This window comes from Osmerus mordax, chromosome 18 (assembly GCF_038355195.1).
Source record: "Osmerus mordax isolate fOsmMor3 chromosome 18, fOsmMor3.pri, whole genome shotgun sequence".
NCBI lineage: Eukaryota > Metazoa > Chordata > Actinopteri > Osmeriformes > Osmeridae > Osmerus > Osmerus mordax.
Genome location: NC_090067.1, coordinates 2,741,059 through 2,812,608, shown reverse-complemented (window position 1 = coordinate 2,812,608; position 71,550 = coordinate 2,741,059). Strand labels below are relative to the sequence as shown.

The window sequence follows — 71,550 nt, the reverse complement described above, 5'->3', positions numbered from 1 at the left end:
ACCGTATCTAACCCTTCCCCAAAACAATGCACCTTACCATAGTCTACTTTATAAGAGAAACATGTAACAATATCTGAATATGAAGGCATTTGCTATATATTTATTTATTTTGAGCTTTTGTTTGTGATACATTAATGTTCATAGAAAAGCGAGGTGTAAACCACCCTTTTCAGAGATGAAAAATGTAATGTAATTTTTTTTAACTAAATGTGGCCAAGCAACTTGATATTTTTGTAACATTATTTTGCAATGTTTGAAAAAACCTTCCCGTGTGTGTATCAAATATTCCAGTCTGTCTATTTCAACTCCCATTAAACGGCTGCTGGTCAATAGAGGGTGCTAGGCGCCGCCCTCCCTGGTGAAAAGTGTTTTAGATTTTGTTTTTTTCATGTATTATATTTTTCTAAACAATAACTACTAATTTTAAGCATGATTGTTTTAAAATACACAATAACGTGTTGTGTATATACACACACGTTTTGGGATAAATTTGCTTCATGCGCAACATCTTGGGGGCTAGAAAAATCGCCCATCGAGCGCCAACCAACCTGCTGGCGATAGGTGAATTGCTGACCGTTGCTGACAAGATATACCATAGCAACACACATTTAGCCAATCAGCGTCGTCGAAAATGATGCCTAAAGGGCGCTGAAATAATCGCCCCAAGACGGATTGTGCCTACGTTGCGTTATTGAAAATGATGACTCAAGACATTTCAGCCGTTCTCAAATTCTGTGAGATATATTTTCCAAAATCCTTTTGAGAGGAGAACTGTAGTGGAGAAAATAAAAATTAAAGAGGTTGGCCCAGATCAACCTGACATCAAAATTACTCAACAGGCGAGCGAAAAGGGTAAATCAGACATGAGAGGTTTCTCCCGCAGTTTGTAGCCTACAACAGAAAGGCCTGGCTAGCTGGATGCAGTCATGTCAATGCCTTATTTTGTGCTTGCTTTTTAAAACATTGGTAACAGATACAGCATGGACTGTTACAGGAGTTAATGACATGAAACATTTATCTGAGAAGATTAAAAAGAAACAGGAGTGGACAAAGACACATGGAGAATACAATCAAACTAGCCATGCTAGGCAGAGACAATCGCTACGCAACTGAGGTCACCGGATTGGGGTGAGGAAACACAACGAAGAAGTGGATAAGAACAGGCACGTTCTATCAAAGATAATTGGTTGTGTTAAATGCATCTATGAATCCTTAATATTTAGTCTTACAGTAATAGTTGTGTTGTGTTTCCTAATATTACCAGGGAGAGTGCCCAGATGTCTGTGGTTTTTACACTGAGTGTAATGATTTATTGTCCACAAATGTGGACATTTGACTATCGGCTATAGCTGTGTGCATTAATTAACATTTTACTATTTCACAGACCACTTGTATCCTGCAGTTTGGGTTAAATTGTATTAGGATGGTTACTGAATTGACTGAATATTTCACAGCCCCACCTAGAATAATTTTCGACAGCCGCAACCATAGAAATAACGCTATATATAGGCCGCCACTGCATACGCACATAACTTCACAACGTCAGCACACGTTAGCAACGACGCAGAGATACGCCGTTCTAGTAACACAGACAGGGATATCAGCGAGCCCTCAGCATTAAAGATCCTGTAAAGTAAATTCCATGTTTTGCTTCTAAGTACATTATATACGATTGAAATGAGTTCCTGAAAGCATATGCTAAGCGCTAAAACTTTGTCGCACTGAAATGTGGAGTTAGACCTAAGAACAGTTTCTCTTCTGTTTCTTTTTATCTGATCTTTATCTGAACCTGATCTTCCAGATCAGGTTTTAATGGGTGGAGCCAAAAAATGCCCTATCTACGTCATTTCGCCCCATCTACGTCAGATCACTGAATGGCTCCTCCTGCTGTACTGTTATTGTAGCTTACATCAGCTAGCTAGCTAGCTTCAGGATGTCTCCCACCACCCGCAACTGCATCTTCCCTTGATGCAAGAACTCCAGCTGCGCTGCAACACCATTTAAGTTCCCTGTTGATAATGAAAGGAAAAATAGGTGGATAGATTTTGTGAAGAGCCACGCTCATGGAAAGCTTCGGATAAACTCCAACAGCCGCCTCTGCGCCACTGACCATTTCACGGCGGACAGTTTTAACATGGACCAGAGACAGACAGGGTTCACCAACACACGGCTTCTCTTGCAGCGCGGAGCCGTACCGAGTAGGGCTGTTGTAATTGAATATTTTAGTAATCCGAGTATTGTACCGAAAATTCCATCGATTAATCGGATAAAATTTTATTTTGCTTAATTAAATAGCAATAGTAAATAGACAAAATAAATTCAGACAGGTCTCTTAAAATGAACAACTAATAGGTTTCCTTTTATAGAAAAATCTACATTTTAATTTTTATTATGCATAGAATGCAATGCATATACATTTTCTGAGATGCAAAAACAAATAAAAATATATTGCTTTCCAATTACTTTTTCAGTTCTTAAGTATCAAAACTAAGGCATATATTAAAATAAATTATAATAATACAAAAACACTGCCTTTAAGTTGTGCAACTTAACTTTCAGAACTAAAAGTTTCAACATTTACAGCTCAAGCATAACATAAGCCTTTACCACATTCATGAGAATAGGCTAAACCTCCTTAAATGTCTCTCTCGACGTGTGTTTGTGCAAGTCTTTAAAGGAGCCCATGATTGCAATGAAGAAAGGTAAGCATGTCAACATGCTCAGAACTGAGGCTTGCCCTGCGCTTTGAAGCAATGTTTCCTGCTGCTGAAAACAGACGCTCTGATGGCGTGGATGTGGCTGGAATACACAGCAAGGTCTTTGCCAGCTTTGCCAGTGTTGGATGGCGTGCTGCATTCATTTTACACCATGGCTGTGGATTCTCCTTCTTGGACAGGGGATGTTCTCCAAAATACATCAAGGTCTGTGGAATAGTTGTGATGACGAAAGATGTTTTTGTTTTAATTTTTAATCTTTTGCAAAACAGTCTTTCTGTTTCTGTATTACAATTTTTCTAAATGTGTAATTCCTAATGGTGTAAATTGTTAAAGAGAAAAAAAAGAAACAAAAAGAAAACTGCCTACCTCTCTCTGCACAGCTTGGTTTAGCTGCTGCTCCTCTTCTTCTTCATCACTGGTGCTGGAGTCTGATCCCAGTATGTCGAGGAACGATGTGACCTTCTTGACATGCACTTCTGGGGAGTTGTGTGCTGTGCTGGATGCTCCATTTTCACTTGCAGTGGGCTGCCTTGCTTGCTTTTTGGCAGCAACAGCAAGTGCCATGGTTTGTACTGTGCTTTGGACCTTGAATACTTGGTCAGCAGGCAAGAACTTCAGTTTTCGTATATATATCATTAACATACATTAAGTTAATAGCAGTGCATTTCCATTCATTGCAATCAAACTAAAATTATCCCTTACATAATTAACGTACATTATTATAAGTTGAAGTTAACAGCCATCCTCTCGACTAGCAATCACATTAATTTAACGCTACATTGAATTTACCTTGTCTCGGGTGACGGTCCTCTTGTCTCTGAGTAGAGTTGATGTTTTCTATGGAGATGCTGCAGCATGGACGACGTGCTGTTGTGGAATGCTAGCTGGCACTTGCAATGAACGCACACCACTGCGTTCTCTTTAGTTTTTCATTTAAAATGATCCCAAACCTTTGAGATTTTCGGTCGTTTTCTCTTCGTTTCTTCTCTTCTTCCATTTTTAAGCTTCCACGCGCCCTCAAATTAAAAATACCGCTAACTCCTTGCGTCTCCTTACGCTTTGTGGGTGACGAAAGCACGTTGTGTCACACAAAAAATAATATTTGCGAAAGAAAGTTACGTGAGCTTTCAAATTCATTGAAAGACGCTTTGAGGCAGAGGGATTTGCCTCGATCGTTTTTTGTAATCGAGTTACTCGAGTAATCGTTGCAGCCCTAGTACCGAGCATCGCCCCCCCGGCCGTTCCTCCTCCGGTCGCACCTGGACCATCCACCGCCGCCAGCAGTTCATCACTCAGTTCTGCGTGCTTGTTATAATTATACTACATAACCTTTCCAGAGGTATCTCTGCTATAATTAGTGCAAACCGCTAACTTGATATTAGGCTACTCGGTGTAGAATGATGGTATTTTGGTGAAATGGTAGCTAATGTGCTGGAAGTAGTTGGAGAGCTCACTGTCTGCTGTCTCTGCTGTAAATGTTTACTCCTGTGTTACAGCTCAGGGGAATATTTCATTTATATGCATCTGTATGTTTCAGTCATTGAACTAATACATTCTATTCTATACTGTTTTGTTCGGCTTGACGTAGCGTCCATTATCGGGGTCGTAGGTAGCTTACTTGAGAGAGGGGGCCAAGCTTCAGCTCCTTCAGGCGACACGCCCCAGTCTCGAACAGAGAAGACTGCTGATTTTCTTACGATTTCAAAGCCTAATTTAACATACTTGTCAGTTTTTTTTTTTTTCATTCGAATTTGGATGGCTAGTTAATAACACATTATTCTGTGGTGTGGTGAACTTGAAACTTGTTTTTAATTCCACTTTACAGGATCTTTAACCGTAGCTAAAAGTCTAGGAAAGTTGAGCCTACTTTTCGCTAGGTACCTACGAACATGTCTTAACCCTCGTGCTGCCTTCGGGTCACATGACCCAAAGGTTCATAACGAACCATCATTGTGTTTACCCAATTTTACCCAATACAAAAACAAATAAAAATAATTTTCTTTTAACCATTCCAATGTGGGGGGTCTGAGACAGCCCGACAGTTAAAAGAAAATGCTTCACTTTGTTTTTGTATGAGGTAAATTTGTCGCAATACGACGGTGGGTCACAATGACTGATGGGTCAGAATGACCCGAAGATAACACAAGGGTTAATCTGCTAGACAAGTGGGTTCCCCTTGGTTCTTTTGGTGAGCAGTCTCACAGGCCCTACTTACCCAGCGTCATGGAGCCGACCAGCTAAATAGTTATTTAGCACTAGCGTTGCTACCTGCATATACCTACAGCTGTGCTCCATTTTGCTCGTTGAGTCATACCTAGCCCCTGGAAATTGTAGAGCTAGCTAACTCCTAGACTTCTGCTCTGTGGGAATCGCAGGAGCAGTCGAAGGGCGTACAAAAATAAAGGGTGTTGATATTCACAGCCTGGAAACATACCCATCTGCAACCGACGCAAGCACACCCCTCAATATCCCCAGAAATTGTACCCTCTCTATATGTGAGATTACAATAGCAACCCTCTGCGGACACAATGAAGCTTGAGTCGCCATTGGCTAGTAAATTTTTTATTTTACTCGCCAGACTGTTAACATGAAATTCATGTACAATGCAACTGAAAAAAATACATTATCTGTCTGATTTATCCTTCATGTTGCATATGGATTTAATCAATCAATGTTTTAGCAAATGGCTTTCTCTTGCCACTTGACTTCAGCCACCTCTCCACAGCTGATGATGGATCATACTGCTGAAGCTCTGGGTCTTCTGTTGAAATGAAGATCAGGGGGGTATTCGTCGTAGCTCGCTAAGCGGTTTAGCGAGCTAATTTTCAGGCTAAGATAAAAAACGCCCCTCTTTTTGGTTCGTGGAAGCAACTTTCGATAAATCACCATAGTAACATATCAATTAGCACTAACCTGCTCCAGAGCAGGCTAACGTAAGTGTAGCTGGATAAGCTTGCCACACCCCCAGAAAATAACATGGCAGCTCCCTTTTTGAGAGACCCAGTTGACCAAGGAGCTATAATTTAGTTTGATTAGCTTTCCATACCAATAGAGTTCTTCGCGATTGCCAAGATCCTTTATTTCACACGGATGAGATCTTGTTTGAGCGATATCGATTCAGCCGACATGGACTCATTTATTTGCAAGACCTTCTCGGGCCTTACATTGCAAATATCACACGCCGCAGCAAGCTTTATGCTTTATTATGAGCTTATGCTGCTGTATGTGAATATGTAACGCTATGTTTTACGAAATGTCTTGTCTTATCTGTTGTGCCTGTGCTTTTTATGTTTCACTGTGGGAGAGTGGGAATATCGATTCCTTTTTATGTCTTGACATGTGAAGAATTGACAATAAAGCTACTTGAAACTTTAACTGTGCTTCAGACTGCATAGCCTTGAGGTTTTTTGCGTCAGGTAGGCTATAGGCTACATTTTTATACAGTATAGGCGATGCAGAAAACATTAGCAAAGCCGCAGCATACGTTGCTGTAAGAAAAGTGTACTTGGCGCTTAACCAGCTGATGAATCAATTCATCATATTCCCTGGCCATGTCCCAGTCAATGACATCAAAGAGGGATTTACACATATGCCTACATGCACATATATAGTACATGATATAAGCGCAGTAGCTTACATATATCCTCATAATTGTCTATGAATTCGTATCAATTAGATACTCTTTGGCCTTGTTTTTATTTAGCCTACTTATTCTGAAAGAGTTGAGATCATTATTTTCGCTAGCAAGATCTCATTCGATTATTAATTTCCATTAAGCCTATACCAGCAGGCACAATTAAAGAAATGTGATCTGATTGATTGGGGTAATGAGGCACTTAAGATGAGCCTATACATTTCCCCAAAACTTTCGCATTTAGCTTGGTTAAATGATAAAACGGCTTGCCATAATCGGCAATTGTTTCCCAAGCTGCTTGTTTTGCTCTGGCAGCGGTGGCGGTGTTTGACTTAGCCATGATTATATGCTTATTGTCTAGAGACTCATTATAATAGTTTGCTCGGATGGCGAGAATAGCCGATCACCGCTCTCTCTTTCGTCTTTTCCGCCATCATACCGTTAGAAAATCACGGTTTTGGTGATCGACCTTTCCAAGTAGGACGTGCACGTGCAATTTCCCTGATAAGTTTAGCCTGATTGAAATTAACCACATGATTTGGATGCGGATCAGCCGTTGACGAACTGATATTTGCTGTTCTCACTCATCTCGCTAATGTTAACGGGCTAAAGGGACAATTGATTAACTTAGCTTCAACCCTTACGACGAACGGGGCCCAGGGGTCTCATTTCTAAACGTTGCGTACGCACAAAACAGGCCTGAAAATGTGCGTACGCCACTTCCCATGAAAGGTTGTGATTTATAAAAAAACTAACTTGATGGGAGACTGTGCAGTCCTCCACACAAACTCTGACACATCCGTAGGCCTACGCACATTTTGGAGACAGTGGGAATTGGCGACGCAGATGACCAGATTGCAGAAAGTAAATGTGGGAAGAACGATTACTCGTAATAGTTATATTTTGTTTTCCTCATACGTTTTTTTTCATCATTATCATGAAGATTACATTTGTGCTTGTACTGAGTGATAATTGTTCCATAAACACCTTGTACAATCCAACTCAAATTTTACATCAAAATTCAGCGCTGTCTCACCATCAGATTGTCCACTACGGGAGTGCAGGAGGGGAGATACCCCGACTGCATGGAATACAGGATAACATCACATATCCTACCTTTAGATGCAAAAACACTGTGTAGCCTATAACAACCTGCTTGACCCCAACCAATCGGGCTTCAAGACTGGCCACTCCACAGAAACTGCCCTCCTGTCAGTCACCACGGCCCTCCAGTCTGCCAGAGCGGCTTCGAGGTCATCCGTCATCATTCTGCTGGACCTTTCTGCAGCGTTTGATACGGTTAACCATCAAATCCTGCTGGCCAGACTTTCTGAGATGGGCATCACTGGCACTGCACTTCAGTGGATCTCATCCTACCTGTCGGAAAGATCCTACTAGGTCTCCTGGGGAGGCAAAGTGTCAGGCCCCTGCCAAGCTCTCCACTGGTGTCCCACAGGGATCCGTCCTTGGACCCCTTCTCTTCTCCCTCTACACCACCTCGCTTGGACCAATCATCACCTCCCATGGCTTCTCCTACCACTGCTATGCTGACGACACGCAGCTGTACCTGTCGTTCCCCCCGACTGAACCGGGGATCTCAGCTAGGATCGAGGCCTGCCTCACAGACATCTCTGCCTGGATGACCGACCACCACCTCCAGCTGAACCTCGTCAAAACAGAACTCCTCATCATCCCGGCCAAACCCTCCATCTCCCACGATCTCTCAATCACCCTGGGATCGGCGACGGTGACCCCTTCATCCTCTGCCAGGAACCTCGGGGTGACCATGGATGACGAGCTCTCCCTCACGGCCCACATTGCTGCGGTCTCCCGGTCGTGTAGATTCACCCTCTACAACATCCAGGAAGATCAGGAGATACCTATCTGAGCATTCCACCCAGCTGCTAGTCCAAGCACTTGTTCTCTCAAAGGCTTCCCATCACGGCCCGTATCAGATTCAAGACTCTGGTACTGACCTTCCGAGCGGTGAACGGGACTGCACCCGTCTACATCAAGTCTCTCCTCCAGCCTTACACCCCCCCCGCCACCTACGGTCTTCTTCTGACAACCGTCTGGTGGTCCCACCGCTCAAGAGCGCCCGGTCCCAACACAAGCTCTTCTCCTGTCTGGCCCCCCAATGGTGGAATCAACTCCCCACCTCCGTCAGGGACACTGACTGTCTCCCCACCTTCAAGAAAAGGCTCAAGACGCACTTGTTCCGGGAGTACAGCGGCACTTAGGAATGCTTGGCTGGACCTGATGTTAGTTTCCTCCAGGATCACAATGACTCGCATTGAGAGACTTGTTGCTCTTGTTGGTTAGTTGTAACGGTTTCAAATTCTTGTACTCGCTGTGAAATATTTTTTACTGTTGATTGTTTTTTCTACAGGTACACTCTTGTGGGGAGTTTCATGTTGTTCAATTGTAACTTGTTTAACTGCATGCTCTTATGGTTCTTCCCTTTGGCACTTATTTGGTTTTCCACAATGTATGCTTCATGTTTTGGCCGCTCGCAATGTTTGGGGCTATCTCGTTGTTATGATCAGTGACCTATGCTCTTTTGTAAAGCTCTCTCTTGGAAGTCGCTTTGGATAAAAGCGTCTGCTAAATGCATAAATGTAAATGTATAACAACATTTCTATATGTCAAAAACCGGAAATACAGCCGGTAAGCTCCCGTGCAATTGCTACACTACGTCCTCGTTATCAGTCCAAACTTTAATACTGTTCATAACAAAACCGTAATGAAGAAACGTTTGTTTACGGATACGCTTTTGTTTTCAAATTGTTACCTCGCATTGCTTTTTTATTTATTGGTGATCCCACTGCTGTGGCCACCAAATAGGCCTAATGTGTTTTTCTGCTCCTCCACCTCGCCTGTGTATGTCAATGTCAGTGTCGTGAGAAGTTGCGCCTTTTCGTTCTTTTCTCTCCTGACGCCATGATTGAACGTAACGTAAGAACAATTGCATGCCAGGGCCATTAATATACTGGATTTGCATTCATGGGGTGCTTTGCATTGACCATTTATGGTTAAAAAGGGGGTGTGTTCAAGGTGGAGTAAATGCTGATTCACCTATGCACACTTGTGGGTAATCTGTGATTTATAAAGGGAACATTGCCTACAGGTGTGCGTACGCACGGCTTTATAAATTAGATTTTGTTTTGGCATACGTACACTTTTAATAAGAATCCTACGAACAGTTTTATAAATGAGACCCCAGGTCTGAAAGGTGTGAGAATGTGAGACTGGTGCGGACATCTGATTTTATTCTCTTTTGGGCACTGAAGGCTCTTTCGCAGTTGGCAGAACTGATTAGCATAGCAAGAATAATCTGAATAAGGAACAGTAATCTTAAATTGTCTTGATAACACAAAAAGATTATTAAGAATTTTCTGCTCAGACTGGACTATCTTTTTTGCATCCATCTCTTTGTGCGTGACGAGTGCCATAAAAAGCAAGTTGATCTGTTTGTGAGAGAAAGCGACAGAGGCAGTGTAGCTTTTTATCTTCCCTGGCGACAATAAATCCTATCTAGAGACGAGCGACAAATCAAGCGACTTTCTGTTACTTTGGCAATCTCCGTTTTCGTTGTTAAGCAGCAGTAAAATAACTAATTGTACATCTGTTGTCATAGCAGCCAATCATGTTAACTCGCAGTCAAAGCGACAGTGCGTCATTGAAATCTGCGGGAAACTTATTAATTGCCTCTAACTCAGTCACAGGCGAGTGAAATCAAACAATTTACTAATTGGCTAATTAAAGAACATTTTTTGTTTCCTAGCGTGAAATTTGGTTGCATATGAGAGTGATTTACTCACATTGTAGAGGGTTGAATAACACCCAACTATTCTGAAATAACTCAAGTAGCATTCTCAAAATACATAGTTTGGTCGTGTGTGTAAAAGCTGTAGAAAAGCTAGTGTTTACATCTTAACCCTTGTGTTATCTTCGGGTCATTCTGACCCATCAGTCATTGTGACCCACCGTCGTATTGCGACAACTTTACTGCATTCAAAAACAAAGTGAAGCATTTTCTTTTAACCGTCGGGGTGTCTCAGACCCCGCACATTGTGAAGGTTAAAAGAAAATTATTTTTATTGGGTGTGCTTTGCCTTCGGCAAGGGCACAACCTTTGTTCTCTCACATATATATTATTATTATTATTTTTATTATTCTTTTTGCCCCCCTAAAACTCAGTCAATATTTGGCCTACATAGACAACGTAGGTGTCAAAAGTTTCGTCTTGGTAGCGATTGAGTTGCTTCTATTGGAATTTACGTTCCGTTGCATGGTTTAAGCTTCAGTTAAGTTTTTGTGGCGAAAAGTGAAGCTAACGGTGGCTAATTTGCTAGCCACAGTCACTGACGTTACTAACGTCACTGCGTCACGAAAACACGCGTGACTACCTTTGCCAGAACATTCGTTTAGCATCTGTTAACTTGGGGGATAGCTAGGCTAACTATAGCTTTACTGCAAGGCAGCTGCAGAAACGCCACAAGAAAAGAGGCCAGGGTGATAACTATTTACTCATTTTACTTTGTGATATGACACACAATTGTGATGTGTAATGTACAATATAAGCTGATATTATTAAGGAAGTACATCTACTTTCGGAAACAGTAGTCTACTATTTCACTGAAGTATTAGCATCATGACATTAGCCTGTGTTTCCCGGGCAACACATACTACAGTGGTCTATGATGTAGCGTTATCTGTTTTCAATCGTTAAAATAAACATTCCTCACATATACATTTTCGTTGTAGGATTTATTCTGACATTAGAAAACGATTTGTTGGTGAAATTACCATTACCTGTGGTTTCAAACCAGTGTAGCTCACTGCAACGCTGTAGCTTACGCGAGACACACTACAAAAACATCTAGCTACAGTACACAGCTGTTTAGGAAGTCAAACGGCGACAGAAAATGTTCGGCACTCCCCTTACTTAAATCAAAAGTCTATCTAACTACTAACCTGAACTTCATTGCCACAGCCTAAACGTTGTCAATCTGTTCATGAAAATAATTAATTTCAGCCTAAACCGTACAACGGAACGTTAAATCCAATTCAACCAACGCAATCGCTACCAAGACGAACACAGCAGTAGTCTAGTACTGTACCGTAGTAGTACAATTTACCGGGGCAGCTTCTCCACACAGGGCTATATCGCATTTTGCGTTGTTACTGACAATGATCGCTACTAGTGAGCTTTTTATGAATGAGCAATTTTCCACTAAATAAATGTCAAGCTTATTTACGTTTTGGGGGGCATATTTTCAGTTAGCAGATAGTACCGTTTGAATCGCGATTCCATCTTCTACTGCCGGGTAACGTCGTAGAATAATCTTCAAAGGGATTGTTTTTTCATGAATGAATGCAATATGAGTAGGCTAAATGCCTGAAAATATCATGAGAAGGGAAAAACTTAAAATGACGTTTAAATCATAGAGATTAGGTCAATTTTTACACCGGTCTGCACTAATGTCACGAAAACACGCGTGACTACCTTTGGCAGAACATTCGTTTCGCATCTGTTAACTTGGGGGATAGCTAGGCTAACTATAGCTTTACTGCAAGGCAGCTGCAGAAACGCCACAAGAAAAGAGGCCAGGGTGATAACTATTTACTCATTTTACTTTGTGATATGACACACAATTGTGATGTGTAATGTACAATATAAGCTGATATTATTAAGGAAGTACATCTACTTTCGGAAACAGTAGTCTACTATTTCACTGAAGTATTAGCATCATGACATTAGCCTGTGTTGCCCGGGCAACACATACTACAGTGGTCTATGATGTATCTGTTTTCAATCGTTAAAATAAACATTCCTCACATATACATTTTCGTTATATGATTTATTCTGACATTAGTAAACGATTTGTTGGTGAAATTACCATTACCTGTGGTTTCAAACCAGTGTAGCTCACTGCAACGCTGTAGCTTACGCGAGACACACTACAAAAACATCTAGCTACAGTACACAGCTGTTTAGGAAGTCAAACGGCGACAGAAAATGTTCGGCACTCCCCTTACTTAAATCAAAAGTCTATCTTACTACTAACCTGAACTTCATTGCCACAGCCTAAACGTTGTCAATCTGTTCATGAAAATAATTAATTTCAGCCTAAACCGTACAACGGAACGTTAAATCCAATTCAACCAACGCAATCGCTACCAAGACGAACACAGCAGTAGTCTAGTACTGTACCGTAGTAGTACAATTTACCGGGGCAGCTTCTCCACACAGGGCTATATCGCATTTTGCGTTGTTACTGACAATGATCGCTACCAGTGAGCTTTTTATGAATGAGCGATTTTCCACTAAATAAATGTCAAGCTTATTTACGTTTTTGGGGGCATATTTTCAGTTAGCAGATGGTACTGTTTGAATCGCGATTCTATCTTCTGCCGGTAAAGTCGTAGAATAATCTTCAAAGGGGGTTCTTTATTAATGAATGAATGCAATATGAGTAGGCTAAATGCCTGAAAATATCACGAGAAGGGACAACTTAAAAGGACGTTTAAATCATAGAGATTAGGTCAATTTTTACACCGGTCTGCCAAATGTATTCGTTTTGATTCAGCCTGTCAGCTGCCTCTTGCAGGGGAAATGAGAAGACATCATATTTCATTCTACACTTCACTTGTATTTTGAGTTGTAAATGAGCAGCAAAAAAAAGATGCTTTTAAATCTATGTAATCTTTATAAATAATAAGTAGGCCCGATGCATTTTCATATAAAATATACAGACCCCTGTGCAACCGACGCAAGCAAGCACACCCTACAATTTCCCCAGAAATTGTATCCTCTCTAGTTTGTTTTTGTATTGGGTAAACACAACGGTGGTTCGTTATGAACCTTTGGGTCATGTGACCCAAAGGCAGCACACGGGTTAAAGTGGCTCTTTACAATTACTTGAACCCTTGTGCTGCCTTCGGGTCACATGACCCAAAGGTTCACATGACCCCAGTGGTGCTTGCACACCAAGCACCACTGGACAAAGTCGCTAGATTTGTCGCTAGTCGCTTTTGACAATACAAGTCGCCAGGAGGGTTTGGAAAGTCGCCAGATCTAGCGAGAAAGTTGCTAAGTTGGCAACATTGAATGCGTTTACATGACCATGAGAAACACGATCACTAGCAATTGTCGGTTTATGCCAATAATACGATTACTCCGTTTACATGTGTAAATAGTTATGCGATTATTCAATAAACGTGTCTACATGATTCTTTTTATTCATCGTTGTATGCTACCAAACCAATGTGCATCTACCCCATGCACATCGTTCGAGGGGCAGGGCTTAGCGAGTCAATTGGATACAGTCTGGGGAGTGTGGAACTGGCAGTTGGTTTTCTGAACATTCTAAAGACTGCAACCAACTACTGCCAACTTACACTGTTTGGGCTAGTTGGGCATTGTCTGAGCAGTGTGCAAGCGGCTTTAATCAGCCTCTTCAAAATACCAATACAAAATAGAGCATATCCCCCAAAACATTGGTTACAGAGTTCTGAAGAAGAGGGATAGCTACGGTTATTGCCATAGTGACAAGGTTCTCCACAGTGCGAATTATACATTGACAATCGGGGGATCAACTTCTTCTCCAGGGCATGTATGTTGTTTTTACCTCTTTTGGGGGGGTCCAAGTCTTAATTAGGGGGGGTCACCCCCCCCCCCTCTTAATTTGCATCCTGAGGTTCTTCTCTCGCTCTGTCGCTGCAGCCAGTTGAGTGAGCAGGCGGCGGCCTCTACTGGTGAATGTCCTTCATGCAGCCGAAAGCCCTGGAGAGCGCTGCAGAGATCCCCCGGAAGAAGGCTTTGATGGACTTCTTCTTCTCCTCTCCTCTGGCAATGTGTTCGTGTGTCTGTAAGTGTGTGTGTGTGTGCACAAGTCCGTGTGTGTGAAATGGTGGAAGAGCCAACTAGAGTGGGAAAGCCTAAATGAGCAGATGTGCAGGATCTTACGTTCAGAGCTGAGGGGAGACACTTTGTTGGTCTTGAACATTCTGTGTGTCTTTTTGCCCTTGGCAGCCGCATTCTGTCCATCCTTGAGGAAAGTCTTCTCTTTCTTCTGGTTTTGGAAGTGAGAACAAAAACACACCCAATCATTTTCAGCTTACCAGTGTGAACCATCTCTGGAGGAGGGGGGGGGGGGGGTCGGGCTTTCTGAGCAGCCCCAGGTGTTCTCCCTCTGGACTGGGGGCCCGAGCCATGGAGCCCCTGGAGGTGGAGGAGGAGTGGGTCTCACCGGCCTTTTCCAAGCCAGCAGACTCCGTCTCAAGTCCTTCATGGTCATCATAACCATCCCGTGTTCCTGCGTCACGGTGACGATGACCAGCAGGATCATCAGAGTCCTGCTCATCCTCCTCCTCGTCCAGGTCTGGGTTTGGGTGTCCGTATTGACCCTGGTCCTTGTCCTGGTCTTCATCCTCTGTCCAGTCTTCCTCCTCATCCAGCCTGAGCATCCTGAGATCAGTAAACATGACCCCCAGGTGGGGATGCACCTGCCCCAGCAGCTTGGGCATCAGCGCAGTCTGGCAGGAGTAGACGGCTGCTGGGAAACTGAACATTTCTTCCAGGGAGTTGAAGAGGAGTGCACACGTGTTGAGACGCCAAACAAACACTGTGTAAATCTTGAACGAAAAAGAAAGAGAGAGAAGGAGAGAGAGCACACCTTCAGTTTCTTCTGGTATTTTGTCCCTGGGGCTCCCTCTGTGTCCTGGGGGAGGAAGGCTTCCACCAGGACACGTAGCTGGGCATTGAAGCCCTCTGGAACCTGGGGAGGGGGAGGGAAGAGAGCAAGAGGAGGGAGGCTGGGTCAAACACCAAAACTGTGACTAACTGATCAGTCAAATACTTGTAAATGTTTGCTCGCATCGTGGAGTAGATGGAAATGACTTCTGTGGCTATCTAGACATGGTGAGGTCACTGCACCCCTGTGATGCAGGACTAGGGAAGCGGGGCACTTACAGTGACAGACAGCGTGCGACAGTCAAACTTCACCATGTGCATCAGAACCAGCTCAAACACCACATCTATGATGTTGAAGTGACGAATCTGAAAATTATTCCCACAAGTTATTAGCTAGCTCTTAGACTCTCACATCTCTGATTCTTATGAAGTTAGATGAGATGTGAGGTGTCCAGGTCATTAAACTGTGCATATTGCCTGGGCTTCGAGGCCAATTTGTGCTTGAAAAACAATGTCAGTCAGACAGGTTTGCTGCCACAGACAAGTGTCTCGCACCTTTTAGAATGTGTAATGTCACAGACCCCAGGCTAAAGTTGCACATTGAGACTGCCTTGCTCAATAAAGGTGTTGTGAGCTTGACACATTTTTATGAGCATGAACTGACCATAAGGGGGCTGAGGTCAGAAGGGGAAAAATATTTCCTCCCCTCTTCCTCCTTTCCTGCCCTCCACCATCCGTCCTCTCCTTTACCTCCTCTCCCCTCCCTTGCCTCCCCTACCCCCTCTCTTTACCTCCTCACCGACTCCAGTGCCAGCTCCTGCATGATGGAGTCTAGGTGGGCGTGGTCTGATGCGTAGTCCTGCAGCCTGTTGTATTGCTGAAACAGCTGCTCTTCATCCTGGAGAACACAGACACAGTCACACACAGACCCCACGTTTTCTAAGGTGCGTTCGATTTATCTCCAAGTTAGCATGTGTGTAGACTGTTCAAGTGGTGACATCCTACTAGGGTGACACATATCAAGGTCACCCAAAGTCTAGTAACTGTTGGTGGAGGGATAATATGTCAGAAACCTTTTGTGCTTCAGTTGCCATCCTTCCTAGAACCAGGCGAGCTGCCGTCAACATGACCTTTCTGTCAGTACACAGCGTCTGGGGACAAACATGGATGATCAGGATAACTAGCTAATGCAATAAATACTAACAGCACACAGGAGTTAACTACATAGCATCTTATCAAACATCAACACACAGGCGCTAGCTAGATAGTAGACAGTTACTCACAGTGAAGGCCTGCCTGAGAGCTGCCACCCTGTAGGACAGGCCAACGATCCCTCTGCCTGTCAAGTGGTAGCTGTGGACATACATCAGTCAAGTTAACCTGGACAAGCTACTACAGAGCAATGAGGGGAACCTTGATAACATGCATTCGTGTGCATACAGTAGTATTTATATCATCTACGTAGAAGAACCATGTGTATGGTGTGTTGTCAAATGTAACAATTAAAATATGCCTGTTAAGGAATTGTACTAACTAGAGGAATGGAGTTTCACGTTCCGCAGTAAAATCGGTCTCATGACAGTCATCCTGCTCGTCCTCGTCCGGGTTCTGGTGTCCATCTTGACCCTGGTCCTCTGTCCTGTCCTCCTCATCATCATCTTTGTCATCCTTAGAGGAGTCCAGATCCTGGTCCTCATCCTTGGTCCAGCCCTCATCCTCCTCAGAGGAGGAGTCCTGGAGCCGAGTGCACCAGCTGGGCGTAAAAAAGTTGGTCTTAACTCCTACGTCGGTCTTAGTTACGTCCGACTTTGTGATTTGAATTTACACCGAGTGCACCAAGCTTGACAGGCCACGGTCGTAGCTACACCTGATTTTAAGATGCGCCTCCTTGTGAAAATGCGAAAGCGTCGATCGTTGCCAAGCAACACATTTAAGAGCCTATCCAAAGCGCACTTAGCTAGCCTATCTCCCTTCAAAACAAACCATGGATTTAAAAAAGAAAGAAAAGGAAAATACATTTTACTGATTGAGAAATTAGAAAACTTCTAGAGTTGTTTACTCAGAATAGAAGCGTGCTCACGGGGAAATGTAATAATATCAACACAAACAAACAGAAACAATCAGCTTGGAAATCGATCACCAATAAAATTAACAGTGGATTTGTGCGATCACGGACAACTTTTTCTCGCCTTAATGTCCTTTCCATATGTTGCCTATAAACAAGACGCGCTGCATGTGCGATCAAACTGTTGTACATTATATTTACCATGGATATTAGTCAGATTTTCCAACTTACGCCTGCTCCCCACTAGGCATAAAATGTACACCCAGGTGCAGCACATAAAGGGCTTCAGTCTAACTGGTGCACTAGTCCTAACTTAAGTTAGTCGTAACTTTCAGTTCTACGTCGGAAGTAGCGTTACACCCAGGCGTACGCCCAGCTGGTGCACTCGGCTCCTGGTCCTGGAAGGACTCGTCCCCGTGGGTCGAGGTGTTTTTGGACCCCCAGGAGGTTCTGGCTGTGGTGCGCGGAATCCCACCTGGACCCACCACCAATGCTGGCCTCCATGATGGATACATCAGTTTGCTGGGTGGACAGGAGACACACAGACACCTTTTACATTTAAGAGTCCTAAAGGGATGAATCAGCTTGCTGGGATCAAGTGTGGGAGGTACTATCTATCCTATGGTAGTGTTGCAGTTCTCACCCTTTTGTCAGCCAGAAACGGGACGTTGACGTCAGTCTTAGAACACACGTGAGACTGATACTGTCTCACGTGGCCGCCAATGAGCTGTAGAGGAGAGGAGATACAAGGAAGGGATGAGTAACAGAGTGCTGCGTTACTGATCTAGTACAGGCTTCAGATACAAGCCTGAACAGGAAGTCACACTGTTGGCATGTCTCACACTTCAGGAAATCTTACCTGAACTCCGCTCACCGCCATCACTGTGGTAACCATGTAGGGTGATGAGTGAGTGAGCCTGGATCTCTCCTGAGACATGGCCCACCACAGCCTGGCGTCAGCCCCCCTCGCCATGCACACGTTGCGCATCTGTACCTCCATCTTCTGAGGGAGTGGGAGGGAGGAGGTGTTACAAATAACAACAATAGGCTGTTTGTTTGGGTAGGTTGACTTATAGTACCGTAGATCCAGATCCTCTGGTCCATGAGAAGGAGAATGCATGGTTCCTCTCAGAGCTCACCAGATCAGAACACAAGCTCCTCTACAGAAACATGAACAGAGAAGAGAGGTGAGGTGGAATGTTCTGAAACTGCTGTAGGACCCACAGACCCTTACCATACTATAACTCAGAGCTTGTATGTCGATGTCTTACAATGAGAAACATAGCTCTGACATGAATTCCTTTTTTTCTTCTTCATGTAGTTGAATTGACACACTCAAATGATGACTTCCTGAGGTGTCTATTCCTCCAGTCTCATAGGGGAGAGGAATACACACATTAGACAGCCAGGCTGTCACATTCATAACAGGAGAGAGGGGGTCAAGAGAAGTAACTGGAACTAGCCACTCCATGTCCACTGTGTTTCCATAAGGACCAAATAACTCAGGACTGAACACTTATGACATCATCATCTCCACATTCCAAGACGTTGCGGCAAATTTGCAAAAAAACAACTGAGATAATGACTGTGTGTGTGAGTATATGTGAGCATGTGTGTGTTTGTGTAAAGGTCTAAAGGTAAAATGGCTCTAACCCCAGTTCAAATGACCACAGGGCCACAGTAGAGGGGGCTGAACTCCCAGCGCAGCAAGGGTCCACTGATCATCTGAAACATGACACACAAAAAACCCATTTAAACCCACTTGTCTACCTATAGTAACCATGGACTAAACTAAAACTTATGCGCCCTCTCAAACCTTTAACCCAAAGACAGAGGAGACTTGCGTCCTTTCCTCTTTTTTCCCTTCTGTTTTTGAGGTCTCTTCTCCGTAGAGACCACTGGGTGACCTTGGGCCTGACCCATGTTTAAGTATTACCAAATTGCAAGACTTTAGCCAGGTAGGTGGGGGGGCTACAGCCTGCAGCCCCCCCATACAACTCCCCCTCAGAGAGGTGTGTCATGATATGTCATGGTTGGGTCGAACATGGTCACAGACATGATGGCTGGATCGAACACTGCATGATACAACCCGGTTGTGTTGAACGTGCTCAAATTTAAAATGGTTGTGTTCAACCTGGTTTGATTGAACACCCTTTTATAGAACACGAGTGGGTTGAACACCATCTCAAATAACGCGTCTGGGTTCGTCACGGTCAAACTGAACATGTTTGGTTACATTACATTTAGTCATTTAGCAGACGCTCTTATCCAGAGCGACTTACAGTAAGTACAGGGACATTCCCCCGAGGCAAGTAGGGTGAAGTGCCTTGCCCAAGGACACAACGTCAGTTTGCATGACCGGGAATCGAACCGGCAACCTTCGGATTACTAGCCCGATTCCCTCACCACTCAGCCAACAGACTCCCTGGAACCTGGTGACGTTGAACATGGTCATAGTGGGATGGAACACTGTCACCGGCACCACGTCAGTTTCCTGAAAAGAAACAAAAGATAATACATCCATCATGGTTTCATTTCAGACATTTCAGTTCAGCTCATCCATTTTCAGATAAAAGTATTATTAAATAACTTGTGATATTATAACAAGCTTCAGCTCATTTGTTTACCTCATCATGAACATCTTGTTGGCCATTTTCGGTTTTGTGGTCCATCCAGAAATCCTATATTGTAAGAAACAATTTGGTATGTACTTTATCTAGCTTCATATTTTTCCTTGCATCGACTTTTACTACCCAGTTTAGAACATACCCAGTTTTAATTATCAGGGTATAAGAGCAGACATCCCAACCTGCAAAAACTCATTTCAGGGAGGTGACCACTGGCTACTGTGCCCCAAATACAGAAGGAAAGAAAAGTCAAATGAATGTACAAATGAAAAGACTAAATGAATGTACAAAATCTTGGAGTCTTAAGACTTTTGCACAGTACAGTAAATACAGGGTGTAAGTACTGTAAATGTTCTCCGGTGGTGTCTGTGGTCTGGAGTTTGTGAAATATTTGTTTGTGTTGGCCCCTTCCAGTAACGTACGGGAGTGTCATATTCTGAACTTTGTCTGCTTATGAAAGGCTGAAACAACAGCATCACTGCTGAGGTGCACATCTCAGCTTGACTCCAGTCAGTGTTTATAAATTTAGATCCATGTTTCAGTAGCTGTGGTTAAACTGACATCAGAAACGTTAGTATTTCCGCCAGGTTGACTTGAGGAGCCAGCTCAGTCCGTGTTCTCTTGGCTGTGGTGGAGAGAGCTCGCAGTACCAACGCACCAGTCACATGAAATATCCAGTCAAACCCTGAACAGAAACCCAAATGGAGATGAGAGGACCACAGAGCCTTCCTGACAGTGGTTGGACTTCTGTATTCAGGGGAAACCCATTTCAGAAGAGGCATATCTCTCTTTGGCTCTAGGTTTGTAGTGCGAGCAAATCAGAGATAGTTTGACATGACTACCTAACGTGAAATACGTAGGTCTAAGCGTGATCCATACACCAACATTTCCTAACCCCCTGCAGTACGTGACCTTTTACTTTAGACACTTTGTTTTCCCCAGGAGGGGAAGTGCACCGTTCCTGGAGGTAATGCAATACCAGGTCGATGCGTGGAGTGGACGGAGCAAGCCCCTATTCCATCTCCCTGTTCCAAAAATCAATTTAATATATGGTCCCCGGGTAGGGGACGTATCAGATATTAAACTGATAAGAACAGATACTACACTTGATCTTAGCCAAAAGGCCGAGAAGCGATACCGCACTGCTCCTCGAGGGAGCGGAGTCATTTCCAGGAACGTCATATTAATATACGACTTCACGATTGTACTAATGAGCTAGGCTACATAATCCTTAAAAAAACTAAACGGAGTAAAAAAACCACATCATTAGCAAAGGAAAATCGCTTTAATCAACGTGTAGTCTTTGAAAACTAACGTGAAAACGTGGTGTAGCTGTCACGTGATACACGGCCCTCCAATTGGAAATGAAAGATAGAAATATCGAAAACAATCGCAGTTTAGGCTACTCTTCTGAGAAACAACCAGCCAATAACATGTACATTATGTATTGGTGAAATATATTTCGTCTTTTCGTGGTAGCCTATTTGAAGACTGTTATGATGCCCACGGAAGAACACACAACAGCCATGTGAACAGCGGACTCTGGCTACAACGAAACCCTGCCATCTGCTGGGCATCATATAGAACACCAGCAGCCACAGCATCGGGCTTCCCGTTATAGAAGACCGGTCCGTCACGCTGTTCAGCATAACCAACATGGGTGGATATGCATTTTGGCCGTCAGTTGGGACAGAGGATCAATCTTGTCTGAATCATTTATGCAAAAGTGGGTCTGCAGTGTAAAATCACATGAGCCCAATAGCCCTACTTTAGTTAGGCCTACCTACAAGTTGCCTTTGAATTTGACACACACGGTCAGGAGGATAACTCGTGAACTATCATGCAAAGGCATGTTTTGAAGCTATACGCATCATGAACAGCCATTTCAACTGCTAACCAGGTCGATGGTAATAAGCAAACGCGTGGTATTGAGTTAGCTAATAGCGGGCGAGTTACAGTTGCGCCCTAAATATTAACATTTGAGAGAGTTGGCTTTAAAGACAACAGTTCATTTCTATTCGACCGTAATTTGCGAAAACATGTAGGTTAGCTTGCAGTTCGACGTCAGCTAACAAGCTGGGTCGGTCAATTCGCATCTCAAGACGTGGTGCCAGGCCTATTTGAAAGGCCTCGTGACTAAACAGACAGGTAGCAAGAAAATAAATCAACGTAGGCCTTCTTAACTCTACATGTCAACTAACTACTAGCCTACCTTTCAATGTTTCTTCTTTAAGCCAATGCCGGGATACAATTTGACGTTACACATTGCGCATCGAGTCGTTCGGTGACTAGGCCACGACGTTAACAGCCCAAGTCGTGTCCTACAACTTCAGCAAAACTCAAACAACAAAAACGAATGTCTTGACTATAGCTGACATGACTGTAAACATTAACACACGTAACCACATACATTGTCACTTATTTGGTAATAAATAAATAAAAACAACAAGCGCTCTTTGCGGATGACTTGGATCAATGCGCATAGTGAGAGCCCTTTACTTTCTCCCCATCGAAGCAATTCCACTACAACTCCTAAAAATTACTCCGAATTGTGCTGATTGCAGATTCCACAGACAGCAGTGTATTCTATCGAAGATACAATGAAAGTAGGCCTATGTATTTTCTTTTACAAGTCACAGACAATTCACAGCACATCGGTCTGACTTTAAACTTGTGACGTGATTTGCCACAAGGCAAGCTAAATAACCAAAACTTCGAGGCTAATCAATTTTGCAGACTTGGAAAAAATGTGTAGGTCTATACGACTTGCAACAGGAGTTGACTTACCATCACAGTTTGAAGGGTTGCATGCGGAAAAAACGTCAAAGTCGTACCTCACCGGGGCAATGACCCCAGAGCTCAAACAAAACATCCTGCAAGGCGTCAAATGTACCAAATTCATTTAAACTGCTTTTCCACATGTCCTTATAAGTTAGGCTATTGTATATAGGCCTATTTGGTCCGTGAGGGAAGTGTACTACTTCAGACGAGGCCGACGAAACATCCTCCCGAAGACAGTGCCACTTGCAAAAAACTGCCACTTGCAGAAGGCCTAATCCAATACAATGTGTAGACCTGCTCATAGGCCACCTGAGAAATGTTAATGAGGTGCAAAACTTGAGCGTCATGGGGGGTTGGGAGGTGAGAAGGTTTGTGGATCTCTTGTAGTAGCCTATTGCTGTGCTGTGTAGGTCCCACACACATGTTGTCACATTTGTAACATCTGTGTAATATAGGCCTTAGTTATTACATCTACCAAAAACAAGTCGTTAGACTACACTTAAATGTGGATAAAAATGGATAGGCTACTACAAGAGATCCACAAACCTTCTCACCTCCCAACCCCCCATGACGCTCAAGTTTTGCACCTCATTAACATTTCTCAGGTGGCCTATGAGCAGGTCTACACATTGTATTGGATTAGGCCTTCTGCAAGTGGCAGTTTTTTGCAAGTGGCACTGTCTTCGGGAGGATGTTTCGTCGGCCTCGTCTGAAGTAGTACACTTCCCTCACGGACCAAATAGGCCTATATACAATAGCCTAACTTATAAGGACATGTGGAAAAGCAGTTTAAATGAATTTGGTACATTTGACGCCTTGCAGGATGTTTTGTTTGAGCTCTGGGGTCATTGCCCCGGTGAGGTACGACTTTGACGTTTTTTCCGCATGCAACCCTTCAAACTGTGATGGTAAGTCAACTCCTGTTGCAAGTCGTATAGACCTACACATTTTTTCCAAGTCTGCAAAATTGATTAGCCTCGAAGTTTTGGTTATTTAGCTTGCCTTGTGGCAAATCACGTCACAAGTTTAAAGTCAGACCGATGTGCTGTGAATTGTCTGTGACTTGTAAAAGAAAATACATAGGCCTACTTTCATTGTATCTTCGATAGAATACACTGCTGTCTGTGGAATCTGCAATCAGCACAATTCGGAGTAATTTTTAGGAGTTGTAGTGGAATTGCTTCGATGGGGAGAAAGTAAAGGGCTCTCACTATGCGCATTGATCCAAGTCATCCGCAAAGAGCGCTTGTTGTTTTTATTTATTTATTACCAAATAAGTGACAATGTATGTGGTTACGTGTGTTAATGTTTACAGTCATGTCAGCTATAGTCAAGACATTCGTTTTTGTTGTTTGAGTTTTGCTGAAGTTGTAGGACACGACTTGGGCTGTTAACGTCGTGGCCTAGTCACCGAACGACTCGATGCGCAATGTGTAACGTCAAATTGTATCCCGGCATTGGCTTAAAGAAGAAACATTGAAAGGTAGGCTAGTAGTTAGTTGACATGTAGAGTTAAGAAGGCCTACGTTGATTTATTTTCTTGCTACCTGTCTGTTTAGTCACGAGGCCTTTCAAATAGGCCTGGCACCACGTCTTGAGATGCGAATTGACCGACCCAGCTTGTTAGCTGACGTCGAACTGCAAGCTAACCTACATGTTTTCGCAAATTACGGTCGAATAGAAATGAACTGTTGTCTTTAAAGCCAACTCTCTCAAATGTTAATATTTAGGGCGCAACTGTAACTCGCCCGCTATTAGCTAACTCAATACCACGCGTTTGCTTATTACCATCGACCTGGTTAGCAGTTGAAATGGCTGTTCATGATGCGTATAGCTTCAAAACATGCCTTTGCATGATAGTTCACGAGTTATCCTCCTGACCGTGTGTGTCAAATTCAAAGGCAACTTGTAGGTAGGCCTAACTAAAGTAGGGCTATTGGGCTCATGTGATTTTACACTGCAGACCCACTTTTGCATAAATGATTCAGACAAGATTGATCCTCTGTCCCAACTGACGGCCAAAATGCATATCCACCCATGTTGGTTATGCTGAACAGCGTGACGGACCGGTCTTCTATAACGGGAAGCCCGATGCTGTGGCTGCTGGTGTTCTATATGATGCCCAGCAGATGGCAGGGTTTCGTTGTAGCCAGAGTCCGCTGTTCACATGGCTGTTGTGTGTTCTTCCGTGGGCATCATAACAGTCTTCAAATAGGCTACCACGAAAAGACGAAATATATTTCACCAATACATAATGTACATGTTATTGGCTGGTTGTTTCTCAGAAGAGTAGCCTAAACTGCGATTGTTTTCGATATTTCTATCTTTCATTTCCAATTGGAGGGCCGTGTATCACGTGACAGCTACACCACGTTTTCACGTTAGTTTTCAAAGACTACACGTTGATTAAAGCGATTTTCCTTTGCTAATGATGTGGTTTTTTTACTCCGTTTAGTTTTTTTAAGGATTATGTAGCCTAGCTCATTAGTACAATCGTGAAGTCGTATATTAATATGACGTTCCTGGAAATGACTCCGCTCCCTCGAGGAGCAGTGCGGTATCGCTTCTCGGCCTTTTGGCTAAGATCAAGTGTAGTATCTGTTCTTATCAGTTTAATATCTGATACGTCCCCTACCCGGGGACCATATATTAAATTGATTTTTGGAACAGGGAGATGGAATAGGGGCTTGCTCCGTCCACTCCACGCATCGACCTGGTATTGCATTACCTCCAGGAACGGTGCACTTCCCCTCCTGGGGAAAACAAAGTGTCTAAAGTAAAAGGTCACGTACTGCAGGGGGTTAGGAAATGTTGGTGTATGGATCACGCTTAGACCTACGTATTTCACGTTAGGTAGTCATGTCAAACTATCTCTGATTTGCTCGCACTACAAACCTAGAGCCAAAGAGAGATATGCCTCTTCTGAAATGGGTTTCCCCTGAATACAGAAGTCCAACCACTGTCAGGAAGGCTCTGTGGTCCTCTCATCTCCATTTGGGTTTCTGTTCAGGGTTTGACTGGATATTTCATGTGACTGGTGCGTTGGTACTGCGAGCTCTCTCCACCACAGCCAAGAGAACACGGACTGAGCTGGCTCCTCAAGTCAACCTGGCGGAAATACTAACGTTTCTGATGTCAGTTTAACCACAGCTACTGAAACATGGATCTAAATTTATAAACACTGACTGGAGTCAAGCTGAGATGTGCACCTCAGCAGTGATGCTGTTGTTTCAGCCTTTCATAAGCAGACAAAGTTCAGAATATGACACTCCCGTACGTTACTGGAAGGGGCCAACACAAACAAATATTTCACAAACTCCAGACCACAGACACCACCGGAGAACATTTACAGTACTTACACCCTGTATTTACTGTACTGTGCAAAAGTCTTAAGACTCCAAGATTTTGTACATTCATTTAGTCTTTTCATTTGTACATTCATTTGACTTTTCTTTCCTTCTGTATTTGGGGCACAGTAGCCAGTGGTCACCTCCCTGAAATGAGTTTTTGCAGGTTGGGATGTCTGCTCTTATACCCTGATAATTAAAACTGGGTATGTTCTAAACTGGGTAGTAAAAGTCGATGCAAGGAAAAATATGAAGCTAGATAAAGTACATACCAAATTGTTTCTTACAATATAGGATTTCTGGATGGACCACAAAACCGAAAATGGCCAACAAGATGTTCATGATGAGGTAAACAAATGAGCTGAAGCTTGTTATAATATCACAAGTTATTTAATAATACTTTTATCTGAAAATGGATGAGCTGAACTGAAATGTCTGAAATGAAACCATGATGGATGTATTATCTTTTGTTTCTTTTCAGGAAACTGACGTGGTGCCGGTGACAGTGTTCCATCCCACTATGACCATGTTCAACGTCACCAGGTTCCAGGGAGTCTGTTGGCTGAGTGGTGAGGGAATCGGGCTAGTAATCCGAAGGTTGCCGGTTCGATTCCCGGTCATGCAAACTGACGTTGTGTCCTTGGGCAAGGCACTTCACCCTACTTGCCTCGGGGGAATGTCCCTGTACTTACTGTAAGTCGCTCTGGATAAGAGCGTCTGCTAAATGACTAAATGTAATGTAACCAAACATGTTCAGTTTGACCGTGACGAACCCAGACGCGTTATTTGAGATGGTGTTCAACCCACTCGTGTTCTATAAAAGGGTGTTCAATCAAACCAGGTTGAACACAACCATTTTAAATTTGAGCACGTTCAACACAACCGGGTTGTATCATGCAGTGTTCGATCCAGCCATCATGTCTGTGACCATGTTCGACCCAACCATGACATATCATGACACACCTCTCTGAGGGGGAGTCGTATGGGGGTTACACATTCTAGAAGGGGTTACACATTCTAGAAGGTGCGAGACACTTGTCTGTGGCAGCAAACCTGTCTGACTGTCTGATGGTTTTTCAAGCACAAATTGGCCTCGAAGCCCAGGCAATATGCACAGTTTAATGACCTGGACACCTCACATCTCATCTCATCTAACTTCATAAGAATCAGAGATGTGAGAGTCTAAGAGCTAGCTAATAACTTGTGGGAACAATTTTCAGATTCGTCACTTCAACATCATAGATGTGGTGTTTGAGCTGGTTCTGATGCACATGGTGAAGTTTGACTGTCGCACGCTGTCTGTCACTGTAAGTGCCCCGCTTCCCTAGTCCTGCATCACAGGGGTGCAGCTGCCAAGGGCAAAAAGACACACAGAATATTCAAGACCAAGTGTCTCCCCTCAGCTCTGAACGTAAGATCCTGATGGCACATCTGCTCATTTAGGCTTTCCCTCTCTAGTTGGCTCTCCCACCAGTTCACACACAAACAGACATACAGACACGCACACACACTAGAAAGGTCACAGTTGTGAAGTTCTGTGTGATGTCATATCCTGTTGTGTGATGGTGTTTCCTGTCCAGGCCCCGACCTTGGCGAGTCCTCCATTGCCAGAGGAGAGGAGAAGAAGAAGTCCATCAAAGCCTTCTTCCGGAAGATCTCTGCAGCTCTCTCCAGGGCTTTCTGCTTCGGCTGCGTGAAGGACATTCACCAAAGGAGGGCGCCGCCTGCTCACTCAACTGGCTGCAGCGACAGAGAGAGAGAAGAACCTCAGGATGCGAATTACGGGGGGGTTTGAGCCCCCTAATTAAGATTGGCCCCCCCCCCCACCCTCCCCAAAAGAGGTAAAAACAACCGGTCGGGGGGGGGGGGGGGGGGGGGGGGGGGGGTTGATACATGACCTGGAGAAGAAGTTGACCCCCGATTGTCATTGTATAATTCGCACTCTGGAGAACCTGTCACTATGGCAACAACCGTAGCTACACAGCCACTTTACATCATTGTAAAAGTTACCTTAAACACTAGCTTTTCTACAGCTTTTACACACACATGACCAATTATGTATTTTGAGAATGCTACTTGAGTTATTTCAGAATATTTAGGGGTGCTTGCCTTTGGCAGGACAACCTATTGCAATCTCACATATACTAGAGAGGGTACCATTTCTGTGGATATTGAGGGGTGTGCTTGCGTCGGTTGCAGATGGGTTTGTTTCCAGGCTGTGAATATCAACACCTTTTATTTTTGTACGCCCTTCGACTGGTTAGCTCCTGCGATTCCCACACAGCAGAGGTCTAGTAGGTAGCTAGCTCTACGACTAGGAGCAAAACGGAGCACAGCTGCCAGCTGTAGGTGTGCCTATATGCAGGTAGCAGGTAGACTCGAAAAAAGATTTGTTCCTTTTAATGAACGAGATTCAAAGAACCGAGTCCGTAAAAGGATTCGAACTTCTCATCACTAGTCGGCTCCATGATGCCGGGTAAGTAGGGCTTGTGAGACTGCTCACCAAAAGAATGAAGGGGAAACCACTTGTCTAGCAGATTAATACATGTTCGTAGTACCTAGCGAAAAGTAGGCTCAACTTTCCTAGACTTTTAGCTACCGTACTAATTCTGAGGACTCGCTGATATCGCTGTCTTTGTTACTAGAACAGCGCATCTATGCGTCGTTGCTAACGTGTGCTGATGTTGTGAAGTTATGTGCATATACTGTATGTTTAATGGGAGTTGAAATACACAGACTGGAATATTTGATACACACAGGAAGGCTTTTTCACAAACAAATTAGTTTTATTTATCAGGCATTTGTGGAAGTTTTTCTTGAGCACATAGCAAAATAATGTTACAAAAGTTGCTTGGCCACATTTTGTAAAAAAATTACATTACATTTTTCATCTCTACCTGAGAGTGAAAAGGGTGGTTTACATATCGCTTTTCTATGAACATTAATGTATCACAAACAAAAGCTCAAAATAAATACAAAAATATATAACAAATATATACCTTCATATTCAGATATTGTTGCATGTATCTCTTATAAAGTAGACTATGGTAAGGTGCATTGTTTTGGAAAGGGTTAGACATTCCAATGCTTCACTGCATGCAAGTAGCTGCTGTAGTTGCAACAGCAGTCCTGACTAAATGAATACAAAGTAAAATGTAAAGAAATGCAATTCCCATTGGTTGTCTTACAATGACATAGAAGAATGTGGACTAATACTGTTGTCTGAGAGCCATCCAATCACAGAAGGGTACTGGGCAACACATTGTCTGTACAACCAATCAGATTTAGTAGGAGAGGGTAACAGGTTATGTTGATGATGCTTTGGCCCGTCACCAGTCCAAGGGCATTATTACATCATTATTTAAGTTTCTCTCCAGGGTGTCTTGTATTGAATGAGCAACAGCAGAAATGTGCCAAAGCAAAACCCCAAATCCTCCTAAAACACAAGTGTGGCTCAGGGAGAGTCCACACTGCAGGCAAAGCACAACAGGAAATCATAACCATGGTACATGAGAATGTGTATGTGTAAAGGTGTAGCAAATTGAGGTCTCCAACATTATTATATAATGTTGTTTTTCATGACCTAGAGCCTATGTAGAGCTGTATAGTTTCAAGACCAGCCTATTCACGAGGCCAGCTATGACCTAGGTTGAATATACCATAATTTATGTAATATAATATATTGATCCTAACATATGACCTGAAACCAAGCTAAGACAGAGGAAAAACGATGACAGGCACTGACTTCACTGAGATATGAAATAGGGGAACTTTCCTAAGAGCTATTTTTACATTTAAAAAAAAAAGTTATTCATTCATTAATTTGGCTATGAAAGCATGGTTTATTACTGGCTACTACTTATTTCAGAGAGAAATGCTCAATGCTTGCTGGTGCTCGACCCTTGTTACCTCATCTAGTGTTGGATACTCGTGCCTCTCTCTGGAGACTCCTGTGTAGCATAAAGCATGATCCTGAGTTTGGCAGAACCCCCAGAGTTGGAACCTGAGTAGGGTGCAGTTCAACTACATGGTAGCATACTGAGAGGATGGGTAGAGCTCAGTGGTAGAGCATTTGACTACTATAATTTATTTATTTTATTATAAAAAAATAATTTTTATTTTATATTATATTGTATAGCTCTGCCAGTAGTTTATTTTATTTTGTTGTACATTTTCCTTTTGTTCATTATGTTTAAATGTTCATTGTATGCACCTGCCCACCAAAGTAAATTCCTTGTTTGTGACCACTTACTTGGCGATTAAACACAATTCTGATTCTGAAGAGGTCATAGGTCCCTCTGCTGGATGAATACATTGTTTTTTGTAAATACAGGGCTGAGGCTAGGGAGAAGAAGGGGGAGAATGGGGGACAAGGGAGAAGAGGTTGAATAGGGGCGTGGAGGAAGGGAAGGGGGGGGGGGAGGCAGGGGGGAGAGGAGGGTGTCAGAGGGTGGAGAAGAAAAGGAGAGGGTTGGGGGCAGGGGGAGAGGAGGGCGGTGGAGGAGGGAGAGGGTCATCTGAGCAGGGTGGAGCACAGGCCCGCCTCCTCCACCCCCTTGTCCCCCCCCAGCATGTGGAGCTCCTCCAGGTCGAGAGGGTCGATCTGCAGGGGGTCATCCAGGCTGAACGGGTCGTCATCAAAGCCCAGGATCGGCAGGGTGTCTAGGTCATTGTACACTGCCAGGTGAGTGGGGAGGGGAGGGGGGGGGGGGTAAATGGAGAGAGATGGAAAATGAGGAGGAGATACTCAGTACTGTAGGTGTTTACTGGACAGCAGGACACACAATTAGCAGCATCCGCCAGCCAAATACTGGTAAAACATGCAAGAGGCTAGTAGAGTTTCTATACTCACCAGCCCAAATAACTATGATAATCTATTGAGTGGCTAGTCAAATTTGAACATTCGTTAGCCATTTAGCCGATGGACAAAAGAAAGTAAATTTTGCACCCTGCTGGATAGATATATCCAGGTTTTATGTCATCATCTTTTCTTCTGGATAAATAAAGGGTCAAACTAGAAGTCTTGCTCAATGGGTCCTACCTGTCATAGGCATGTTCTGGAACTCTGTACTGCTGTGGTTCTGGAACTCTGTTCTGATGTGGTTCTGGAACTCTGTGCTGTTGTGGTTCTGGAACTCTGTGCTGCTGTGGTTCTGGTCCATCCCCGGCAGTTCTGACCAGGGAGGCTCCTTGCGTAGCTGGACCAACTGGAGGGAGAGATGGAGAGCGGGAAAAAGGAGAAAGAGTGTGAGCTATAAAGAGGGAAGGGGAGACATATTTATAAGACAGAGACCCAGAGATGGAGTTCCCACCTGCTGTGAGAGAGCTTCAGTCTGGCTGGGTGTCAGGTGGAGGCCCACGTAGCCCTTCTGGAGATGGTCCAGGGAGGAGGGACTCTGAAAACAACAACACATCTGTTGACCACAGACATGAACCTGAGACCAAACCAGACATGACACCCGAACCCCGATCATAAGCAGGCAGCATCTCACGATCCACACTAGACACACCCAGAAATAAGATCATTTTGTTAGGGTATGGGATCATGGTAGGAGTTGTGGTAGTGAAATATAAAGGGTAGTTCCGACCTCTAAATCTGATTGGTTGACAGCCGTGGTTCATTGACGATATACCATGGGTATACCTTTCATAGTTCAAGAGATATTACTGCACATCCACATGGATTATCAGTGCAACCACAGCACAACCCATGAGTTAATATATACCACACCCTCTTGTAAGGCTCCAGAAAGGGGTTCCTGATGGTGGATGGTCTTACCTGGGAAGCAGCCTCCAGAGCCTGGGGTGGCCTCCTTTGCTGGCCCCAGCCCATCCCCTGGTTCTGTCTCCGGCCCACCTCTCCATTAGGAACCTTCTGCAGGTCGGCACCCTGGAATGGCAGGTATGGCCGCTGGTTACCCCACTGGTGCTGGTCACTGTGCTGCTGCTGGGGAAGCTGGCCGCCATGTTGGATCTGCTGGGGCTGGAGACGCACACTCTGCGGCTGGGTTTGGTGGGGGTGAGGCTGTGGATGAGGCTGGGAGTGGGGCTGGTGTTGGTGGGGGAGAGGCTGGGGGTGAGGCTGAGAATGGGGGTGTGGGTGCTGGTTTGGGGTCGGATGGGGGTGCTGGAAATGTTGATATGAATGAGTGTGTGCTTGTTGATGTTGTTGTAGGTAAAGTCTTTGGTGATGTTGGCTGAGTTGTTGTTGACTTGACAGGTCCTGCCTGTCTGTCTGAATATGCGGGTACAGGTATGGATACACCTGGGTCTGTCGTTGTTGATGTTCTTGAATATGTTGTTGGTGTTGTCGATGGTGTTTTTGTTGATCTTGTTGATGGTGTTGATAATAGTGTTTTTGTGACTGGATGTTTTGTTTCTGTGGGAGCTGATGTGGTTGTTGTGGACAGTGTCCTGGTCGGAGTTTGTCCTGGTGCTGTGCTGTCTGGGGCTGGAGCTCCAGGCAGGTCTGCTGCTGCTGTGCCTCTGATACAGAGAGCTGCTGCTGGGGCAGGATGGGTCCCTGGGCTGGGGGGTGGGTGGGCTGGCTCCCCTGGTTCGGGTTCTGCTCCTTGAGTACCTGGCCACTGGTGTCCAGAAGAACTCCCTACCAAGAGAAAATGAGTTTAAAAGTTTTCCTAGATTGTATTGTGATGGTGGTACTGTCAGGCCAAAAACTGTCCTAGGGCCAAAAACTGTCCTATCTGACGTCACAATGCTGTTCAGATGCAAGGACGCGTCTGTCGCTATGCCGACCTTAAATTTCTGAGATATCTACGCGTGCCAGCAGCGGGAAACTGTCCTGGTTGCTACTATTGTTGCTATGAAGGCGCTTCAAAATTGCAATTTACCTCAGGCTCACTCTCACACAGTTTTGGACCGTCATCGCTCGAGCTGCCATTTATCTGCTGACGCTGAGTAATGGCAAGACATCCACCCGGAGACAATCTACACCAGATAACCCTAAAATCATCCCTTTACATTTAGTTCTTAGTCATAGTTATATAGTATATTGTTTTTATTAAGTAATTAGTTGATTTATTTCGAAGTAGTAACTTATACTTTTGAAACTAGCAAGTTAGCTAGCTTTACACTAGTTTACAGAATAACATATTATCATATCAGTATAACATTTTGTAATTCCGATTGTTTATATTGTAGGGATGGGCGTGGTTAATCGAATATCCGGATATCCTAAAGTAAGTTAGTATTCGAATACTTTTTTAGAATACTTATGAGCATAGTTTAATAAAAAAACGTTTTTTTTATGAAAACCCGTTGCGTCGTGGTGTGAATTCTAATAGTTGTGACGTTAGAAATGATGAAAACCATCAAAAAAGGTATGCTGCGTTCTGCTGCGAGTCTCCTTTCATTTCATTTGGCGCTACAAGCTTAGTTTCCTGGCTAAGCAGTAGGTAACCTCGCCACAACCTCAGTTCCTGCAGAATCGTTTCTACGCCGGCCTGCTCGTATGTCGACTCCGTACTCGCCTCTCCCCTGCTTATATGCTAATTTTCCTGAATAAAAATGCGTATGGCTAATGCAGTTGTGGCTTTTCTTTTTTTTTTTACCAGTAGCCATGTAGAGCTAGCATAATCGTCTACTTATGTTTACATTGTGTGGTGGAGCACCGTATCCTAGGATTCCGGTTCTAAGTTAATATCCAAGTTAATATGCAATATTTCTCCATGTGTGTCTTTAGTTTTTATCGAGGATAGCCTACCCAATGTGTTTAATTTTGTCCAATGTATTTTTTAAACTTTTTATTACACATAATAGTTCAGCGCTATTCAGCCAATTTAAGAGCCTATACGTCTGAAGACGCAGCGTTTTTTCAAGTTCATTGTCTTTTCGTCATGTTGATAAATTGATCTTTCATTTGTTTTCTTTATTCAATCCTTATTTAATCTAATAGTTTAACAGTCCCAATTATTGCCAGAATGTTTGGTGGTTCATGTGTTTACTGTATGCTTTGCGTCATGTCAGGCTAATTACATAACGGAACCGCATTAATAAAAATAGATTATCCGGATATTCGAAAATAATTTCGGATACTATTCGAATAGTGAAATCAGTTCAAATCTCCATCCATATTATATTGTAATATTAGCTGTTTAATTGATTGATTTCGAAGTTTAAGATTAAGTTGAAACTTTCTAGCTAGTCAGTTAGCTTTAGATAGTGTTACAGAATAATAGAGAAATACAGATAGGACCTAGTTACAAAACAAATAAACGGAAATTTATACTTATATTAATTAATACTTTGACATTTTGTAATTTAAGTACATAAATATGTCATCCTTCAGTGACATTTTTAATTATCTCTCAGCAGGGAATTACAAGGAGGATGCCTCTCCTGGGCACAAGCGCTCCCTCCGGAGATCATCCGATAAATTCATGCTCCAGGGTAAGATTTGTTAACCATACGTTATAAATAATCTTAACTACTACTAAATTGTTTTCCTTTATTTTACCTTAAATATTTTAAGACTTGTTTAATTGTTCGTTTAACCATTTTTATATTCTAGATGGTTGCATGTATTTGAAGGCCAAGGATGGTCAGCCACCAAGGAGGGTCATCATGTCTGACGAGGAAAGGGAGGCAGTGCTGACCGAGGTCCACGCCGGCCACTTCGCAGTGAAGCGCATGTTGGGGAAAATCAACCAGTGCTTCTATTGGTGTGGCATTGTCAAGGATGTGGAAGACTGGGTAAGAAAAAAACCTATATCAATTACAAACTGTAGCAATATTGTTGTTGACACACTGCTAAGGAGCACACATTATCTCAACTTGCTCTTGATCGTTTGTTTCAAGGTCCGCACCTGTGTGCCTTGCCAGAAGTTCGAGAAGGTGAAGACAGAGGCACCGGAGTTGAAGAGCATCAAGCCAGTTTCACCTTGGTACATGATTGGTGCGTTATACTCATTCCACATTTAAATGAAACAGTTTCCCACCATTACTTAATGCCAAAAACATGTATTTGACTGTATGCCAGGTGTGAAGCTCATCGGACCGTTCAAGTCATCCAGGAATGGGAATCGCTACTGCCTCACAGCGACTGATTTCTTCACCAAGTGGGTGGAGGCCATTCCCATCCAGGTGAGTTACTGTGCATTTAGTAGACACATGTATCTCAATTTTCTCCTTGAAAATTCGTATGTTTTAATATAACAGCTATATTATAGCTCCATGTATTTTCTTGTGTTCTATGTACTGCTAGGACAAGACTGCCGTGGCAACATCCCAGGCCCTGATGGACAGCGGGAAATGAGTCTCTGCAGGTTGGGATGTCTGGGGAAGGCAAAGCGTATAGTATTCTCCTTGCACGCGTTGCCATCTCAGGAATGTCAGGAATTTAAGGTCGGCATAGCGACGGACGCGTCCTTGCATCGGAACGGCATTGTGGCGTCAGATAGGACAGTTTTTGGCCCTTGGACCGTTTTTGGCCTGACAGTACCACTGTGGTGGTATTATAGTATGTATCTCTAGGCAGTGATACCACTGTATTAACCTGAGAGGGTTTATCTCTAGCTATATGTTGACTTATATCAAGGTGTGTTTAGATAATTGGGAAAATTATATCTAGGTGTGTTACAATAAGTGTATTTATCTCTTGGTGTGTTGAGATAATAGTATATTTATATCTCCGTGTGATGAGATAGTAGTTTTATCTCTTTGTTTGTGTTTACTGAAAATAACTATGACATATTTCATAATAACCGTACCTGAGTTATGGAGGAGAGGGTCGGCGAGCCAACAGGAGAGAACTGCTTGGTCTGGTGCCACCGAGTCTCTCCACCAGGGGGCACCACCAATGGGCTGAGAGGGGTCCGCCTCCTGGACACGGATTGGCCAGTAGGACGCGGGGAAGCAGACAGGGAGGAGGAGGAGCACGAACGAGACCCACCAATCCCACTGCTGTAGCTGCAGTGGCTGGCAGCCGATTGGATGGACTGTCCACTGAGGGAAGAGTTGCTGAGGAAGGACTGCAGGGATTGGTTGCTGGGCGAGGACTGGAGGGAGGGGTTGCTTAGCGACAGGTGTAAGGAAGCAGAGTTTAGGGAGCATGGGAGGGAGTGGCTGCTGAGAGATGATTGGATGTTGGGGTGACTGAGGGAGGAGGGGAGCAAAGGGTTGCTGATAGAACCCTGCAGAGACACACACAGACCTGGGGGAGGAGGAGAGGGGAGGGAGGAGAGGATAGGAGAGAGAGGGAGGGAGGAGAAAGAGGAGAGGGAGGGAGATGAAAATTGTGATGAGAGAGGTGGAGACAGAGAGAATCAAAGAGAGAGTGAGTGTAGGCAGTTGAGGGGGAAAGGAGTGGAAGAGAAAAGGGGGTGGAACAGAGAGTGTAAAAAAGAGAGTAAACACACATACCCTCTATAAATAATAATACATTAAATAAATCTATAACTTAATCAATTAAACAATTATTCAATCAACCAATGATTTGCTAAACCAATCAACCGATGATCTCACCTGGCAGGTGGAACTGGTCCTCCCGGGCCACCAGGTCTTTCAGGTCAGAGGTCGTCCCTGGTAGGTGTCCTGTGCTGCAGGCCATGCTGAGGGAGCCAGGGAGGCTGTCTGAGTCCAGGCTGGCGCCCCCTGGATGTGGGGAGGGCAGGTGCAGGCTGGAGAGGTCTGGCAGGGAGCCACTGGCACTGAGGGCAGCAGGAAGGTCCAGGAGAGAACCAAGCTGCTGGTCTGGGGAGGACAGGATTCTGGAGGAGAGGAGGGGAGGAGAGGGCATGAGAGGAGAGGGAAGAAAGTAACAGACAGGAATGCAGCAGAAAGGGAGCGAGAGGAGAGAAAGAGAGAGGGAGAGCTTCAGAGATGAACATGTGTTGTTTTCAGAGTAGCTGATCCTGGCAGAATAAATGACTTACTTGATACCAGGAAGCTCACAGGCCTTGTTGTGTTCCACAGCCGACTAGGAAAACAGAACAGCTTTAAGACACTCTAATACACAAGGACGAGACAAGTAAACTGAAGATTAGCCATATCAAACTGCAAGTACTAACTTCAGTTGCAAGATTAAAACAATTAAATATATACACAGTATATATAATACAAAGGATGCCTTGCTTATTGTGGTGACCATCCCACAGTAAACATACCTTCCTGGAACTGTGTGACAGTTTCCCCTCCTCTAGAACATTCTCCTCTATGGGGGGCACTGGGTACGGAAACACTGCAAGGACAAGAGAGAGAGTCTTGACGTTCACACTCCACTAAAACTCCACTGGTTATTAAAGATAACTCTTGACAGCTAAAGCCACATAAAAATACACATTTTGAAACTACATTTAGATACAGCAGATCTACAACCCTGCTCCTGGAGAGATACCCCCCTGTAGGTTTACACTCCAATCCCAGTTTATAACCCATAACTCAAACCCTAAACCTACCTAACCTGATTTACACATATAACCTAATTAATAGCATTGGGTGTGGTACAGTAAGAAACCTAAAATGCTGTATCCGTGCCTTGTTTTACACCAACTTAATCCAAAATGTAGATCTTAATGTTGTTTCAGATCTCAAGAGTGCTCGTCTTTGCCATCCATTTGATAGCTAGCATTTTATTTGTACAATTGTACAAAATGTTCAGTAAGGGTTATGTCCGACGAGACCGGAGGACATACTTCTGTGCCTGGTTCTCTGTGTGGGGCTCAACAGGTCTCCTGTGTGTGTGTTCCTCACGCTGGTGTGCAAAGCAGAGTCCGAGTTTGTCCTGTAGAGGAGAGGAGGTGGGGCGCAGGGGAAAAGGAGGGGAGGACAGAAGGGAACGAGGAGATTGTGAGGAAGGGAGAAGAGGAGGGGGAAAAAAAGGAGGAGAATGGGAGGAGGGAAGGAGGGGAAAGACATTAGAGGGCAGAGTACACAGTACAGGTGATCCCTGTCCCACCTCAACACCCCAACCCATACGCTCCTTGCTTTGAACTGTCACCTCTGACCTCACACTCTCTTGGGCTTGGAACATTAAATGTCTTGTAACATGTTTGTGTCACACATCCTAATGAAATAATCCTATAGGAGCTAAACATTCTTATCAACAATATAATATTATTGTTGCTTGATTTTCTACAGGTACACTCTTGCACTTTTGAGGTTCATGTTGTGTAATTGTAACTTGTTTAACTGCATGCTCTTATGGTTCTTCCCATTGGCACTTATTTGGTTTTTCACAATGTATGATTCATGTTTTGGCTACCCACAATGTTTTTGGGGCTATCTCGTTGTTATGATCAGTGACCTATGCACTTTTGTAAAGCTCTCTTGGAAGTTGCTTTTGATAAAGGTCTGCTAAATGAATAAATGTAAATAACAAATTATGTAATATGTTATTGTTTTTGTTTAATAACAGAAGACGTATTTACCTGTTGAGTGCTGTCATGGAAGGCTGAATATGCTTGCTTGTGTCCATCTGGGTGCTTTCAGCCCAGCTCCTACAGGAAATAGTCATAACTAGAGAGGGTGCAAGTTCTGAGGACACTGTGAAGTGTGCTTGTGGCTGCCACAGCTGGGGCAGATTATTTAACTGTATCACCTCCAAAACCTTTATTTAAATTAATATTAAATGTCCATAATGCTCAAATATTTGGATAAAGGCAAACGTTTTTATGGGGTGTACATACATTTTCATGTTACTAAAGGACAAACACATAATTGACATAACTGTATCTCAGTGGCGATTTTAGACTCTTAGGTAGCTAATTTCATGGCGCAGATTACGAACACAAGTCACATTCTCATTGGGGGCTAAGCCCCCCCTAAAGGTCTGATCCTAGAATCGCCCCTGCTGTATCTTAAAAAAAAAATATGCGAAACATCTGCAGAACAAACAAGGGGATTTCACAGATATAGCTAGCTATGTAGGCATTGTTGAAAACACACATTGGTTTGTGATGTCATATGCTGGCAGTGGATAGCTAGCAGTACTTTTTTTTCACAAGAAGCTAAATATTTCCTAACCATGCTACGGAACCTTCCAGAAAATAATAACAACGCTTTGGGGACTGAGATGCACATTTTGACAGCTTTCAAGTCTACATAGAGAAAAACTGTGGAACGAGTTGAGTACTTATTTAGCAGACACACTTATCAAAAAGGACATACAGGGAGGATCTGAACCTGTGAACTTCTAAGTACAGAGAAGCAGTGACAAATCACTGTCATGCTCTGTGTGTATTGGCTCTCTGGGCATGTCAAATCACTTTGGATCCTTTTACAAGCAATGTCACAAAGGGTTTTTTAGAGGCCTACACTGGATGTGACGTACGCCTTTTCATCGATATAATAGAACAAAGCACCCTTCAGACATGTATTCTTCCCCCCTAGTCTCCTCCCCCCTTCTCCATCCTATGCATTTCTTCTTCCCTCTCCTGCCTCCCTCCTGCCCCCTCTACACTCCTCCCTCACCCCTCTACCTTCGTCCTCCTCCTGTCTCAGACCGTCACCCAGCCTCGCAGTGGTCTCAGGATAATCTGGACACACACACTTGCCCAATTATAGGAATAGGACGTGATGTTGCTTATGAAAAATATAAAGGCTTGTATATAGCCCCTACTGTTCTGACTGAATGTGCGATAAGACCTTTTAAATGAAATATTGGGTATATAATTCAGCATTATTATATATTATATCATACATCTTCATCTTACCTTTTCCAGCAAGGCTCCGCAGGGGGAGACAGATGGACTGGCCTGTAGGGAGCACTGTCCATCTGGGCGAAGGGGAGTTAAGGCTGACCTGCACACTGTCCACCCGGAGTTGTCATCCGTATTATTGGCATAAACCGACAATTCCTAGTAATCAGGTTTTTCATACCCCTTTTCCACCAACGCATTTTGGGTGCCGGTTCGGAGCCGGTGCTTATTCGCGAACCAGTTCTTTCTCTTTCAACAGACTGAGAACCGGAAAAGTGGTTTGTACGTGGTTCGCAAATAAGCACCACTTCGGCGCTGGACTAGATTGGGAACCAAGTAAGAACCGCTTGGGGCGGGGTTACCGTGACGAACAAGACGAAGAGAATCCTTTGACCGCCATTGTTCTAAGTTTTTACAATTCATATTTCATCTAAACAGTACTTGTAAATCAGCATCTGAATTAAAATGTAACGAGAAGTGGGCAGTGTAGTTGCTGAAAATGTGCTTATTTTATTGATGAAACTGCTAATTTGTAAATTTGCTCCAACTTTTTGATAACCTAGCATCGCAGTGCACTGCTGACACCAGTTGCTGCATTTTATCATAATCCTATCAAATGAGCGAAATGACAAACACAAATGTTATGAGCTATAGACAAGTTTATGAGCCGTTTCCGCTCTACTTCCTAAACTCCTCCCTTCGATGCAATTCACTTCCGTTCTGGCGGGCTGGGTTTGTTTTGCTAGCTAGCTCCGTTGTGCCGACAAAGCACTGATATCGCAGTGACAAAGAGGATATACAATTTACAACATGAAGAAAAGACGTCCGAAAAAACGTCCATCTTTCCTAGCGTTGATGGGAAAGATGGACGTATACAGTGACGTAATGACGTGGCTCTGTGGTGGCTCTCTAGCCCGTGGAAAAGCAAACCAGTTCTTAGAAGGCTCCGTTCTTGAACCAGCTCCGAATTAGCTCCCGGTTCACTTTGGTGGAAAGGGAGTATCAATGTTCTCACTCAATGTCATGGCGTGCCCTACCTTCCCTAAGTGGATCAACCCTTAAGCTTTAGCTTAGCAGGCTAGTTAGACAGTGGAGCAGGGGGATTTGGGGTATATTTGTTTCTAGACAGGAAGCAGATTAGTACATTTAGTAGTAAACACCATACGCAATTTCAATGGTTTACCCACTTTTTCTCTCTACAGAAGCAACCAGATGCTCGAGCTACATCCACCGGCTTGGTAAGGATACGTGTCGTCTGACAGATCGAACTGGAAAGCTCAGCTGTCCGTCACTCTGTCCTGGGTCTGCCATTGGGCGGCGTCTCGTGGGGCATCCTGAGTCAGGGCCACAGGAGGGCGGGCCCTGGGAGTGACACTATTATTATTGAAATCCAATACATAACATCCTCACATTACATCAGCAGGGTTTCCCGCAGCACTTTTCAGTTAAGGCGGCCGCCTAAGCAACACACGCCTGCCGCCTTAACTACGATATCCGCCGTGTTACTCTGTCCTGTTTTCTCCCTTCCATTCCAAAACGCCAGTCTCCCTTCTCTGCAGAACGCATTAGTCTATCGCACAAAATAATCAATGTGCTCATTGTGAGCATGTATTATTACACTCACATCTTCTGGCATAAATCCTATGCCTTAGTCTTCTCAATGCAAAACATTGGTATACAAACCAAGACAACTACCCATCAGCATGCAAGGTCATTGTTTAAAGGCACGGTAGGTACGTTTTGCGAACCAAGCTATTTTAGTTGGAGATTGAAAGGATTCAATTGAAAATATCCCACCCCTCTAAAACACATGCAACAACGCGCTGCCTGAATACTGCCGGGAGGTAGGCAGACAATCAAGTAGCCTGTCCAATCATTGCATTTGGTACGAATGTCATTGAATCATTAGTGCCCATCCAGCCTTAATGATTGGTTGTGTTGATAACAGTCCTGCGATGCCCACAAATATTGGATTGATTTCATTTTACTGCCAAATCTTTAGATGTATTGGTTGTTATTAAGGTGTGAAGTATTTCAGAAAATATGACAAAACGTGCTTGTCAACAACCTACCCTGCCTTTAATACCATGCTGTACCAAAACAAAAGGGTGCGACCAAATAAGAAAGTTGGTGGCACCAGTGGAAACGTTAGTCTGGTATCCTGAGTAGTCTAATCTGGCAGCAGTAAACAGGCCTGTAGGCTTCGCCCTGGCTCTCACCTGGAAGTCTGAGGGGTTCCTCCCGATCTGATTGACATTTGGCAGGGAGCCTCCGTAAAACAGGCCCTGGCTTCGGGCCTGACGCGCCCTCTGCACCAAAACCTGCGATGAGAGTAGGAGGAGATGGGAAGATGAAGTAGAAGGAGGAGAGAAGAGAAAAAGAGAAAGGTAAGAGAGAAGGAAGAGGTGGAGGGGAGAAGAAGAGGGAGGGGAAGAACAAATACAGGAGAAGAAGTTAAGACACCAGTTTAAATGTCTATGAGCCTAGTCTAGTTATAGGCCTAGTCTAAGTATGGGCCTGGTCTAGTTATGGTGCTGGTAATGGTTGGTCTGGGACTAGTTATGCTAGTTATGGGTCTGGTCTGGGTGTGATGCAGGTCCTGGTCTAGGCATGGGACTGGGCCTGGTCTAGACATAGCCCTGGTCCTGGTCTAGGTATGGGTCTGGAGTAGGATCTATGTCTATTGGCAACACAGGACTTGGCCTGGGTACAGGAATTAGATCTCGCTACAATGAGAAAGTGAGTGGGCATGGCAAAATGCCCAGAGAGAGGGAGAAAGTGAGTGTGAGAGAGAGAGGGAGGGAGGGAGTGAGTAAAAGAAAGAGAGGGAAGGAATGAATGACAGAGTGAAGGAGAGGGGGGACGAGACTAACCCTGCGTGTCCGATACAGCAAAGCGATTTGAGCTAAGATTTCCACTCATTTTCAATGAAGCCGGAGAAATCGCTTGCATGGTGCATTGTGGGAAGGCGAGCAGAGCGAACAGTGCTGAAATATGTTCAACTTTATGTAAATGAGGAGGGTTTTTGTGAGCACGGCCAATTCGATTGTTTTCTTGTTTCTTGTAACGTAGCAACCTTTCATCATGGTAAACATTTCTAGCTTTCACAGTTTCAAGATGGAAGAGAAACTAATTGTCTGTGTGGCTGCACACCCAGTCCTGTTCAATACGTCTCTGTGCAAACAAAGAAAATGAGGCATGGGGCAGGGTCCCCGATGTTGTCGGTGCTCCTGGTGTTTTTTTGTACTTTTAAATTGTCTTTTCACATTACATAACTTGTGTTATGTAATGTGACAATGTTATGTTCTCTGCTAACTAGCTAGTCTATGTGTACTTAGCACACACTTTCTAGCCCTAAAAAGCGTGTTATAATAATGTTGCAATATATTTGCAGAGATTTCAAGGAATATGATAAAAAGTTTCTTCATATGTCAACATGTATGTCTGACAAATGTTTTGTTTGTTTATATGGGCTGTGGTTTTCTACCAAACTCCACTTGAAATCCAGCTAGTGTCGAGCACACACAGTACAAATCATCAATAAAATATGTTAGTGAAAACAATACTAGCTTGCCAGTGAATGTTACTGGAAAAATTGCTGAAGTTCTAGCTGCTATCAGAAATACTAACTATTACAATTAATTAATACTAAAAATGTGCCTAAACCCTGACCGAAGTCTGCATGCTTGGCCATGACACCGTTATACAACTACAACAGTGACCTTAGGGAACTACAACTCTGCATTCACTTGTCTGACACGCCCCTGAGCGTGGTGCACTGAGCGTTAGGGAGAGAGAGAAGGGTTTAAGGAAGGAAAGAGGAAGTGAGGAAGAGAGAGGGAGAGAGAGACCCGTATGCTTCAGAAGCCAGTGTTATGACATGATCCTGCAAAGCCACAGTCAGCAGCCAACTCATCTTGGCTATTTAAAGTGCTGCACAACCTTAGCTGGTTCCTCAGCATGACATGGGCTGCATTCGACTAATTTAATTAGTGTTTCTCCTTGGGAACTGAGATCTAGTAAGATTCATATAACTGCAAGGCTACACACTCAATAACAGGTCAACATATATCTGGTCTACAGACACACTAAATAGGTAAAGAAACATGAAAACTCCAGTGCAGACTGGATTTGTCAGTACCGAGAGTTAGCATTAGCATAGTAGTGAAAGGTCTGACAGCAAACATGGTAGTGTGTGGAGTTCTTATATGTAAACTGGACCCTGGAACTTCCTTCCACTATCTACCAAAATCCCACTCTGCTGCTAAAATGGTTGGAATTTACTTGCTCACATACCTGAAGGGAGCATCAGCAATGCTCAGTGTCTTTAGTTCAGTTCAGATATTGTATGTTTCACAACCACTAACAATAGCATAAAAGATGCTAACTACACTTAAACTTCCATTCTTGTGTGCCTGCTAGTCACAGATTTTGGTGCACAACAGGCTCCTCATCTGAGTCTGGGTCTGACTGAGGCTCAACATATGGAAGCCCACAACCTCAAAAAAATAGACACCTTATCCTGTATGAGATATTTTCTCGTAATTATGATGAGATATTTTCTAAGAATTACGAGATAAGATCTCATAATCTCTATTACAGGATAAAACAATGGTGGACAATGATGGTACTATCGCAATTAATCTGCTATTCCTTCTCAGTATGAGACACTGGGAAATTTTGATGTAGGCTGCTTGATGTTACCAAAAAGGTACACATTCTCCATATACTTTTATGTAAATCTTCCAAGATCCCCATGGAGGAACTAAAACTAAAATTGAATGGCCAGTGCTGCCAAAACAGATGTGTTTAAAGGCACTCTTTGGGTCTTGGCTATATTTAATGACACAGCAGCATTTTGTATAGGAGAGTATAGCTTACAGTATAGTTACATGGAGAGGGAATAAGCATGACCAGTCACAGCTCAATTTAGAGCTATTTGCTCTCTGTGTGATGCACTGTAGCATAATCCCAACAGTCTTCAAATATCCCCAATCTCATAGCCTCACAAATCATTTAACCCTTCAACATGAGAATCAGACAAAATAATAAAGTGTGCATATGAATAAGATTTAATTACATGGGATGTGGAAGTCAGGTGGAACTTTGTGCTGAGGTTTTCCCAGTTTATTACATTCATGAAGATGAATGATGCCCTGTTTTACAGAAGTAGTTTGAATGGGTTCTACTGAAATCACATTAACTAACTATTACACTAACAACAATCAATTTCATGATCATTTCCTCAACTTCAGCAAATGTGTAGCCTGCTTCTTTGACCTGTCTATTGCAGTAATCGTCAAATATGCCTCATCAATTTAATGACCAAATAAAAATAAATCCCTGTTCATACCAGCTGTTGAGTTACAAAATAAACAATGGTATTGTTAGGTTTATTTTCATTCATTCTTATTTGTTGAGACCCATTTTGTTGCAGGATCAAAGTCATGTATGTGAGGCTTTATTGACGACCACTGCAGACTCAGTTAAATATTTGTGCTTATTCCTAATGCATTCAATATCGAATGTTGATTAAACTTTTGTTCCTATTGGGCATGAAACGCGCTTTCCTCTCCCATGTTTCTCGAACCATTTTGATGAGCGCTGCTTTCACCGGCCAACCCAGCGCAGGCTCCCCCACACACACACCCCTCCCAAAAGCGTAAATAATATTGACATTGGTGTTTAGTCAAGACAGCTATGCTATGTCTACCCTCCAACAATAGCTCATACTCGAAGTGTAATTTAAACAGTTAGCCGAATAACAGCCTTGAGGTGGCAAAGTATAGCACTAGTTACACATTCAACAGGTGCTTTTGTCAAGTACTAAACTTTGAAGAAAATAAGGCAAGCTGAGTTTGATAGGCAGAGTTGTATATTATTGACGAAAACAACGACGACGAGAACGTACGTCAGCTCACCAGAAAACTCAAAACGCTGCACGTCTTCATCGTATCGAATACCAAGTTAATGCAATCTAATAATTTAAAGTTGAAATTAACAACAGGCCCTCCGTCACTTTCGAATGTTTTGACGGCTAGGTAGCCAACTTGTCTAGCTCTCGTAGCCCCTAAAAGTAACAGAGGCCTGCCCTCTTGACTTACCCTAGTGGACGTGATGTCCATCATAACCTCTTGAAAAGCAGCGGTGTCCTCCGCTTGTCGCTGGGTGAGGAGCGCTATTTTCTCGCTAAACTTCCGCGGATTACAGGAACCATTCGATCCCGGCCCCTGTCCATGCCCGTAGCCCCCGTTTCCCGTACCTGACATGAACATTATCCTAACGAATGTTATAGTTCAGTTAACTGCCCTAACTCTCCCTTGAGAACGAGCTAGCTGGCTAGCCGTTGGCAATTCGAGACGGGCCACCTTCTAAACGTCTTTACAGAGGCGCCCTGGGATATGTAGTTCTTCCGTAAAGAAATTCAAGTTGTAAACACCACAATCCGACTACAAAACCCATTCTCAACCATATTGATCGCTTTAAAAATAAAAAAGGAAAGGATGTGGGATATTTTCTAGAGCTAGTTGGATTATGTTTGGCCACGCTTTTTTAGAATACTGAAAGGGATTTCTATCGTTAGTGCTGTCTGAATAGACCGATTTGCAAATAAAAGAGACAATTGTGTTTTTGACACCCATTTCACATCAATCAGAGTGGCTCATAGTGTTAGGCGGACCGTGTTGTGACAGCTTTCTCTCAGTCCATTTACAAAATATAGTCAGAAAGTCAACAATACATGTGTCAAATGAGGAGGTCTGTGAAGAGAGATAAAACTGGCCTCGCGTTTGATAGACGTCATCATGATATCGGATGTTGTGTTTGTTGTGTTCCTACAGAGGGCGCAGTCCACAGTCAATTCAGTTCAATTCATTGATACCCACGGAATTTCGAGCGTTCAGGGGGTATTCCAGAAAGAAGGTTCAACTGTGAACCCATGCAACCCTGAACTCTGAATTGATTTCCCCTAATATGGGAAACTCCGACTTTTCGGTTCCAGAAAAGCTGATTTTAATTAGTTACATCAACTCGGAGTAGCCTACGTCCACTCTTGAGTTAACTATTTAAAAGCCAACATCAATGGAACTCCATTGAGTTCCATGGTGGATACAAGGATCCACTATGGCACCCGGCGACAAAAAACGTTGTCCTACTTCATCACCACACTTCAGATAGAAGTGTTAATACGTGTTGGTAAATATGAGAAGGAGAGACAATTTCTGGCCGATACATTTGCATACATTTGAATGCAGTGGTCCATATATTGAAATTTAACCACACTGTCCGTTAGGCTATTGGTTAAAAAGTGGTGGAATGTAATTGAATAAAATATCATGTTCATGCAGGTTCATCCCACGGGCGCAAAGCGCACTTGGCAGCAACTTAAAATTAAATATAAAATGAGCAGGTAAGGCATATTTTGCATAGGCCTTGTGATTGTAGCCTACACCATTTTGGTTTTAATTATATTTGACATGATACAAAGTAATCATGCTTATTTTAACTTGTAGTAGCAGTACCCCAAACATAATGCTTTTCATCACAGGATGATGATAATAATGATGAAGAGATGTTGACTGCTGCCATAGAGAGGAATGCAGAGGCCTACATGTATGGTAGCTACTGGTAGTTCTCTGATGTTCTTTTATTTACAGTCTTGTGTGGATTTGTCAGTTTCAAATGTACACTAAAGTGATGAGAATAATGAATGGAAAACGAAATGCACATTCTGATCCTGTTGAAGAGAGCATGGATGGGCACTGCCAGGAGGGGTGGGTCCATCAGCCTCCACAGCATAGCTGCACACAGTGAGATGTTCAGTAAATGGCAGGTGAATTCTGTATGTAGAACTGGGTTTAATGTAATCTAATGTATTCCCAGTTAGGGTACTGACCAATAGATGGTGTACTTGGGCTGAAGATTAGAAAGGCAGATCTAGAAATTGAATTGCTTGATTGTCACAGGTGAATTAATGTTAATTGTAGGAACAATATATAAATACTCTTTGTTGAATTTCTATTTGTAGGTAATAAAGACCAAATGAAATGGCAATGATTTGCTCTTCCATCTTGGACATCTGCAGGGTGGAGGGGATGGTCGTCCTCAGGGTCGATGATTTGTACGGCAGGGTGTTGCTCTCCTCTTAATAGTGGCAATATTATGAAGAACAACACATGCCACAATAATGTCACACATGTCACGACAAAGGCACTAGAACCGGGGATTTGACCCTATGGTCACCTCTACCCAGGCTCTAGTCCTGCAGTGGGCTACATTGTAATGCTGCTGAGTTCCCCGGTCAGGTCAAGGGCCACTTTCATTACGGCTCTACACACTGTTGCTTTGCCGAGGTGTTCTGCATCGCCAATGTTATAAAGAAATGGAAAGCAATGTAAAGCATTTGGTTGGTTCTGAGTGCACGTCTATGGTGTGTAACATCAGCAATGTAAGGGCTGAGAATGTTTTTAAAATAAATTGTGGAGTGTGACGAAAAATCAGGGAATGATTGCACATCTAATTGCGCTCTTATAATCCTCTCCTAACGTAAGGCTAAAATAATTAAATCTGCTGTGAGATCGATTGGCTGACCCAGGAAAGGACACCCCATGTCTGCCAACTGTATCAGGCTCCGAAAGTGGGAGGGGATAAGGACAAATGCAGAGTTTATTAAGGAAAGCCTTCCAGCGAGCAGGTTCGGTTCACAGAGGCAGTGACCATGGACACTAACCCACAGTTTGTGTTACCTCTCTTTCTGGAACGGAAAACCCAGAGTTTGCCTCATTTCAGGGTTACCCAACTCAGGGTTTTCACTAAACACACTTTCTGGAATACCTCCCAGTTCATTAAATCTTTTATTGTTATTATTGTTAAAGTTTTTAATTGCTTCAATCTAAGTATGGCAATACACCTCCTTCAAAGAAACACAAACTAGACAGTCTACTACCTCCTGCCACAGATGTTATCAAGCAGGTTAGCCCTCAACCCTTACCTTCAGTTTATCTTGAGCTCCTTGATTCAGTCTATGGCTCAGTGGAAGGTGGGGAAGACTAAATTCATGAGCACCTTGCCGAATGCTGGTGAGAAGCCTTCAAACTACTTGCATAGACTGGAAGTTATCCTGAGTACAGCCATCAGAAGAGACGGCATTGTGGAGGAGGAACAAAGTCGTTGTCTTCTGAAGCAATTCTGTAGAGGCTGTTGGAACCATGATCACAGGCCTTCAGCTGGAGCGGAAGAAAATGCATCCACCTTCCTATGCTCAGCTGGTATTCCTTATCAGGACAGAAGAAGACAGACGTGCTTCTAAAAAAGAATGTATAATGAAGCATCTTGGCCTACACAAAAAGTTCCTGCTGCTTCCAAATGGCAGCACACCGCTAAACAGTTAACGCCTGTGACGCTCTAATGTTGAAGCTACCGAGACTGACAGCTTAATGAGACAAGTTGCAGAGCTTTGGGTGCAGAACCACCAGATAGAGAGGAACACACACTCAGAGAAGACTGGAACCCAAGCGGAACACCGACCTGCTGATCAGAGAACATCAGAGCAGCCAAGGTTTGGTGACCCGTCATCTAACAGGGCTCGTCCTGGGTACTGTTTCCGCTGTGGAGAAGATGGGCATATTATGCCAAGTTGTGAAAGTAAACCAAACCCTGTCTTGGTCGAAGAAAAAAGGCATTGGTGTAGAGAGCAGCAGTTCCAATTGGATCAGTTAAACTACTGACAGTCTCTGTTGAAGGGCAAACAGGCAATAGAAGGAGAGAAATGTGCCCTAGAAGAATTGAACTAGCGACCAACAAGTGTCCCCAAAACCAAACTTCGCCCATTGAACTACCAAAGGTTTAAGTGAGAATAATGTGCACAGCTCAGATAATTATTTGAGGAAGAAGAGTCAGTTGCCTTTTAGACACCGGATCTCAAGTCACCACAATTCGCCTGTCATTGTATAAGAGCCATTTATCAAGTCATCCCATTAAGTTGCTGATATGTGGAGATGAGCTTGACGTTTCCCAGAAACGTCAAGCTCATCTCCACATATCCAAGGTAGGAACTGAAGTACCTACGTTAGTGCTAGCAATTCCAGACGTGACTAATGTGCCCCAAATCCTCATTGGCACTAATTGTTTAGATGTCCCTTACTCCAGCCATATTCAGAAGAACATAAACCGTCCTCAGTTAGCATTATACGGCTACCAAGCAGTTCTTAAGACTCTTGAAGTTAGACAGAAACAAGCATGCACTGGTGCCCTGGGATGGGTGAAAGTGAAGGGGAACACACCCGAGGTGGTGCCAGCAGGCTGCACGGTCGCTCTCGATGGGTTGGTCCATGTGAACGGTGCCAACGCAGAACGATGGGTCACCGTAGAGCAGCCATCAATGTCCTCCCTGCCTGGTGGGTTGCTGGTGGCTAACTGTGGAAATGTGGATGCAGTGTGGAAACACCTCCAAGAGCTGCTGACAGCTGGCATCATCCTTGAGTTAGAATCTTCCTTCCCATCACCTATCGTGGTAGTTCGAAAGAAGAACAAATCTGTATGACTGTGCATTCATTTCAGGAAGCTCAACTCTCAGACCATAAAAAGATGCATCCGCCTTGCCCAATCTGGAAGACGTTTTTTTTTATATTGACCTGCTCAAAGTCGTTCTCAGTCCTTGACCTGAAGTTGGGCTACTACCAGATCAAGTTTAACATGAAGAACATGAATCCAGACTGCTGTAAGTCTTTCAACAGCTGAGGGAGTATGGACTGAAACTGTCTCCCCAAAAGTGCACGATTTCCAACATCTGCTAAATACTTGGGGCACATTGTGTCTCAGCATGGAGTTGAGACAGATGCAGCAAACATGAAAGCCCTGAAAACCTGGCCGCAGCCCAAGAACCTCAAAGAATTAAGATCCTTTCTTAGATTCTCAGGATATTCCCTGGATATTCATTAGAATTTGGATGGGTATAACACATTCTTCTGTGGTGTGGTAAACTTAAAACTCGTTTTCAATTCCACTTTACAGGATCTTTAACCCACTATACAACAGTTCAGGGACGCAAGTTTGATATTAGCTTTGGCAGGGACATCAATAGTTAATGCGTGCGCGCACATTTTTTCGCTATCATTTGAGCGCAAATACTGTTTTTTGAGCTTCATGTGATATTGTTTTTATGTTTTAGTCAAAATACGATGATCGGTAGGCCTATCATTTAGAAACTTTCTTTAGTTTGTAATGTTTTCTTAGCCTACCTCAATTCTGACTTGTGTGCCGAGTCCGACACCTGACTTCTGTGTGCCTGCTGCAGTGGCTTTGGCAAACTCAGAAGAGCGCGCTGACATGGAATTCTGTTTGTGTTTTCGGTTAAACTGCTTTGATTTTACAAGCGTTGGGATACTGCATTTACGGGATTATAACTCACTGACTAATAAAGTAACTTGTTATAACTCAAACTTTAGATTTTACTGGGGCACAGCAGATTTATATTATTATATTTAATTTATATTTAAAAAGGATCTAACGACGCCCCTGCTCCTACCGCTAATGCTTCATGCTTTATGCTTTACGCTGTATGCCTCATGCTTTAATAACGCAATGAACAACACAACTGTTAATGCTTGAAGTGAGTTAGTTGTGTCACAATCGCCAGAATAAACTGTCCCGTGGTATATATGACGCGCCATCAGCTGACCATTAAGGGTGCGGGCACGTGATGTACCTTCAACTACCCAGACAAAACAAATATGGCTTCGATTACGACAACATACACTGTTATACATTGTGTGTTGTTTATGCTTTTAACGGTTCGTTTTTCCTCGTGTTTTATCGGCTGGGGTGATGGCTACCGTCGGAAGGTGAGATTATAAACTAGGTTCTTTGAAAAAGCGATAGAGTGGCACTTGACCAAGTTTTACTGACTTCACTTCCTTGTGCTAGCCGTTTAAATAGCTGGCGCCACCGGTATTTTACATTCCTATACATCATTTGACTGTCCCAGTCTAGTTTGTCACTCACTAAATTATATCGAATTTAATTACCTAACCGCTGCAGTGCGGCAGTTATATTAGGTGCTCTTTGTCAAGGTATTGGATACAACCGATTCATGTGAAGTTAGGGATCAAGGGAGTTGTCTACACTACAGAATGTCGCGTATAGCTAGCGTTAGTCCTCTCTTTTACGAGAACTCAAACATTGCGTTTAAGAATAAATCCCTGAGATGCAACAGTAAGCGTTGTACAGCACACTAGCTATCAAATATTAACGGAGATGAGACAGACAGACGGACATTATATTCTGAATCAGCGATGCTGATCTCGGTTCACACAGTCTTAGCCACGTCTGGGCTAACGTGAAGGGTAGTCAACATGTATTCGACCATCAGACACTTAACAGTCAGATCTCTAGCCTGCTGTGCATAGACTGTAATGACAATAAAACAATGTTACTCATTGCTTCACCTCAACTTTCTGAGTGAATAGTCCTCCTGTTTATTTCTTTGAAACCTTGAAAAAGTATCATTAAGCTACTAACAGAGACAGTCAATACATTGCATTTGTTTATTCTATCTATATAGATTTATAGTGGATTCTCAACGTATTGGAGCACCCAGAAGGCATCTCATACAGATGTCTGAATAAGTTATGTTGGTGACTGTGCCTCTCTATCACTGGATTCTCATAGTAGGCTGCAAGGTGAACCACGAAAAGTCTTTTAGAAAATGATTCCTGCTCCACAGTCTGGCATCTACACAATCTTTAGCTCATAAAAAAGAACGAGTCGTGCTAAGCTACCAAAATATAGATATACCAAGATATATAAAACTGTACAAAACAGAATAAGGAATAACAGATTAAGGACACACAGTCCTCACTGTGTGTCAGTGTCAGGAAAATTATCTTCCAGTTCCTCAGTTTCTTTTGTGTTAGCACAATTACAACAACGACACTAGTCTGTGCAACACAGTCCTAGCGAAAAACAGGAACATCTGCCTGTCTCACAGGCACTTTTGCAGCCGCAGTGTATCACATGCAAAACACTGTCAGGGGCCGAATTTCTGGTCATCCAGGTGACGTGAAAGGTCACATCCTCTATTTGCCAACCATGTCCATCCATGTGGACAAAAAGCAGCTACCTTGTTGGTGTAGAACGATCACGTGTCGAACCGTGCCACCAAAATCCTATTACGCTCTAAAGAAACTAGTTGTGCATAAGACATAGACGCAACGACAATCGACTGGAATTTTAGCGACAAACCTTTTTTTGGTAGCTAAGCACGACTCGTTCTTTTTTATGAGCTAAAGATTGTGTAGATGCCAGACTGTGGAGCGGGATGAAACGATAACAGGGTTCACCTTATCACCTTACGGCCTATAGGTGTCTCTGGAGTTGAACCCAGGTCTCAGTCCCTCGCTCACTCCGCCCCCTGGTGTTGGCCTGCTGCACGCGCGGGCCGAGGGTGTCAACGACACGCTGCACTTCCTCTTCTGCAGCCAGGGAGCGCCGGCCTTGCTTCTGGTGCACACCAACTCTTCGTCCTCCACTCTGGAGGTGGACTGGCCTGCCTTCCTGGCGCACAATACCTCCGGCAGCCTGAGGGTGGAGCCACAGAGCAGCATCCTCTACAGTAACGCTGTCGTCTTTACCAGGGTGAGGTGTTATTACGACTGTTGAGTGTGTCAAGGAGTTTTGAACCACTGTCTTCACTTCTAACCCGTCCCCTCACTTCTAATCCTTCACTTCTAACCCCTCCCCTCACTTCTAACCCCTCCCCTGTGTGCCACCCAGCTATGGGAGTACGACGATGTGAACGACACAGCGGACCCCTCCAAAGTGCCCCCCTCCAGCTTCCTGGCCCCCTACGAGCTGCAGACGTTCACCTGGGCTGACCTCAACGCCACGCTGGACCCCGTTTCCCACACTGCACTGCTGTGCGGAGGCGACGGTGGGGACAGCTTCTCCAATGGCTCCCTCTGTCTGAAGGTGAATGTAACAGCAGCCTTCATTGTCCTGTTCACAGTATCACGTCTTTGTCGTTGTTAAGATCACTGCCATAATGTCCTATGTGCAATGGAATATGCTTGAAATTGGGCTGCGTTGCAAGTCCGCGCTATGAGCTTCAAGAAGCCACTTTGGATTAGCATAGAATACTGAGGAAAGTGGGAATTGTAGTCTTTAAAGCCTGTAGCACTGTTATTAACACTTTACATTAAGGTAACATTAACTACCATGTAACCACAAAGCAATACCCATAGTAACAACATAGCAGGGCGAAGCAGATGTCAACATCGATCTTGTTATGGTAACTCAGCCTTTAAGTGCCCCTTTACAACATCCACTTAGCTCTTACACCCCTGCCCCATACTGTGCCTTCTTACACTTTTGTAATAACCTATACCTCTAAGACTTATTATGACCATATAATATTATACCCAATTCAATTACATACAATTCCTATGTACCTACAATGTTTTTAATATAGTTACAAATATAGTTTGTATATAGTTACTTCAGTTACATGGTAGTTAATGTAACCTTATTGTCACATACTAGATAATGGAGCGTTATTGTAAAGTGTTGCCAGACTGTTTTGGCTCATGAAGCCTCTCTTCTTCCTGTTAGTTCTCAGCCTTCGAGGCGGCAGGGCGTGACCAGGGTTGGCCCAGCCTCCTACACAACGCAAACTCCTCCCAGATCAGTGTGTGGCTCGACGGGGTGAAGCCACGATCCAATGGGTCGAGGTTTTCCCTGGAGCTGCAGTCGGTGGGCGGAGCCTATCCCATGAGCAGAGTGGACGTGCTTCGCTCCATCGATGACGAGTACACCCCGTCTATATTCAAGGTGACTGTCTGTCTGTCTACCTGTCTGTCTTTCTGTGCCTGTCTGTCTGACCCTCTACAGTATGCCTGCCTGCCTGCCTGCCTGTCTGTCTGTCTGTCCCACCATTGTCCTAATTCCTCAGCCTGCTGGTTGTTGACGTTTCTCCCTCCTCCCAGGTGTCTCAGTGGGCGTCGTCTCCCCCCAACTCCTCGTCCTCTGTGCTAGGCTACGCCCAGTGGAAGCCCGTAGCCTATCGGAAAGCCAAGCCCGTGTTTGAGGATGCCACCCCCTGCCACCACTCCCCCCCAGAGCCCCTGGCCTGGCCCCCTCCCTCTGGCCTGGTCCTGGCCTTCTACACGGAGGGCTCCCACTCCCCCACCACCGGCCTCAACATCACCTTCAGCATTACTGGAGACCCTTACTATAACACCACCAACTTCCTCCGCTGGTAGGGGCTCCTGCCGTACACACACACACACACCAGGTCCCCTTGTAACTGTACAAAAGGTATTTTTCTTCATAAAGTGACTCGTTTCTCTTATCTACCCCTCTCTCTCCTGGCTCCCTCCCTTCTCCTCCCACTCCCCCTCTTCCTCCTTTACTCTATCCTCACTCTGACGATCTCTCCTCCTCTGTATACACCCCTCTGTCTCCCCCCTCTCCCTCTTCTCCATATTTGTCTCTCCTTCTATCTCCTTCTCTCTTTCTCCCTTCCATCTCTCTCTTACCCCTCTCCATCTCCTTCCCTTTCTCTCCCATTTCTGTCTCTCTCCCTATCTCCCATTTCTCTCTCCCCCCCTCTCCATTCCACTCTCCATCTCTCTCCTCTCCTCCCTCATCTCCTCCCTCCTCTCCAGGACTGTTCTGGTGGGTCTGGGCTCTGCTCCCATGGACTCCTTCTCTACTCTGGTTCTGACCATCATGGCGGTGGGCTTGGGTACTCCTCTGTTGATTATCCTGCTGGGCGGAGTCTGGGTCTGCATACGCGGGAAAGCCACACCCACGCCTGCGGCCTATGAACCAATTAACTGAGGCCAAACGCCAGAATGGATTTACACTGCCCTGCCTTCGACCGTTGGCAGACCACTGAGAAGAGGCTCTCTGGTTTCAGGCAGATGTCACTAAGACTGAACCTTTTTTCTGATTTTCACTGATGGACATGCAGAATCAACGACTTAGGTGGAGCATTAGGCTGATGTACTTCCCAGAATCCATCAGTTGAATCGTCAGATTTGTTTGTATACATTGTTTGTCTCTACACAAGAAAGACTTTGACCAACGCTGAACATTCCAGTTAGTGATGTTTTATTGGGGTACTTATCAAACATACTTTTTGCTAATGACAGCATTTTAAAAAAGCAAGTAGGGCTGTGTCACAGTCACTGGTCTCTCATTGCAGATGATAGAACTTGGAAGGATAGAGTACAGGTGAATGATCTGAAACATAGTAGAGACCTCAGAGAAACAGAGGAGAGGGAAGGCAGAAAGAGGAGGGGAGGAGGGTTAGGGGAGGACAGGTAGGGAGGGGGAGGGGAGGAGGGGTAGGGGAGGACGGGTAGGGAGGGAAGGGGAGGAGGGGGAGGGGAGGAGGAAAGGAGAGGAGGAAAGGAGAAGAGGAGAAGGGAACCTCAGGGAAAACCGAAGAAGAGACCACTTCTTATCGTTCCGATGCTACTCATGGGTACATGGTTAGGAGTGTAAACACATCAAGTGTAACAAGAACGGCGATGGAGATGATCAAATAATGGAGAATTCTCCGTACTGCATTGCAATATCCTGCTGGCCCAGACCAACTCAAGGTGACGTAATGACTTTGGTTAAACAGCAGATCTGACGGCTGGTGTTTTCTGCTTAGTGTTTATCCCACAGGGGTGGAACACAGGAGGAGGGGTATGAATGACAGGAAGGGTCAAGGAGACCTAGAGGAGGATGCTCAAACTGTAATGCTTTTGCACTCTGTGCTTCACTGGTTTAAGGTTTGTAAATGAATTCATAGGGACTTTCTCTTTGCCGTGCAGGGCTGTTTTAAGGGGATTTGTTATGTATTTGATCACTGTGGAGATTGAAGGTCGTCTGGTTATTGATAATGAAATGGAACAAATGATTAAAGAATGTTTTCTGTTGTACGGTGCTATGGTGAATTCTTTCATCTCACATATGCTCGCACACAAGCACACACACACACACACACACACACACACACTGCCTGATCTCTATCAGACCTCAGTGACGAGGATCTTAAAGGATCAGAGCATCATCCCTCTTTCTGTACACCATCCAGCCCCCCCTCCAGCACACACATGTACATACACACATCTTCACACATAGACACACGTCCACGTGTCCACACACATACAAACACACACACTGTTATGTATTAAGAACATCTGTCTCGTGCAGATAGTTTGTTTACACACACATTCTCACTCGCTTAAATGAACTCAAAATGCCCTAATGACATGAATGTTACAAAGGTAGATAGTGTGGGCTCACTGGGCATGAGTAACTAAAGGGGCCCAAGTTCGATTCCGAAGTGAACGATGGGATCTTTTTTGTTAATTGATTGCAGGTGAACAGGTGAACATTAATTGAACAGAGGCAGTATAAAACGCACACACTCACATCAACACAACATCCAGTCAGTGCACTGAGGGACTGGGCTGAGCAGTGGGGTGGAAAGATCCTCCTTAATGTTGGGATGAAAACAAAGCAGCATTTGGGAGTCAGGTGGCTGAGCGGTTAGGGAATCAGGCTAGTAATCAGAAGGTTGCCAGTTCGATTCTGGCTGTGCAAAATGACGTGTGTCCTTGGGCAAGGCACTTCACCCTACTTGCCTCGGGGGAATGTCCCTGTACTTACTGTAAGTCGCTCTGGATAAGAGCGTCTGCTAAATGACTAAATTTAAATGTAAATTTGGATGCATCTTCATTCCACAGACTACATCATGAAGGAATATAGAATTCATAAAGTAATATATTAAATAATAATGTCAATAAATAATACACTGATAAATTATATATACACATAACGTACTATATACACCTGTAATAGTGTTTTTACATAATTTCATGGTTTTATACCGAACATGAAGAATGACCAGATTGAACCTGCATACTTAAAGATGAATGGGTTCATTCATTACAAAATATTTGATGCTTTGCCCACGGTTAAAGATAAAGAGGTGTATATTGTGATCATAACAATGTTTAGTAGCTTTGCATGAACTTGTCAACTAATTAAAGCTTCAGGAATGGTTCTTCAGTATGCAGCCTACCTTTGTCATTGACTTTGTGAGCTCACAACTTCAAAAGAAGCAGAGGAAACTGCCTGCTGCCTGTGACCGCGACTGTCTGGTGACCTGATGAAATCACCCTGTGAGCAGGAAGAGAAACAGGGAGTAGTAGCTAGCGTCTGTTATCTAGCGAGGTCGCTCGATACCTGCACATCCACAGTATCTACAGAAGCAGAATGTAACCACTGCTGGATTTAAGACCGTCAGTAGAGACCCTTGGTAGATGATGACATCATTCCTCTGGAAGGTCTGTGAACCAGCTGTGACTGTACGGATCTTCATCCTTGCCTGAGCTTGTGTGAAACTCAATCCCACCTCAAAACACTTGATGACCTGTTACTTGTAAGTATTCAGAACCGACTCTGCAAACCAGGAAAGCAGATGGACTTCATCATTTATGAGGTTTGATTTCATTACAGTTAATAAATGAAATTATAAACGTGCACACATATCAAAAATATCAATACATGTTTCTTGCATATCTTCTCCCCTTTTTCTCCCTGTCCCTCTACTGTCACCATCTGTCAAGCAAAGCATAAATGGTGTGTAAAATGATGTCCAGAAAGTTCAACTGTGTTTTTCTACAGTAGCTCTCTCACCACCCAAGGATCCAGTTGTTCAGCCAATCAGACAGATCCTGGTTCCAGGACGCTTCTCTGTGATTGAACTTCACTGTGATCAGAAGCTGGTTGGCCCCCATTGGTTCTGATCACTACAGTTTTGTGTGGAGGAAGGCAGAAGGTGTGTGTGCGTCTTCACCCACAGGGGGCGCCATAAGCGTTTAACTGCCTCGTTCTGTCTCTGTCTCCGTAGTCTGGAGGAAGAGAGGGATGAAGATGGCCTCGACAGCTCACCTCACAGAACAACCGTGATGGTGCAAATGTTTTGGGAGAAGACGACAGTCGGGGCTGTGATGTTTTGGCGGGGATAAGTACAGCTCAGTGGTAGAGCAATGACGGCAGATCAAGAAGGCCCCAGGTTCAAACCCCCTCCTGTATGTTTCTTTGGGTAAACGCTTCTGCTAAAGTAAAATGTTTTTTTTTATGACAATAGAGTGGTTGTGCTCCTGGCAGGAGCACAGCTGAATGAAGAGGCAGCAGAGATGAGTGAACCCTGGTGCTCTGATGCCTTGGATACCAGCGCCAGTCTTATCTCTTCTCTGCACGCCTACGCACAGTAGTCAACAGTTTCCTGAGGACAGAAGGTTAGCCTCCTGACTCCTGAACATTTCCATCAAAGAAACATATTTCAATGGAAAGAAACATGAAAACACGGCTCGTCTTCTGTGTTAAATGTATGCATCAAACTTTATTAACAAGCTGGAATGACTTGGCTATTTCTGAGGTGGTTCACATTGTGACATCGTTAGAAAGCCCCATGATGTCTTCTTAATTGGACAAAAGAATGAAAAACAGACAGGGGGGTACGATTGCAAAAGTACGAGCCCTAAACTATCGTAGACAAAATTGAACTGGTGGGTCAGACGAGGTAAAAATGAACATATCCTTATGTCTGTAGCCAGGCTAAACACCGCAACAAACCTACACTCCAGTGACCTAGATAACGCCTTAAAGGACACAACAAGACTTATACATTAGTGCCGTGTGAGGCAGTTTTTCTAACACCCGGTTTCATCTCTGCATTCGGGTGGTTAAATGTTGAATATTTCATCATGTCCATGAAATACACGATATGGAGACATCTTGTTGTACCTAAGACAACTCTTGTGACATAGCAAATACACATGCTACAGCCTCCAGCTCTGGAACTCACACACGCACGCCTGCATGCATGTACACACACAGACACGCATCCACGCACACACATGCACGTATATACATTATATTCACACACACACTTTCACCCCACTGTTGCCCCTTCCCATCCTAGGGAAGCAGCCAATAAGAGTGCAAGGGCATGTCCAAGCCTTATATGGAGTCCCAGGTTGAGATGGCCTCAGATCACTCAGACGACTAAAGAGCAACATTTGCCTTCTGCGACACATGTGCATTTCTGTCTAATCTCTCTCTCTGTATTGTCCATTTTATCTGTGTACATCTGTCTGACACACACACACACACACACACACACACATGAACACATACTGTCCCTCTATCTTCACCTTCTCTAGCATCTCTCATCTCCCTCCTTCTCTCCCCTGTCTCTGTATCCCTCCCCCTTCTCTCCCATCCCTCTCTCTCTTTCTTCCCATTCCCTCCCATCTCTCTCTTTCTCTCTCCTTGCTTTCCCCCTTCTCTCCCATCTTTCTCTCTATGTATCTGTCTCTCCCTTCCTCTCCTCTCCCATGTCTCATTCTCCCTCTTCCTCCATCCCTTCCGCTCTTTCCAAACTCCAAATTGCCCTAAATTATCGCCTGTTAAAAGATTCTACATGTCACAAAGGGACCAATCCAAACAGCTGTGGCCCCCCACCACCCCAACCCCCACCTTAATTAAATCCCCTAGAGGCCCCCCACCCTTCTATTAAAACCCCCCTATCCCCTCACCCCCCAGACTCCCCCCAGAGTCCTCTCCCCCCTGGGATCTTCCACAGACTTATCCCCTCCCCCCTCCCTCACCCAATCATGGTCCCAGACCCCACCTGGTCTCTATAACCCTCCAATCGGACCCTTCCGAATGCATCACCCACCAATCAATCACAGATTAGGCCCCCTGTCATTGGCCAGCACAAGTTAGATTACCGCCCCAGATTAAACTGCCTGTCCTGGCCGTCATCCTGGCCTCTAATTTGACATTTTATTCCATCAGCAGACTCTTTTATCCAAAACGGTATAAAAATAGTGCATGAAGAAGTCACAGCATAAAAAATCGGTATTTTGGGGTTTGGAGCCGAGGAACAGTCCCTGCATGTTCCTCCCATGGCACGTTCTGGAAGGAAAAGGCCTCAGTCATCTCAGCTCCTATGATGGAACCTTGTAATTACCGTCCACGCCACGCCAAGCTCATGCATACTGCATGAGGAGACGGAGGGGTGTGCAGAATCTGGGAGGTGGGAGCTCTCCATATGGTGACGGAGAGTCAACAGATGTAGCTCCTCTGCCAGCCTGCTTCCCCTCTCATCATTAAACCTGTGTTGAGGACAAGCACAGGAAACTGAAAGCCCTGAATTTACAGGGCTGTGTTCCTAGATATTTATTTATCGTGGAGCACTGGGAATACACACAGATTCAGGGTTAGCACCGGGGGCTAGTCGATGGTATTTTTAAGCTGTCAGCCCCTTTTTTAATCCAGTTGTGATGAGTTGGGTTTGGGGGGGGGTAGCTAGTGTGGCATTATGGGTAGTGATCTGTCTCTTCAACTGTGGGTGTTCAGCTTACGCCCCAGAGCACCTACCCAGAACACACCTGGGCCCTCCAGAGTAGTGGTACAGGAACAGGTCTACTGCACCTCAGTGAGCTCTACAATAACACGTGACAATTTATTCATTTAGCGTGAATGAATCGTGTGTTCGTTGGGCACAAATGAAAGTACAGAAGGGGGGTTTTGAACCTAAGAACTCTTGATCTACAGTCAAAAGCTCCTGCCGCTGAGCTGTACCAATAGCTCAACCTATACCTAGAATAATAACAGAATAATCCTGTACAGTTGGAGTACAGTGCAGGGATGTTGTGTAGAGGTGCCTCACAGTGAGGAAGCTGGGAGGATGCGTGGGGTTGAAGGTATCATGGTAGCAGGGTGTAGAGGTTTTTGAATCCCACCTTCAGTCTATTCTATTCTTTCTATTCCATTCTATTCTATTCCATTCTACTTCCCTTTACTGATCCTGTGGGGAATTCAAGTGTTATTGTAACAAAGAGAAAGCAGCTATTGTAGAGATATATAGCAGCAATAAAATTTAAAATATAACAACATAGATGTCTTATACACACAGATAAATCTTCCTCCATGATCTTGCCCTATCCTGCCCTGCCCTGCCCTCTCCTCCTGTCCTGCCCTGTCTTGCTGTTGTCTTGCCCCCCCCCCCCCCCCCCCCCCCCCCGGGGTCCAGACCCCACCAGATAGCATGCTGTCCTATCACCACAGTCCCACATTGCTGCCCATCAAATATGCAGGCCCCCAGTGTCCCTAAAAGCCTTTGGTTGTCATGTTATTTTTATAAGCGAGCATGTGCGCTGTGCGTTCATCTGGGATAGAACGATACATTAGCTGCTGAGATGCGGAGCTCTTCCACTGTGGCAGGGAACGGCTTCTCTCTTTGTGTGTGTGTGTGTGCGTGTGGTCATTTGCGTGTGTCTGAGTGTGTGTGTGCGTGAGGTCATGTGCGTGTGTCAGAGTGTATGTGTGCCATTGTGTGCGTGTGTATGAATGTGAGAGCGTGCGGTCGTGTGCGTGTGTGTATGAGCTCGAGGTTTGTCATCATGTAGGGGTAATAAACCAGGATGTATTTTTAGTTGCTGTTGCTAGACCTTCTCTTTCTACTCCCCCTCTTCCTCATCCTCCCTCTCTTCCTCTTCGTTTCCGGCTCAGGCCACAGAGAGGATCAAACTCCATGTCCACCAACACCCTCTCCTTGTTCCTCTCTCCTCCTCCCCTCCCCTGCTCCCTTCTCTTCCAAGGAAAGAGTAGCACATCGTTTGCTGTTGTTGTCGTTCTGTTCGTCTATACACCTGGGACTTGGTGTGGTTCCCCATATCCCGGCGGATCACGTTATCGGTGTCTTGACAGCACCACTCTACCGGAACGACCAGACAAGCCTGAACACGACTGTACGCGGTCGTACGAGATGGTGGGAGAGCGTACGGTCCTCCAGCTGTCAGCTCACATCTGTCTGGGCCGGGTACAGCTCAGTTGTAGAGCACTTGACTGCATCTCAAGACGTTCCCAGTTCAAACTCTCTACATTGCTTTAGATGAAAGGGTTTACTCAAAGATAATGGATTACATTCTGTTGCGTTGCATCTGAGGGGATGTGGTGCAGAAGTACAGAGTATACAGTCCAAGTATACCAGCACAGGGCTCTCAAGTCTCACGCATTCGTCGTGAGACTCCAGAATTTCAACCATTTATCATCACGCTCTCACGTATACCTTGTATTTCTGAAGCTGAGAAGTAAGGGGTAACTTGTCCCACTATAATTAATGAATGGACAAGGAGCAGGCATGCAGGAAGTTTTCTGCAGAGTTCATAGCTGTCTCAAGTTATACCCACGACCCCATCCCCCCCACGCCCACCACTCCCCCCCACGCCCCCACTCCTCCCCCCACGCCCCCCCCCCCCTCGGTCTCCTGGAATCTTTGTACCCAAACATTGACAGGTATGGTAATCTCACGCCAAACATTTTTGATAAAACTTAAGAGGCCTGCTAGCAGTATACAGTAGTCCAACTATATTAGCAGTACAGTCAGTGTATAGTCCAAGTATACCAGCAGTACAGAGTGTATAATCCAAGTATACTGGCAGTACATAGTAAATAGTCCAAGTATACTAGCAGTACTGAGTATATAGTTACAGCTCCATAGAGACTCCACAGCTCCATGGGAGTCAGGTGGCTGAGCGGTTAGGGAAGCGGGCTAGTAATCAGAAGGTTGCCAGTTCGATTCCTGGCCGTGCAAAATGACGTTGTGTCCTTGGGCAAGGCACTTCACCCTACTTGCCTCGGGGGTATGTACCTGTACTTACTGTAAGTCGCTCTGGATAAGAGCGTCTGCTAAATGACTAAATGTAAATTTAAATGTAGAGACAGATTGTACCAGGCTGGTGACTCACAATAGAACAACCCCTCCCCCCCACCAACCTCTCATCTCTCCTCCTCCCCCTCCACACTCTCCGTCTCTCTTCCCTCTCGCCCTACTCATCCTCTCCAGCTCCCCCTCTCATCCCCCTCTTATCCACTCCGCCTCCCCTCTCATCCTCCCCCTCTTCCCTTCCTCCACTCCTCTTCCCCCTCTACCCTTTCATCCTCTCCTCCAACCTCTCTACCCCTTCATCTCCCCTCCTATCCATTCCTCTCCAGTTCTCCCCCTCCTCCTCCCCCTCCCCCTCTTCCGCTCTACCAGAGAAACAACCAGTTGATGGGAATCGTTCCTCACGCTGGTGTGTGTCTTCCCTGCACCTCCTTCATCTCCTGACCTCCTGTGTGAGGTGGGGCCCATCAGGCGTCTCTGCCTCCATGCTAATCAGATACTTCCGGAAGGTTTCAGCCCGAGCCTGTCGCCATTTAAAACGGGGAGCTCTGCCTTGCTTCCTCGCACTCCTTCATCCATAATTAAATCAGAATACTTGATTCCCTCATAACGGGTGATGCGATCAAAATTTAAACCCCCCTCCCCCGAGGAAACCCAAAACGCCACATTAACAAGAGAAAGACAAAGGATGGCAGCTTTCTTTTTCAGTGTAAAGGATTTATTTCACAGTTATGCATACATTAGTCATTTTCCACCATTGTTGTTAATCGACCCAGTAGTGATGGCTAGCTGGGAACATGTTCAGTGTCTCTGTCACGCCTGTCTTTGGCTCCGGTCTCAAGGAGGTTTCAGCGCATGGAGGTCTGGTCTGCCCGTCCACACAGACACGTCCAGCGTCTCAGGTTAGCAGTGCTCTCAGAAGGCATACCGTGGCAGAATATTGCTTCCGAAGATAAACACTCATACAGTCAAGCATACGGGTATCCCATGGCGGGAGTTTGATTTGTGTGTGTATGTGTGTGTGGGTGTGTCTGCGTGTGTGCATGTGTGTATATGTGCGTATATGGGGGTATGTGTGTATATGTGTGCATGTGTGTGTATGGCTGGGTGTGTGTGTGTGTGTACATGTGCGTATGTGTGTGTATATATGTGTGTGTACGTGTGTGTATATGTGTGTATGTGCATATGGGTGTGTGTATGTGCGTATGGGTGTGTGTGAGGTGATCTCAGTGCTTCTGACTGCTCTGTCCTACATGAGACGCTCACCGCATGTTAATTTCGACTCACTGACCTATGAATCACTGTTTGGTCGCTGGCCAATGGAAGCTGGAAACTGGGCCATGTGACCAACCCAGGACATTATACTGAGTGTGAACATTGATTTCTGTTCTATTTCGGTTTGGAGGAGCGCTGGGCATCGAAACAGAACGCAGAGAATGTGGACGTGGAACATCAGCTATGGATATAAGTAGTGCAGTCAGGGAAGGTCTGACACCCATCTGCCTTCCCTGATTGGTTACCTCAACCAGGAAGTTTGTAAACAGCATGTTCTCATTCGGCGTTGCTTCAAGTAGAGGGCTCTGGGGTTCATCTGCCAGATCCAACGAAGGTTTGAAGAAGGTGATTCTCGAAGAAAGTGGTGGTTGTTTAGTTGCTACTCAGCCAGACAAGACATGGACATCCTCCAGGTGTGTGTGAACAGCGTGAGAGTCCTCAACTGCACTCTTCTCTCTGTGACTTCTCCTCCACTCCCTTCCGTCACACACTTCCTTCATGTCTAACAAGCCCCATTGCTGTTCTCTCTCTCTAAAAATATCTCCCATGTTTAGTGTTTTTCAGCAACAAGGCATTTTCACATGAGAGCCGACCTACATATCAGACGGATAGAACAATGTTAATACGTTTGTGGCATCATGGTCCCCAGGCGGAGTGTGTGTGTGTGTCATAGGAGCACCTCAGCTTCAGACTGAATCACGCACGCATGCAACACACACACACGCAACACATCCCAATTCCTCCAAGATCATACAAACACCCACACACACGCATGCACACACGCGCGCACACAAGCTCCATCCTGTACTGAGGACAGCCTGTTCCCACAGCCCCTCCCCCAGCCAGAGTGGGCTTCTGAGAGGCAGCAACAAAGAACAGGACCAGCCTGAGCTCCATGCAGTGTGTTACAGCCAGCCAGGCTCCCACTTCCCCTCTGTTCCCCCTCTCCCTCTCCTCCCTCCAGCCTCACACTCCCTTCTCACGTCTTCCCTTCTCCCCTCACACCTCTCCTCCTCCCCTCCCTCCCCTGGTCGTCCTCTCCTCTTCTTCTATCCCCCTCCCCCTCTCCTCCCCCTCACTCCTCGGATCCTCTCGTCCTACACGATCATCGGCTCATCCTCTCCTCCCCCTCACCCCTCTCATCCTCTCCTCTACGCTCTCGTCCTCTGATCCTCCCTCTCATCCTCTCATTACACTCCATGCTCGTCCGGCATCACAGACTGTCCGTGTTCAGACTGTCTGGGCAGGGACTGTTCGAAGGGGGCCAGATCACTCAAGACCTTTTGTGTTTGAACATTTATAGCAAATAACGCCAGACATAATATTGTAGAAGTGACACATATATATATATAAAGAGAATGTGCAGAGGCCCCATCATGCCTCTCTAGTGCGCTTTCACAACAGGAAGAACTAGCAATATTTCACGCAATCGCAGTCTTTTTTTGGGCGACGCAAAAAGCCGCCCCAAATCACGGAGTGTCCTCCTCCTCCTCGTCCCGTGACGGCGAGGGGGGCGTGTCCGTGGCGTCCGTCTCTCTTGAGGGCCGCCGCCGTCGCCGTCGGAGCGTCTGCGTCTGCAGCTCCTTCACCTCCTCCAGCACCTCCTGCGCCTCCTTCCAGGAGCTCACCGCCTCCTCCAGGAGCCGCTCCGCCTCCGCCCGCCGACGCTCCACCTCGTACGTTTCGCCCCCGGGGGGAGGGGCCTTGCAGGCCAACGAATCGACACGCTTTGCGTGAGGCGAGTCACAGCCCTTCAGAGAGGGGGAGTCCTGAGCTCTCGGGGAGTCTTTACCGGCCGCCCCCAGGGGCTCCTTGCCCTTTGGAAGTGAGTTGGAGTCGTTGCTGCGTGGCGAGTCAGAGCCCCTGAGGCAGGGCGAGTCAGTTCCTTTCATACCGGGGGAGTCTTCGCTCCTGCGGGCCGAGGATTCTGTGTCTTCACCTGCCTGAGGAGAGTCAGGAGCCCTCTGGCCGGAGTCTGACTCTCCCGGACGAGACAAGTCAAAGCTGCCAAGTCTGGGTGAGTCATAGCCTCTCAGGCTCGGCGAGTCGCTACCCTTCAGAACGGGCGAGTCGCCGCCCTTCGAGTGGGGCGAGTCAGTGGCTTTAGAGCGCGACCTCTTCCCCTTGACCCGCGGCGAGTCTTTCCCACGGAGCCTGGGCGAGTCTTTACCCCTCAGCCGGGGGGAGTCGCTGCTCCGGCTGCGGGGGGAGGACCCCGAGGAGCGGGAGCGTGGTGAGTCTGACCCGCGGAGGTGGTGAAGCCGGGGCGAGTCAATACCCTTCAGGTAGGCTGAATCGCCGCCGCCCCCGGGCACGCTGAAGCTCCTGCAGCCTCATCTCCTCCAGAAGCTCCTGGGCACGCTGCATCTTCTGGGCGATGAGGCTCTGGAGCTGGCCCACGGGGGGGCCCTCGGCCTGGGCCACCGGGCCCGCCTGGACCCCCTCCTCCCTGGGATGGGGCCGCAGGTCGGACCTGGAGCGGACCGGCCTGGAGGAGAGAACCTCGTCCATGGAAGCGCAGCGGCTCCTGCCCTGGATGCTCATTCTCTTCCCAGGCTGGGGAGTGCGGGACTGGGCCTGGGGCTGTGGGCGAGCTTGGGGATGAGCCTGGGCCTGGTTTTGGGGATGGCCATCCAGGTGGTTGGTGCCGTGCCTTCCCCAGGAGAGCTCACTCCCGCGAGGCAGGCTGCCTGTCTTAACCCGAGGTTCCCTGGAGGTCACGCGCAGCTTGGAGACGTCCGTGCCCGCTCTCTGGCGCCCCTTGGTCCGATGCCGGTCCTGGTCGACCCGGTAGCCCTGCCCCCAGAACCCTGCTTCGATGTCCTCCTGGTAGAAGCCGTCTTCCTCGTGGACCAGGTCAAGGGTCAGCATGCCGTCAGAGGAAGTAGAGGCCTGGGGAGGAAGTGGACAGGCTACAGTTACAGACTCAGTCAGTTCGTTTAACCCTTGTGTGGGATTCATGTGGGCTGCAGTACCCACCACGGCCAGCAGGTGTCCCCTGGTGGGCAGACGACGCCCGTGAGGGATCTTGGCCCGGTCTCGGGTCGGATGGACCAGGACACTCTCTTCCTGGATGATTACCTAGGAGACAGGCATGGAGACTGTCAATAGTCACCTGGGAGACACCAAATATGGGTGAATGACAACCTGGAAGACACATTGATAGAGAAGGATAGACGATTGGACAAATAAATGGATGGGTGGATGATCTGACAGATGGATGGATGGTTGGAAGGATGATTGGACAGATGGATGGATATGTGGATGACTGGATGGATGACTGGATGGATGGCTGGCAGGATAGATCCCGCACATACACACACCACTGTGTTTCTCTGGCAGAGAGAGTGCATTTTCCCCACACCACCCCCCATCTCTGCCCCCTGGAGATCTGCCCCTGATCATGCAGTAGGTCCTGGGGGGAGGAAGGCGTCACCTTGCAACGGAGGTTAGCTTGGTAAACAGGTGGCCGTCGCTGGCAGGGGCGGGGTAACAAGTAGGACTGCTGGTTTCCCAGTGGATGGGGATTCACCCAGGAAACATTTTGATCTACTATAGACACCTCCAGGGCATGCAGTTCCTTCCAAGCACAGCGCTGTCTATACACACACGCAAACACACATATGCTCACACATGCATGCACACGCATACACACGCACACATGCACACACACACTAAAACACACACAAAAGGCTGCTTTCATCTCTGTCTGTCAGTTTTAAGAGAAAGTGCTCAGGGACAGTGCTGAGTCGGGGAGGGGGGTGGGGGGGCACGGTTCCTCAAAGTAAATGAGATGAAGGGAATGGAAGAAGAAAGAGCAAGGAGAGCTGTGGAGCTTGGAGAGAGAGAGAGAGAGAGAGAGAGAGAGAGAGAGAGAGAGAGAGAGAGAGAGAGAGAGAGAGAGAGAGAGAGAGAGAGAGAGAGAGAGAGAGAGAGAGAGGGCGGGGGAAGAGAGATAGAGAGGGAGGGAGAGAGGGGAAAAGAGAGATAGAGAGGGATACATATGGATAATGAAAGAGATCCCAAAGAGAAAGATAGCTTGAAAGAGAATAAGACAGAGACATGGAGAGAGAGTCAGAGAGAGAGAGAGAGAGACCTCATCCAGGATGCGGTTCTTGGCTTTGACGATGGCAAGGTTGAGGGCGTTGACCCAAGACTCCTTCTCCTCAGGACTCACGGCCAGAAACATCAGGTTAGGAGCCTGAGGAGGAGAGGAGAGAAGGAGGGAGCGGGTTAGAGAGGGAGACAAGGAGAGGAGGGAGGGGCCGTGTGAGAGGAGAGGAGAAGGAGAGCGCGAGCGTGTAAGAGGTGAAGAGGAGGAGGGAGGAGTGTGAAGAGGGAAGGTGTGAGAGGCAGAGAGGAGTGTGAGAGGGGGGAGGAAAGCGGAGGAAAGGAGGAGAGAGGGAGTGTGTTAGAGGTGGAGAGGAGGAGAGAAGGAGGAGTGTAGAGAGGGGAGGTGTTAAAGGTGAAGAGGAGGTGGAGGAGGAGGAGGAGGAGGGAGGAAAGGAAAGAGAGGGATGAGGATGTTGAAGAGGGAGAAGAGTAAAGAACTTGATCAGGCCTAAATCACACAGAAGACCTGGATAAAAACCTTGACAAGGCACTGGGCTTAAGTTGGTTCTTATCCTGAGCAGAGGTCTAAATCTCTAAGCTTCTAGAAAAGACGTCTTAGGCATCATTAAGGCTGGTTTTCAGAGCTCGAATTCAGACCCAATCCAATTAACCCCAGCTACTCCACTGGTCTGTGTGAGACACACCTCCTCTCATCTCACACACCCAATGATAAGATACCATCCACACTCTGACGAGCAGGAAGTGTAGCAGGTGGTGAGGCTGATGGGAGCTGAAGAGGGTCAAACCCAGCGGGGGGCCGGGGGGCCGGGGGGGCTGGGGAGGAGGGAGAATTCCGGTTGAGAGAAGTTGTGCTGATGAGCTAATCAGATTCTCTGGATTACTCATACTAGGGAGGAATCCCACAGTCCCTGTCTGGTTGTGGTGTGTGTATGTATATTTACACAATCATATACCGCTTTAATGGTACAAAAATAAAAGCATGTAAACGCATGCAAACCAACGAAGAAGAGAGAAGGAAACCATGACAACGAAGAGCTGTGTGTGTGTGTGTGTGTGTGTGTGTGGCACATAAGATAATGGCTGGCCTCCCATCCCTGGGCAGCAGGCCTCACCATGTCCCCAGGCTGTCCTGCCTCCCCTGCCCAGCCCCGGCCTCCCCCCCCTGGGCGGCAGGTCTCACCGTGTTCCCAGGCTGTCGGCAGCGCAGCAGGGTGAAGCGGCTGTGGTTCTTCTTGCTGCGGCTCTTTGCCTTCCTCAGCTCCTCAGAGCGCTCATAGTCCGCCAGGTCGAACACCTCCTGCACCTTACGCTCATCCTTCACCTGCACGCACACACATACACACAAACGCACACACATTCATACACACACACATACATACACACGTACACACACAGACAGACATACGCATACACACACATACACACACCCGCACGTACATACACACACATACACACACATAAACGCACACATACACCCACGTACACACACACAAACACACACCCAGGAGTGAGATGGTGTGTGTAACCGGGTTATATAAAAGGCAGAGAAGGTTTGTGATGAAGGCCGACATGGGGCAGCTGGAGCCGCGTCAATACAGGACAAGCAGGCAAATGACTCCTGTCAATTTGTAGTTAAACCTTTCACCATCTGCCGTCACAGAGAGACACACTTGCTTGCGTACGACACACACACACACTCGCACACAAACACACTCTTGCACACGCACACACAGTGTATGATGCACTACAGCAGGAGGCTTGCCGTTTAACCCCAGGGACAAGACTAATTACCTCTAGTCACCCAGGGGCCTTCTTCCCTACACACACACACACTCAGATTCTCTCTCTCTCTCTCTTTCACACACGCATACACAGCCGCACACATACACCTACTCTCTCTCTCACACACAGAATATGCTCAACCTACCAGATAGCAGCTCAAATAATACACACAGACAGATGTGCATGTGTATGCATGCGTGTGCATGTATCTGTATAAGTGTGTGTGTATCTGTGTATGCGTGTGTCTGTGTGTGTCTATGTCTGTGTGCGTGTCTGTGTTTGTGTCTATGTCTGTGTGTGTGTGTGTCTGTCTGTGTGTGTGTCTGTTTGTGTGTCTATATCTGTGTGTGTGTCTGTGTGTGTGTGTGTGTGTTTGTTTGTGTGTGTCTATGTCTGTGTGTGTGTGTGTGTGTGTGTGTGTGTGTGTGTGTGTGCGTGAGACCCTCCCCAGCCTCCTCTCAGCCCTCTCCAGAGACCCAGGCCAGAGCGTCTCATTTAAAGGCAGATCAATTCTAATCAGCGACACCAGGGTCACAGACATCGACCCCACCTCACCCTGACTGACAGCAGCTAACCTGTGTGTGTAAGTGTGCGTGCGTGTGTCTGTGTGGTGTGTTGTGTTTGCATGTGTGCGTGCTATGCATGGCGTGTGAGTGTGTATGTGGTGTGTGCGTGTTGAAGGGCGAGGTCAGGGTTTAGGACTCCCACAGGGACACATTAGGGTCTGTACACACCACTGGGGTAGCTTGGGGTCATGGTTGGTGTGAGCGGCTGTGTTTCGTGTCGCTGTTCTGTTTGGTGTGTGTCTGTGTTTGAGTGTGTGTGCCTGCTATCATACTTTCAGCCCTAGCACAGTAATAGAATAATACTGCGGCATCATAGGCTGCTTTGAGAGTGTGTGTGTGTGTGTGTGTCAAGATATCTTTGATCACAGTAGGGTACTGTGCTGCTTCTCTCTCTAGTGTCAGGACAGCAGCTCTTTGATGGCAAACACACGCACCCATGTACACACACACGTACACACACGTACACACACGTACACACACGTACACACACACAGGCACACACACACCCGTACTCACACACACAACCCTAATATGGAGCAAAAGAAGCCCTGAGGAGTCATTCTGAAGACCACCATCCCATCAATATTTCACT

At 45.4% G+C, this 71,550-nt stretch overlaps 3 protein-coding genes and 2 non-coding genes across 6 annotated transcripts; 2 read left to right on the top strand and 3 right to left on the bottom strand.

Annotated features, from left to right (window-relative positions):
- Positions 1-20,686: 20,686 nt before the first annotated feature.
- Positions 20,687-20,877, bottom strand: LOC136962718 (U2 spliceosomal RNA). Its single transcript, XR_010878934.1, has one exon. It is a non-coding gene; the product is annotated as a U2 spliceosomal RNA (small nuclear RNA).
- A 4,204-nt stretch (positions 20,878-25,081) lies between these two features.
- LOC136962706 (U2 spliceosomal RNA) lies at positions 25,082-25,272 on the top strand. Its single transcript, XR_010878923.1, has one exon. It is a non-coding gene; the product is annotated as a U2 spliceosomal RNA (small nuclear RNA).
- A 3,359-nt stretch (positions 25,273-28,631) lies between these two features.
- Positions 28,632-45,824, bottom strand: crtc2 (CREB regulated transcription coactivator 2). 2 transcript variants are annotated; one of them, XM_067255791.1, is made up of 14 exons: positions 45,629-45,824; positions 41,744-41,845; positions 40,773-40,898; positions 39,540-39,601; positions 38,256-38,324; positions 37,521-37,609; positions 36,993-37,066; positions 36,762-36,805; positions 36,352-36,596; positions 35,598-36,040; positions 31,649-32,476; positions 31,182-31,265; positions 30,911-31,076; positions 28,632-30,546 (listed from the first exon to the last, which is right to left on the bottom strand). In XM_067255791.1, the coding sequence occupies exons 1-14, from the start codon at positions 45,797-45,799 to the stop codon at positions 30,383-30,385; spliced, it is 2,667 nt and encodes an 888-aa protein (XP_067111892.1). In that variant the 5' UTR covers positions 45,800-45,824; the 3' UTR covers positions 28,632-30,382. The 2 variants fall into 2 exon arrangements, with proteins under 2 accessions (XP_067111892.1, XP_067111893.1); XM_067255792.1 differs by having other exon boundaries at positions 40,773-40,886.
- A 5,429-nt stretch (positions 45,825-51,253) lies between these two features.
- On the top strand, positions 51,254-55,811 carry glmp (glycosylated lysosomal membrane protein). The gene is made up of 6 exons (XM_067255971.1): positions 51,254-51,364; positions 52,884-53,156; positions 53,295-53,489; positions 54,129-54,347; positions 54,503-54,774; positions 55,184-55,811. Exons 1-6 carry the CDS (start codon positions 51,254-51,256, stop codon positions 55,356-55,358), a joined length of 1,245 nt encoding a protein of 414 aa, XP_067112072.1. The 3' UTR covers positions 55,359-55,811.
- A 10,042-nt stretch (positions 55,812-65,853) lies between these two features.
- plekho1a (pleckstrin homology domain containing, family O member 1a) lies at positions 65,854-69,975 on the bottom strand. Its single transcript, XM_067256206.1, is given in 5 exon segments — positions 65,854-66,840; positions 66,842-67,428; positions 67,516-67,617; positions 68,633-68,737; positions 69,791-69,975. Coding segments are annotated over 5 exon segments (1,806 nt in total). The 5' UTR covers positions 69,968-69,975; the 3' UTR covers positions 65,854-66,005.
- Positions 69,976-71,550: the final 1,575 nt, after the last annotated feature.

Excerpts from the sequence above, each read along its gene's own strand:
- glmp (XM_067255971.1), top strand. The coding sequence starts at position 51,254 with ATGGCTTCGATTACGACAACATACACTGTTATACATTGTGTGTTGTTT. Across the intron at positions 51,365-52,883 it reads GTGATGGCTACCGTCGGAAG|GTGTCTCTGGAGTTGAACCC; the intron begins GTGAGATTATAA and ends TACGGCCTATAG. Across the intron at positions 53,157-53,294 it reads ACGCTGTCGTCTTTACCAGG|CTATGGGAGTACGACGATGT; the intron begins GTGAGGTGTTAT and ends TGTGCCACCCAG.
- crtc2 (XM_067255791.1), bottom strand. The coding sequence starts at position 45,799 with ATGTTCATGTCAGGTACGGGAAACGGGGGCTACGGGCATGGACAGGGG. Across the intron at positions 38,325-39,539 it reads GCGGAGCCTTGCTGGAAAAG|GAGCTGGGCTGAAAGCACCC; the intron begins GTAAGATGAAGA and ends TATTTCCTGTAG. Across the intron at positions 32,477-35,597 it reads CCCTCTCCTCCATAACTCAG|GGAGTTCTTCTGGACACCAG; the intron begins GTACGGTTATTA and ends TTCTCTTGGTAG.